This window comes from Pteropus medius, unplaced genomic scaffold (genome assembly GCF_902729225.1).
Source record: "Pteropus medius unplaced genomic scaffold, Ma_sr-lr_union100, whole genome shotgun sequence".
Lineage (NCBI taxonomy): Eukaryota > Metazoa > Chordata > Mammalia > Chiroptera > Pteropodidae > Pteropus > Pteropus medius.
In genome coordinates, this window is record NW_024349802.1 from 26,680,281 (window position 1) to 26,741,228 (window position 60,948).

The following is a 60,948-nucleotide window of genomic DNA, read 5'->3' on the forward strand; positions in this document are numbered from 1 at the left end:
AAAGAAAAAAGCTCTATAGGTAACATAAGTGTGTAACATGACAAACCAAGAGAATCCACTGACAGAAAGTTATAATAAGGTAGCCAGATATAAGATCAATATACAAAAATCCACAGCTCTACTTTAAACTAATAATCACTAATTGGGAAATAAATAAAGAAATCTTATTTACAATAGAAGCAAAAGCTATTATCACTATAAATAAACAATAAGTATATAGTATCTACATAAAGAAATCTATAAAAATTTACTAAACTTACTGCATAAAAGCAATCCTCAATATCTCTCCAAATTAATTTACAAATTCAATGAAATTTTCATTAAAATTCCCAAAATATTTCAAACAGAAGGACATGTTGATTCTAAAATTTATCCAGATAATAAAATGTTAGAGAATAAACAATGTTGAAAAAGAGCATTAAGGGGATTTATTCTAGTGGTCAAATAAAATTTTTAGTACATTTTTAGAATGAGGCATTGGAGCGGTAATAGACAAGTCGACCAATGGTACAAAAAGAAAATCCCTAAACAAACCTACATATGTAACAGGGATTTAGTATATGATTTTTTAAATGTGGTATACTAAATCATAGAGAAAAAACAAAGTATACAATAAATAATTTTTGAGAACAATTGACTATCAATTCAGAAAAAAGGCATTAAATGTCCTGCCAATCACAAAAATAAATTCCAAATGGATTAAATATTTAAAGTTAAACAAACAAAAAATCATGAGACATTTAGAAGATAATCTAGAATGTGTTCATAACCTTGAATTCAAAAAAACCTTTTAAACAAGATTTTTAGATAAATAATAAAATCTGGAAAGTAAAATATTAATAAACTTGACATCAAATTTTTTAATTTCTATACCACAGAACACCACAATTAAGTTTAAAAGGAGATAGATTATAGAAACTGTTCATTATGTTTATAACAAAGGAATAATATCTAGAATATACTGAGGATTTCTACACATAAATAAAATGGACAATCTAAGGTGAAAATTACAAATGAAAAAACAATTCATAGAAGTAGAAAAACGAATGAGAAATAAACATTTGAAAATGCATTAAATTTCACTAGTAGTTGGCAAAATGAAAATTAAATAACAATGAGAAACCATTTGAGGCCCATATCATTAGCAAAATTTGAAAAGTTCTATAATATCAAAAGCCTTATAATATCAAATATTGAGGCAAAACTCTCACCACTTTGGTGAGATTATATAGACTTTTGGTAAGGCCATTTTGCAAAATGTATGGAAATTTTCTATGTGTTTATCTTTTCATCCAGCAATTCTATTACTTAGTATCTACGCCAGAGAAGCACTGACACGTGATCCCTAGAAGACAAAAATAAAAATAATCATCAGAGCACCATTTGTGAAAGAAGAAATACTGGATATTATTCTCTCATTGCTTCATCTAATGGAACCGATAGGGAGAAATAGTTAAATAGTGAAGGATGGAAAAAAGGAAGGAAGGAAGGAAGGAAGGAAGGAAGGAAGGAAGGAAGGAAGGAAGGAAGGAAGGAAGGAAGGAAGGAAGGAAGGAAGGTTATTTTTTAATATGAGGTTGAGCTAAGAGCATAAAATAATTTTAAGAACATATGTAAAACATAATGTCATGTTTGTAAAAGCAAAAACTATATATTTCTATATGTCCGTATACTACGTAAATGAATTTTTTAAAGAGCCATAAGGGGACACACCATACATAATGGAATATTATTCACCCAAAAGAAAGGAGGAAATCCTGACATTTACAACAACCTGGATAGACCTTGAGGGCATTATGCAGTAAGTCAGACTGAGAAAGGAGGCAAACACTGCATGGTATTACTTATGTGTGGAATCTGAAAAAAAAAAAAAAAAGGTTAAACGCATAGAAACAGAGATAGAAAAGTAGTTGCCAAGGGCTGAGGTTGGGGTAAACAGGGAGAGGTTGGTAAAAGGGTACAAAATTTCAACTATAAGATGAATGAAGTCTGAGGATCTAAAGTATAACATGGTAACTATAGTTGATTGTATAATTGTATAATTGAAATTTGCTAGGACAGTAGAACTTAAATGTTCTCACAAAAAAAAAAAAAAGATTTTATGAAAAAGGGAATAACTTTCTCACCCCTGATTCAAAATTATTTCGTGTTGGATCGATGTGCCTCCTAAAATTAGCTCCCACACCACCAATGTAACATGTCCTTAAGAAAGAAATTCTGAGGTAAAAATACATAAATAAATAAAGTAGTCATACCAAACTGGTAATGATCATCACCTCTGGGGAAATGGTCAAGAGTAATTTTATCTTTATCTGCTTGAGTACATTAAATGAGAATATATTTTTCCATACTTGCATAATTCAAAAAAAAACTAATAAATAAAAACAGTTTAAGGACAAAGATAGGATTCTGTGACACTGCCAGGAAACTTCCTATAGATTGGCCCATAAACATTTTCATAGGATGATACCTACTTTGAGTCACATATGTCGCCAGTCCTTTAGTCCTCATACTTTTCTCGGGAAGATTCTGGAATTAAAGTATGCCATTCAGGCAGGAAAAGAACCTTTCATTATGTACCAAGTGCTGTTCCAGGAACTTTTCGAAAATTATTAACTCTAACCTTCGCAACAGTCATTCTTTTTTACATTTTACCCATGAGAAAATGAAAACCAGAAACGTAAATTTGTCTGAGATCACAATTTTTAAGTGGCCCATCAGGGATTATTCGAATCCAGCTTTTTGATTTCCAAAGCCTGTCTACTCCTCTTATAAATAGCTACTTCCTGTTCCACCACTGAGAATGAAGATCCTCAGTTAAGAAGCCCCCCAGCTCAGTGAATTTAATCTAAGTAGAGATATTCAAACATGCCTGCAGGGATACCGTGATGTGCCTTCTAGATATCCCTTCAAGGAAAGACTTGCTGCCTAGCTGGGAGTGCCTCCAGCTGTCAGCCTCTGCAGGAATTACCATAACTGTGGAGGTCCAGAGTTTTAGCGGAGAGGATTAAACCTAAACTGCTGTCAACTGTTTGCCTCCCCAGGAAGTAGAGATGGAGTTTAAAGGGCAGAATGTACATTAGGAAGCACCTTTGGGATCGACAGCTATGGAAGGGATTGGAGAGAGAGAAGTTAAAGCTGAGATGCAGGCCCAATGATAGCTTGGCCAACCCCACAGAGAACTCTGGAGCTAACATGGCCCATCAGAGTTGGACTTAACATGACCAGGCCATATATCTCAGTTCCATCAGTCACTGAATGTGGGCCACCAGAGAAGGGCACAACCTTGAGCTGAGGCAATTCATGAAAGGAATGACAGCTGAAGACTGTCCACTGAAAAAAGTTTTTCCTTGAGGGGGGATTTGGGTGGCCCATCGCCATGTCCATCACAGACTGAAAGACAGGTTCTGGTTGAAAGTCTACATAAGGGACAGTTAGATCTCAGGGTCCTACCTCTCCCTGACCCCTTCAGGGGAAGAATCGTCTACCCTCTGGAAAAGTATACCAGCGAGACTCCAGACTCTGAAAGATCAGGAATAGTGGAAAGTCAGGGTGAGGTTCTGGATGAAAAGTGGAGGATTTAGTGAAGGTCTGCCTCCTGAATGATGAGAGTTCCTCCTAGCTCCTTTTTCCAGACAAACTCCCAGAACTCCCACAGCCAAGGTGGAGAACCCCAAAGTAGGGGATAGAAAGATCTTTCTCAGAAGAAATTGAATTGCCCCAGAGAAAAGACAGAGAGATACTAAAATCTCAGGATCCCCCAAAAAAGCCTCTAGATCACCCCACAACGGAGGCCCCCAATGAAGAGCCCAACCCACGCACACAGTTCTCCCAATCAGCACCTCACTCTTCATTCTAACAGATCCCTGCCTTGGCAGTACCAGATGTTTAAAGAGAGCCTTGAACATAAAATGCAGAGCAAAGCAAACAAAGAGGAAAAGGAACTAGAAGAAACTAAGCTATGACAGACATTAAAAGAAGCATGCATGTGCTCACACACACACACACACTTAAAATAAATACACACAGAGTCATAAGAGACATGGTCATGTCCATGAACCAAAGGCAGGCTGCTATTTTTACAAAGTAACAAAGAACAAGAAAGAGAAGGAGCCCTTGGAAAATAAAAGTAGGTAGTCACAAATGAAAATTTAATAGGAAGCTCTGAAGATTGAACCAAGCAGGTCTCCTAGGTGATAAATAGAAGAAAAGGAAATAAAAATAGCAAAGAAGAAAGAAAAGAGAGAATTAGAGGCTCAATCTATGAGGTTCGGTACCCATATAAGTGCGCTCCGGAAATGAAGACTGAAAAAAAATGGAAGAAAGAAATTTAGAAAGAAGGATGAGAAGAAGGAGAAAGAGGAAGAAGAAAACTTCCAGAACTGGAGCATGTGAATCTTTGGGTAGAAAACTGCCATCTATAACTCAGAAAAATAAATGAAAAAAGACACAACCTGTAATACATCATTGTGGAATTTCAGAACACCAGGAATAAAGATGAGATTATAAAAGCTTCCAAGAAAAATGGAAGAAGATAGTCATAGCAGAGGAAGGAACAAAATCCAGGAAACAGGGGACCCGACAGAGAATAGAGGAAGGAAAACTTCCAGGATGAAAAGAATTCCCAGAAGGATAGCAGGCCCAGGAGCGCAGAGTCCAGACTTGAGCAGAAAGGTGGAGGACTCCAGAATGGAGGTCTGGGGAGGATAAAGAGGGGGATTCGTGAGTTATCTGCTGAAGGGTATGGGTTAGAATAGCGATAAGTACGAAGAAAATCTAAGCAAAATAAATTCATGCAATTAGCAACTCTGGAAAAAATAAAACGAAAGGAACTGTAATCTCAGTGCGGTACTTGGTTTAGCAGTAAACAATGTGTACATATAAATAATACTTACATAGGCATAATCAAGTAAACACTGAATATCACTATAACTCAAAACAATGACTAGACTTTGTTGGGTGAACGAGAAATGCAAAGTAGTTGGATGAAAGGATCAGTTGGTGTAATTAGCTCCCAGCGCTAAATGTTCAACATCGACCATAAGAGAAAATCAGTAAATTAATAAATTAATGTCAAAAACTAATTCATCAAGAGACAAATGAATCAACATAGTATTTAGGAATATGAATATTTAGGAATCCCAGAAGCAACAACTGCATGAACAGAAAGTGGCTCCTACTTCTAGGAGCAAGATCAGCGAGTGCCAGAGAAAAAATACAGATACTAAAATCTCAAGATCTCTTAGTGAAAAAACCAGCCCAACCCATCACTACAATGAAGGCCACCAACCAACAAGCCCAACCAACCTACAGGTAATTGTTATTTAAGTCTTTGTGTCCTATTTGAATTTTTTAATTTTGATGATGAAGTAAATTTAATTTTTTATAATAAATAGAATAAAGAGAGGGTTCTTTATAAGGAAAAAGCTGCCACTGCCCCAATTCAGCCCAACAGGGCCTAGAGGGTAGTATCGATTCAACCCAACTATGAACTGCTCTTTTTCTTAGCTGGCTTGAAAATCAACACCTTCCCTTTAAAACAAAGTCCGGACTCAGATTAATTAATAGCTGCACTGGCACACACTTGCATTCAAGTGGTTCCTTCAGATTCACTCTCAAATTAATTAAGACACCCTCTATTGCACCTGGACTTCACACATCTCATCTCACAATTATTCAGTTTGCCTTCTCTGGATAAAAATTTACTCTTTGGCTCTTAATACACTTGTACAAATTTACTGCCACCTTCCAAACAAGAGGAAAGGAAGCCATCGATCAGCATATGAGAAGCCTCAAGGTGAAGATCTCATCAATCTGAATCGCACTTTGATTAACAGGAAGCTGACAGGCTGAAATGGGGAGCCAGCTGACTATTTTCCTGTGCTCCACTTTTAGAGGAGATTTCACAGCATATCACACACATGTAATATATACAAGAAGAACTGATATTAGAGACAGAATCGTAAAAGTCCGGATTTAAGACAAATCCTGAGGTCGTTAGTACATGTATCAGACACCTCCAGTGACCCAATTCACATCACTCGGCCTCCCCTTTCATTTTAGATCTTTGTGGACTTTCACACTGAGAGTTCCAGGCCTCAAGCAAGCACTGGGACTTCTCCAAGGTTTCACCAAGCCCTCACATGGGGGTGGTTTTCAACTCCCAGGCAAGCCTCAACTAATGGGACACAGGAGCTGATGGGGACAGGAGTCAATCCAGTTCTCAGAGGTAGATAATCTGAAACACTAGTCAAAATGCTCCAGGCAGGACCGAGTCCCAGTCTCTCTCAATGTTGACCTCATCAATGTGCCCTTTTCCTTCTTCCTTTGCTCTCCCTGGCCCCTCACCTCTATTCTTTAGCAGTGCCTCCCCCACAAAAAAAAAAAAAACAACCTGCATCAAGTCTGTCTCAGCTTGAGCTTTAGAACTTACACCAGCTAGGGGCTAGGAAGAGCAAATGTCCCAGTTTGACTGGGACTGAGAGATTTCCCAGGACATGGAACGTTTAGTGCTAAAACTGGGGAAATCCCCAGCAAACCAGGATGAATTTACCCTAGTAAAACAGTGAAAAGAAAGAGGTACCAGAGAAGAAGTTGAAAACAGAAAAAAGGTAAAAAGGAGGGCAGAGTGTCTCTCCATGGTGTACGCTACAAGCCTCACTATGTCAGGAAATGTCGGCTGTGCTGCAGTTGGCTCTTCCTAGCCCCACTATTATTAGATATGATGTGGATGGAGATGGTAACCAATTTCATAAGACAAGAAAAAATACAAAATATATAAATAGTGAAAATAAAGAAGCAATGCCAGGAAAATCTAGTAAAAACACTCTAGAAAGCAACCTAGAAAATCCAAACACAGCAACTAAAAAAATGTGAAAATAATAGAATTCACTAATTTACCAGGTTAAAAGAACAACATATGAAAAGATAAACACTTTCTTACTTACCAGCAACACACAGTTAGAAATTGTAATTTTAAAAAATTCTATTCACTATAGCAAGAAAATTATAAAATGTCTAAGGATATATTTGAAAAGAAATATACAAGATTTATATGAATAAAACTATAAAAATTTACTCTAGAATATATGGCCTGAATTAAGGGAGAGACAGTTCATGCCTCTGGATATAAAGGCTCATAATTGTAAAAATGTCATTTCCTTCTCAAATTAATCCATAAATTCTCAATGCGATCCCACCCAAAGTCCCAATATGATTTCTTAATGAAATCTGACAGATTGATTATAAAATCCTCAAACTGAGAAAATATTCAAGGATAGTTAAGCAATGTTTTAAAAATAAGATATGTCATTGGTATAATAACAGACAAAGAGAGAGATGAAAGAGAATAGGAACTTTTAAGAGACTCATTATGGATCAGAATACATTCAGATAGACTTATTGGGGTGACCACTTCATAAGGTATATAAATGTTTAATTATGCTGTATATCTGAAACTAATGTGATAATGTATGTCAATTAGTTGAAAATTAAAAATATATTTAAAAATACAAAAAAATTTTTAAATTCTATCACTGATACTTTGGCAGATATGAAAAAATTTCTTGGCCACTTATTATACATCTAGAAGCTACTAGAATATTCCATGTTTATTGTTATTCGATCCTCATAAGAACTCAGTAAGATTTGACCCCCATTTTACAGATGTGGAAACTAAAGTTCAAAAGAATAAGCTATTTGATTGAGGTCATGCACTATAATGGGAAGAACACTTAGGTGAATCTAGAAATGTCTATAAGTTAAGTGTTCTTTCTATTTCTCAGTTTGATAACACTGTAATTGGCTAAAGAAAAAAAAAAGAAGAAAATGAAATTAGAAGCCCAACTAATTCTTTGAGAAGCAGACAAATTGTGCCTGGAGTTATCCTGATCTAAATTCTAGGAGACACTGATCATCATCAATGGAATAAAAAATACTATAACATTAAAAAAATAATATATGCAGGTAAAAATAGTATTTAAAATCAATAGGGACAATTGGGAGAATCGCTTTATGAACAATATAGATGTCTAACCAATGTTCTGTATACTTGAAACTAATTTGTATAAATACATTTATTTTTAAAAAGTAAAAAAAAATCAATAGGAAAAAAAAGGATTACTCAAGGAATGTTCTGGGGACAGTTGGGTACTTGGTTAGAAAACGTTTAAGTTGGATCCCTACCTGACACAGATACTTATTAAAGATCTAGTGATAAGCGCAAAAGGAAAGAGACATTTTCTGCCTTCATAGAGCACATGGGTGAGAAAACAGATATTAAATCAAAGAATCACACAGATAAATAAAAATTACTACTGTGGCAAGGGCTAGGAAAAAAGTGCTACTTTCTACTGTGAGATTTCAAAAGACTTAGGAAAGATTTCCCTAAAGAGGTACTGATCAAACTGAGTCTTGAGATCTCAGAAACAAATAAAGACTTGATGGGCTAAGAGTCAGAAGGCAACTTGCCTAGCAAAGGACACGGCTATACAAAAAACGGCTCATGGAGGAAGAACATATGGAGCATTCAAGGAACCAGAGGTGGGCTAGTGGAGGTGGGCTGGAATTCATAAAAGAAGAGGAAGCATGAAGCAAAATGAGCCTGGAAATGCAGGCAGAAGCCAGCTCATGCAGGACCTTGGAGGTCACATTAACTGTTCCTGTCCCTATCCCAAGAGCAACGGTAATCCACTGAGAATGGCAAGAGGAGATTATGATTTTGAAAAGATCAACTCACTGCAAGGTAGAAAAATGGATAAGCTTAAGAGGCTGTAAGCCAGGGGGGAACCAGAGTGTGGGCAGTAGCAGTAAGCCATATGGAAGATATTAACAGCCTGGACTAGAGTGGTAGCGATGAAAATAGAAAGAGGTGGACTGATTAAAGACATTTAAGAGGTAAAATGTACATCAGTTGATAGTGGATTGGATGCTGAGGATGAGAGAAGAGGAGGAGGCGAGATGGGTGGATGGTTACACCATTCACTGAGATAAAGAGCACGTGACCAGTTTGGCGCTGGGGAAATCACAAATTCAAGTTTGGACATGTAGAGTTTGAGGCACCTTGAGATATACAACTGGAGCTATCAAGTAGGCAGGGGAGAACCTTCAGGAAAATATCCACATTTCACTTTTTCAACATGAAATAGAGCAATTATTAACTGCTTTAACAAATCAACCCTACGGCCTTACTGACTTCACACAACAAGTTGAGTCCTCACTCACGGGCGGTCCAAAAGCAGGTTGCGAGCAGCTCTTGTCCACAAGGACTCAGGTTTCACTCTTCCTGTGGCCTGCATTCAGGCAAAAGTAGAAACAGAGGGTGGAGACTGCACACCTGAACCACCTTAGCTAGGAAGTGACACACACCACGCATTACTCATCACGTCTCACCCTGTTCCATTGGTCAGTGAAGAGTCCTGGCTGAGCAGCTGCTTCCCAGTGTAGCACTGCCAGACAAAATATAGGACGCCTAGTTACATTTGGATTTTAGGAAAGAAAAAATAATTTTCTAGTATGAGTATGTCCCAAATATTGTATCTGAACTTCAAATTTACCTGGGAGTCTTGTTTTTCATGGTTGGTTGGTTGTTTTGTTCACTTTCTTGTTCAATCTAGCAACCCTGTCTCTAGCAGGATCACACACTTAGATGGACAGTTAGGCATTTCTGACACTGGATACAAATGACTTAGAGCAGACTTCCCCCATATTTCCTGTGCAGGTTAGAGAGGAGGGAGAGAGACATAGCAACTTGTTCTTCAGTTCAAGAGACAAGGAAAGAGGAAACTTAGGAGCAGAGGATGGATAAGGAGCACTCTTGGCAGACCTTAAAGTCAAAAATACAATTTCATGTAATTTTTCCATGTAGTCAATGAGCTTTTATCTGGCAATACTATGTTCTAAGTACCATGCTAGGGGCTGAAGATACTGACATATTGCAATCTATGTCCTAAGAAGCTCACAGCCCTGGAGGAGTGGGGGAGGCATAGATAAGCAAATAAAGGAACATTTAAGTCAGACAGGTGGAACTCCAAAAGTTTTCCCAGGGAGATGGTGGCTGGACTGAGCCTTAGAAGTGGGGCAAGCAGGAATCCACCAAGGAGAAGCGTGCAGATTGTTATACTTGCCCGTGGAGCAGTAAGTGGTACAGACACACCCTCCCATTGAAAAATGGTCAAAATACATGAAACATTTACAGCAGGCAGAGCAGGACTGTCATCTCTGAGAGAAAGGAAATAAACAAGGTGAGCCCACCATTCAATTGCCCTGGTTTTCTGCCCGGAGGCAATTTCTGGCACAGGGAAAGGAGCCCAGACAGAAAGTAGGAGACTCACTGACTTGAGGAGACAAATATAGGCACTTGGGAAGACTGAGGTTGCTGGAATTTATGGGGCAGAATACCAGAGAGGAAGGAGCTATGCAGAGAAAGTTTTCCAGAAATCTGAAGAGGGGTCCCCTCAAGTCTTCGATTGAATATGAATCCGCACACACTTAGGTAAAGCTCCACAAAGCCAAAACAGGACAACTGTCAGATAGCTATTAGCTAAACAATTCTTAGAATTCATTCAGGGCTGAAAGATGTCTCGAGATCCCCTCAGCCAGAGAGGAGAGGACTCACTGTGTACAAGGCCATTCAGAAGAACCCCAGAAGTGTCAAGCATTAGTAGTAAAGGCTACGCTAGACCAGACCCAACGAAGCTTCAAAACAAGCCTAGAAAGAATCAAGCTGATCTGCAAGTAAATTCATTGCCTATCAAAACAAACTCCAACATTCTATTTAGACAGCAAAATCCAAACATCCAATGAAATGTCATTTATAATGTCAACATCTAATTTTAAAATTAGTAGACAGGCAAAAAAGCAGGAAAATGTGATTCGCATCCAGGAGCAAAATTAGTCAAAAGAAACAGACTCAGAAATAACTGAGATAATGGAATTACCAAGTGAAGGTGTGTGGGAAGTTGGTGGAATTCCAACCCAAGAGAGGAGTTGGAATACACAGGGCTTCTGGGCAACTCACCTGGGGAGTGTCCCGTTCCATCTGGTTACACTGGTGAGAATAGATTATTCAGGACAGACACCCACTGTCATCAGAGAGGCTGAGTGACATAAGGCAAATGTAGTGGTAGGCTCCATCTGGAGAAATCTAGAAGAGTCACATAGGTCTCGTTGACTGACAGACCGTGTGGCTGCCTTCCTTCCCACTAAGGTACGTCCAAGTCCCTGGGATAAGCCAGAATCTGAGTGTCTCTGCCCTAGTCATAGCTTTCTCACTTATTTCTAAGTTGAACTTGGATTAAATACTTGCACTTTCAAAGAAAGGAAAGGGAATTCAGCTTTAATGAGCACCTACTATGTGCCAGACACTACCCTGGGCACTCCGACATACATTATTTCACTTAATCTTTATACTAGCCCTGAGAGACAGGCACTTATCTCCTTAGAAATGGAAACATTTAGGTCCAGAAATTAAGGAGTTTGCTTGTGGTCAGTCACAGAAGGTTCATGCAAAGTGAAATCTGTGAAAATCCAATAAATCAAACTGTGACAAACATGGTGAAGTCTTCTGTAACGCAGTCTTTGCAGTCAAGTACACCTGGGCCCAAATACTAGTTCAGTTGCTTGCAAGCTGTGTCTTCGGAAAGTTCCCCAGCTCTTCAAGACTTAGGTTCTACATCTTTTGAATGGGAAGAGGAAATCATGCTTTACTGTTTACTCGTACAGTCGTTCATCTCTTTACTCATAAAGTCACAGGGAAGATTAAGTAAGAAGACTAAGAATATAAAGAGCCCAGAACAAAACCAGGCACATACTAGGTGTTCATCAAATACCTGCACACTCCGTCCTCACTCTCTATTAATTGAGTATCTGATCCAACCTTGTTTCATGGTGGGTGAATGTTAAACTCATAATTACATCAAATAGAAAATTTTTTCAGCAGATATGTAAGTCATTGGTTCTCAAAGTGAGGTCTCTGGACAAGGCATGTCAGCATCAGATGGAATTTGTTAGAAATACATGTTCTTACCCCACCCCAGACCTCCTGGATCAGAAACTCTGGGAGTGGGGCCCAGCAATCTGTGTTTTAAGGAGCCCTCAGGTGATAACGATGCACGCTAACATTTCAGAAGTACATGTAAAATAAGTTTTCCGTTGCATTATTTGAATTCAAGTATTGCAAAGACTGTGGTTGGATCCTAATAACCAATCTAACAATTGCTTGTCCTTTTGTTTGATGAATTATTTTCAGATTACTTTAATTATCATGCCAATTAAACTTCTCTACAGGAAAGAGTAAACCAGGTGAAATGATATTACATTAAAAACCTCACAAAAAGAGACTCTCTAAGCTATTGATGTGATACAAAAATATAAATGTAGACAAGTTCTTGAAAAAAGCCATTTTAGTGGCCAAATAGAGGAAATAAATAGTAAATTGGGAGCATCTTCCCTAATCCTAATAAAAAGTTAGCACATATGACACTTCAAAAATCCAACCAATTTCACAGTGAATGTTTTTTTCTCTTAATTTAGCTGTTCCTGCCCCAATCTCTTTAACTAAAACTTAGTTCCCAATTCAGCTGTTCTGTTTTCCTAACTTGAAAATTTGGAAAACAATGAAGTAATTTTGATCTAGAAATCAGGCACTTGTCATTAGGCGCAAAAGTCTCTGTGTTGAAGACCTCAAAATATTGAAAGCTACGAAATAAAAACTGGATGTGGGCTGGGCAGCTGAAACCAATGACGCAGGAAATTTGGCATCTAAAGTAAATGGTACATGTGAACACTTAGAATGATTCTCAATTATATTTCAGTAGTTTTCATTTTTTCCGATTGCTACAATACTGCGCCACATCTCTCTCCCAAGGCTGTACTCCTCCATCTTTGCTTGCAGATGAGTTTACTTGTTTTCTATTTTCTTAATCTTCTCTTTTATCTTCGATGTTTTTCATTCCTTCCTCATATCATGATTTTTTTTCTTACAAGGCACTCACACAGCGTCTGATGCTTCTACAAATGCAGGGAATTTTCTTCCTGTCCTTGAAGCGACAGCTTGTCTTTCCTCTCGTGTCTTTGTCGCAATGCCTGATAAACTGTTTATTTTTCCTCACAGCTTTCCTTTTTTGCCTGAAAAACAAACATTAACCAAAAAAGTCCTTGTTTTGTTAAATTGCTACCGTCATTGCGATCCCTAGTACTAGAGCGCCCCCTGCTGCGTAAATGAGAATTAGCAGGTCATATAGCCTTGGGTTTAGCAGAGGATAAAAGAATTGGGTTTGAATGGCCATTTTCTCACCCTAGGTACAGAGTCAATATTCTTGATATAGTCTCACCCCTAACTATCTTGCGGAAGTCACCGTACATTATTCCTAATAGTACAATAAAATTGTATTTTTACGAGCATCTATATGGGGCATTTTAGCAAAATGCCCTATATAGAGTAGATGCTCAATAAATATTTGTAAATAAATGTGTAATATTCTGTGAAAGCATTTATAAAACTATTTTAATTGTTTTTTCTTTTAATAACTGCAAAGCTCTTTGAAGGAAAAAGAAAAAAATGTATTTACTTCACCATTGGACCCAACCACTTAGCTAGGTTCGCACAATAGTTTTTCGAAATGTATCTGAAGAATTAATGCTGATTATATGATTCTAAATATATAATAGTTGCCACTTGGGGCACCTAAAATGTGCTAACAACTGTTCTAAGTATTCAACATTTTCTCTAACCCTTAACTCCTGTCTATTTTACGGATGTGGAAACAAGCTCAGAGAGTTTAAGTATCTTGCCCACGATCATGAACCCAGGAACCATCTACATCTGCCTGAGTCTGAAACCCATGGCCTTTGCACTCTAAGCTACCTTTCACAAATCTGAAGCCAGGACTAGAATGGGAAAATATTCCCTTTAAGGAAACTTCAAGCAACTCTCCAACTCCCATCACACACATACATCTACCTTCCCTCTCAATAAATATAGTGGCACACCCACACTCACATTTGCATACACAAAATTGCAAACAAGTGTGGTGAAGCCTTTCTCTGAACCAGCTAATGATATGGAAGCTGTGACCTCACATGGCAGTCTACTTCCCCCATTACAGAGGACCCAGATGATTCCAAAGGCCTTTCTTATAATAAACCGAGGCCAGTTGTCTATAATTTTCATAACTTTTATCTATAATTCTCGATTCCTCTTCTGAAACACTACAAGGTTTACTTTTCCACATGTGAGCCCTTTAAATCCAGGAAATATGCTACAATATCCTCCTAAACATTCAAAATAATGCTCGCTCCAAAAAATATAAACCAGAAAATCTAATTTTATGTGCAATTTGTTATGAACTGAATGTCTGTATCTCCCCCAGAAGTCATATGTTGAAGTCCTGACCCTTGATGCAATGTTATTTGGAAGTGAGGCCTCTGGGAGGTAAGTAGGTTTAGATGAGGTCATATCATTGGGGTCCTCATGATAAGATCAGCGCCCTTACAAGAAGAGATCAGAGAGCTTCCTCCATCTCTCTCTCTCTCTCTCTCTCTCTCTCTCTCTCCTCCCCTCACCCTCCCACCATGTGAGAATACAGCAAGAACGCAGCATCTATAAGCCAGGAAGAGGGTCCCCACCAGAGCCTGACCGTACTGGTACCCTGGTACAGAGAGGGAAAGAATTTGTGGCCATTTTTCCAATGTACCATGATGGGTTTGTTTCCACATCAGACTTCCCAGCCTTCAGAACTGTGAGGAACAAATTCCTGTTGTTTAAGCCATCTAGTCTGTGCCATTTTGTTATAAAGTGATCCAACACTACATGGCACCTTTACATCTTGCCATAGTCCATAGTATATTCTATACTCTATAGAGTTTATAGAAGTTACATTTTCAAGTGAGTTAACTGGATGTCCTTATTCTATATCTGAGATACTGGAGCCAAAATACGTATATTCTCCAGAAAGGCAAACGCCACAAGTTTCTGCCACAACAGTTTTTAGAAAAAGCTCTTCATCAACTACTGACTTGCCATCTCAACTGAACTCAAAATCCTCATTTTCAGGCCTTCTCTGTTAATCCAACATATTCATAACATCAGGTTTCTCAGAAACTTACATTTTCAACAGTAGCCTGGGACATTTTTCTGCTAGTGGCCCATACACAAGGTGAAAAATGCATGCACCAAAAAAGATTACAAATCCATTATGGTACATTGGAAAAATGGCCACAAATTCTTTCCCCGCTTGTACCTATACCTTAGCAATGTACCATTATAGCTCCTTCCATCAAGGAGTGTCTTTTTCTCCACTTCTGGGTCGGCCCTGAGATTTCCTTTGACAGAAGCATTATTGTGCGAGGTCAGAACCTTTGCCTCAAGAGGTCTTCCAGGCCTATGCTTTTGCTCTTGGAACCCTGAGATGTCGTGTGAACGAGCTCAACCAGCTTGCTGAAGCACAAGCGATCACATGAAGAAAGGTCTGTCACCTGACCCATCCAAGCCGAACCCATAGCCGTTCAACCCATCCAGGCCACAGCTAACCAGAGATACCCAATATCAGACACGCCCAGCCTAGACCAGTCCAAACTGAAGATTAACCTCCAGAATCATGAACTAAATAGCTATGATGCTATGAGACTCTGCAACATCTCCTACAGTGCACTGTAGCCATAAATAATTAACTTGGATCTAAACAAGTCTTTAGATCTAATTTCCAGTTTATAGGAAATATCTGGGATACAGGAACAAGCTAACTTCTGGTTTTGAATGAGGTAGGTATACATAAATAAACACCCATATGCACATTCTACACCCACATCAATTTATACTTTTTAGCGTTTTAAGTTAGAGAATACCATGAGAACTTTTGGCAGACATTCCCAGCACTCCTTACCTGTGCCTAAAACCTACCTTAGTCTAAAAAAAAAAAATCAAGCCCGCGTCCCAGCACTGTTAACAACATTCTGCAAACAGAAGATGTGAAGTTGCTTTTCAGGGATCCCGAAGAATCCAGCTGCTTTAGAATCTGTAATGAAGATTTATTTATATGCAGTCTCTAAATTAATCACTTCTCAGTTAAATCTTTTTTAGGACCATTTTAATAGTCAGTTTATGAAGCCCAGCTATACAATATCTATGACTCACACAGAGTCAGGGAAAAGCACCAGACTGACCATTTTTCATCTCGAAATTTTTATTCTCATGGACATAAGGAAGGATTTATTATCAACTTCTGCAAGATGCAGGCAATAAATCAGCCTTAGGAGTTTGAACCAGAAATAGATAAATATGACAGGAGTTTGAGTTCATCCTGTATCAGGAATGGTTTGGAGTTTTGAAATTCTTTTTAACTAATATTATACATTTTTTAAAACCCAAAACATATTTTCTTAAGAGTTTTCTTTTTCATTTCTAAACTCAAGTGTATGGTCAATGAAAAAGGAACTCGTGTTGTTGAATGTACTGGAACTCTGTTCATTACAATGCATTACACTATACAATACTGACATTCTCTTTGTAGGAGTTATTTCAAGGCTCAAATGATTTTGAGGCTAAAATTTTAGAGAATTTCTTCCCCAAGCCTCTCATAGAATCCCAAAATTTGTTAACCATACTCTTGATGGGAACATCAGGTTCTTAAAAGTTTTTGTCCAAATTTAATATTCACATGTTGGAAAGATTTCCGGATTAGTGACATAAGTCCTTCCCCTCTCTTCTTTGTCCTTGATTCTACCACTTTGAACAAAGAGAATAAAATGGTTTCTTTATGAAGCAGCAGTCGGTACAGTCTTGCAGCCCTCGCCCCAACAGAAGGGAACATGATGACACGGGAGAATCCCATCGTAAGGAGAGGGAAGGCGCAGTGTGAGTGCGAGGTGCTACCGAGCGCTCCGCAAAGCCTTTCTCAAAGCCGTATTTCCCATCATCAGCATCCCCAGAAAGCCAGGTAGGGAATTGTTCACGGTACAGCTGGAAAAATCTGCTAATGCGAGAGCTCAGGCAGGTGACTTCACATTGCTGCACTCCATTGCCTCCTCTTGAGAAGTGACAGGCAACTTTCTCCTAACATTTCCTCAATGCCGCCAGGTTCCCGGATAAGTGTTCCAGTTACTAATATTGCATAACAAATGACCCCAAGTTTAAAAGGGTATAACAACGATCATTATATCTTGCTCACCGATTCTGTGGGTCAGGAATTCAGGCAGAGCTGGACTGAGCAGTTCTCACTGGGGGTCACTCAAAAAGTTGCAGTCAGATGTTGGCTGAGGCTGCAGATATCTGAAGATCCAACTGAACTAGACATCAGGATGGTTCGCTCACCTGGCTGGTGGCTGACACTAGCCATTGGTTGGGAGCTCGGCTGGGGCTGTTGACACGTGGAAGTCTCAGGGTAGGTGGACTTCTTACAAAGCAGATCAAAGCTCCAAATGCAAGTGTCCCAACAGCCAAGGTGTAAATTGCATGACTCTTTATGATCTACCCTTGGAAGTCACATAGATCACTGTTATCATAGTCTATTGGTCAAAGCAGTCACAAGCCTGCCTAGATTCAAGGAGAAAAAAGCCACGAGCTCCTACCTCTTAATGAGTGTGTGTCAAGAATTTGCAGATGAGACTTTAAAACCACCACAGTAACCATGGATACTCACACAGATGTTTGTTATGCAGCTGGCAGTTACCCACTAAGGCAGACACTCTTGCTGCCCTGACCCATGTCTGAGCTCACCTAAGACTGCATGAGACAGTTCCTTTGATTGCTGACAGCTCCCCACCTCAGGAGCCCAGGTCTTACTGTTTCTCAGCCTGAGGGCTTTCCCTGTTATTTGGGAAGTCACTCGGCCCTCAGGAGCAACCTCAACTAATAAGAGATAGAATCAGTAGATAAATATGCTAACTTCCAAGTCTCTTGGCGGGACATATCTGAGGTTTATTCAAATGGTCCCCAACATGACTGAACCCCAGCTGGCCTTAGTGGCTGCCAGCTCATTATCACACTTTGCATTGGCTTTCCTCCCTTCCCTCTGTAGCACTTCCTCCCTCACTTCCGCTTCCTGCCATCACTTCCCAGGACCCAACTCCTCGTCCCCGAGTCTGCTTTTAAGAGGACTCAAACTAAAACACCAATTACATGTGTCTTGGTGAGAGAAAAGTCTAAGGTCCTTCCCCAGTCAAAATCCCTGTTACTGCTGTCATCCAGTTCATACACGTGGGTAACTGAGATGGTCTGGGACTGCCCTAAGTTCTCAAAGAAGTCATAGGGTAAAGCCAAAATCGCCCCAAAGCCAGGGGGAATGACCAACACTTCATTAGTAGGTCCCACTTTCCAAATGAAATAAAGCACTTCTTATACCAAAAATAGAGGATCCTCGCTCCTTTAAAGCAGCCATAAAAATCAGCATTGAATGATGGTCTAAAGTCTGAAAAGAAAAAATTAAGACTGAAAATAAATATACCCCAGTAAAATCTAAACTTTCCTAGCCAGCAAACCAGGCAATTGCAATTTCTGCAGCTAAGGATGCGCTTTATTTCATTGATGGGTTTTTGTTTTATTCTTTAACTTCTCACCTGTGCCTCCTAGGGGTATAATGCAATCCAGGCTCAAGGTATGTTCTGAAATTAGCTTGTCATATGAATCAGCCTTTCCTTGGCCCTCAAGAACTTATATAATTAGCTTTGTAACATAATGCATTCAGTGGCTATGGGCAAAGCTGAAAGGAGTGAGAAAATCCATTTATTGCAGTTGCCAGAAGTTCCAGTGTTTTCTCAAGCATAGCTGGTTAGTTCAATTTCTTGGCATAATCGAGAATGGGTCCCCAGATCTGCCAGGCCTTTCTGGCTCCCCTTAAGTTGGAAATGTCTCAAGAACCAGCCCTCTGTTTCTCTGGAGCCATCTTCTGATGTCCCAGCTGAATGAAAGAAGTGTGGTCACAGAAATGACAGAAGTTTATCACTTGTCAAACCCTGGGTTTGAGAGGGAGTTTGACTATATATATGCCAACCATCCCCAAAGCCTCTTAAGTCCCACAGCATGTTACCAACAAAGGTAATGAAATTTCAGGGGGGACAGCGACATGGTTGTTTTCTTGAAAGAACTCCAGAGACCAAATTATACCATGTCTAACACTGGCCTATTCAGAGCCTGGTAAACACAGAAACCACAAGAGGGGAGGAAAGGAAAAACAGGCGGGAGCAGGATGTCTGCTCTAACTCTGCATTCACTTGGCTCTGCTGTTTTTTAACTATGTCAGCACTATAGAATAAAACCAAATGTGGTTTCTGTGTCTTTAAGGCCCAGGCAGCTGGGCAATGGACAGGTTGCCATGGCAACTTGTAATTCTACTGTCTACTAAATTGAAAAGCAATAATAGGAAATTCCTAGCAAATAAAGTGTGATACCTCTCAGTGACAATTTTCTGTTTCTTACAGTTTGGTTTTAAATGCTTAAAACACAAACACCTAGAATCCCCTGCTATGTTTGAATGAAGCAGGACTATTTTTTTTTTTTCTTTTCTTTTCAAAAACTCTCAGACAGGAAAGAGGAAAACAAACAAACAAACAAGTTTCTGGGAGAGTTTAGATGTCCAAGCCTCCTGTATGGCCCCAGAATGCTCCCAATACACACACACACACACACACACACACACACACTTTTACACACCGCACACACACACACTGCACAAAAGAAGCCAGGAGGATTAAGCAATTCAAAAATCGTAGCAACATGCGATAGTAAGACCTCAGCCAATAAGTGTCCCATATCAGACCATCTTGAAAAGAGGCCTGGGACCACCGTAAGCTTTGAGATATGTGCTTCGCATGCACACACAAAAAAGCTTTTTTTAAAGATAACACGAATAAAACATCGAAAAGCTCCTTCATTGATAGTCAATCAATTTATTGAAAGGCTATTGGACACTTTATAATACACTAGAGCTATAAAATCAAGGAGGACCCAGTCTCTGACCTCTGTAAGCTCACAATTGGCAGATGGGGGGAAAGACAGACACATAAATTATATAACCAGGGTTCTCAAGTCTTATGGGCTGAATTGTGACCCCTCCTCCAAAATAAAATCCATATGTTGAAGTCCTAGCCCTCAGAACCTCAGAATATAACTGTTTTTGGAGACAGGGTCTTTAAAAGTATGATTAAATTACAAGATCATTTAGGGTGAGCTCTAATCCAGTCTGACTGCTGTCCTTATCAAAAGAAGAAATTTGGACACAGACATGTACAGAGGAAAGACAATGTTAAGACATAGGGAGAAGACGGCCATCAACAAGCCAAGGAGAGAGGCCTGGAACAGACCCTTCCCTCAAGGCTGTCAACCCCAAGAAAGAATATGCCTGCCAAGAAGGCCTCCTTGTGGTTAATCGAGCCCAAATTCATAACCAGAGTCTAACAGCCATTGTTTACAGAGGCCTCGCATGCCCCCTGCATCCCAGGGAAGAGCTGCAGGTGGAGCTGCCGAGCCTCCTGCACCACAATCCTGCCATCTGAGCTGCCCCTCATAAAGAAGCTCCCGGAATTGTATTTCAACCAATGGGACTGAGACCTTCACCATCTGATCGGAGCTGCACAGCCATATCCTCATCTGTGTCTTTACTGACCCATCAGAAGAGCTCCATATCGACCAATCAGAACAGTGCCGTTTGGATGAATCAAACTGTGCAGATTTGGAATCCCTATTTGCATGAAATTAGACCAATTGAGAATCTGGGGTGGGAACTTTTCTCAACATAAGCCAACTGCCCCTTTGTCTCCGTGGAGTACACTCTATTTTCACCCAAAACTGACTTTCCCAGATTTGCAAACTTTCACTTGAGCTGCTTGACTTAAGGCTGTTTCACTTGGTTTCTCCCTTCACCACATCCCAAACTGGGGACTCCTGTTGGCATTGGACTCATGGCAGCGACCTTTTGTTGTCAGGGCCCTCAGAAGGAACCAACCCTGCCAACCTTTTGATCTCAGACTTCTAGCCTCTAAAACTGTGAGAAATAAATTTCTGTTTACCGGTCTGTGGTACTTTGTGACAGCAGACCTAGCAAAGTAACACACCAAGCTATACTTCTAGAGTAGTTCTCAGTCTTTTAGCTGCATCAGAGTCACTGAGAGAACTCAATAAAACACAGACTGTTGCCCCTCTCCCCCTGCCAGCCTCTGATCCAGGAGATTTGGGGTCAAACTCTAGAATGAACATTTCTAACGAGTTTTCAGTTGACATTGATGCTGCTGGTCTGAGCAGTACTCCTTGAGAATCACTGTTCTAAGACGTCCAGATTAAAGATAGAAGCTACATCTAATCCTTGCAGACTCAAGTCAGGGAGCCTCCTTCCTGAATCTAAATTGGAAAGCATCCCAACCTGAGCTTCACACCCAGATAGTCAGAGGAGGTGAGCTGCCCACGTGTGCTTGCACAGAACACAATCTCAAAAACTGCATCTTGCAGAGATACCAAACTTGCAGACAAAGTAACCGTGTCTCCTACTAAAACATGGCTAATTAATGAGTCCTGGGTTCTGATAACTTATAACAGTAATCCTCCCCTCACTGAGAAGTTAGTTAGGCAGGTAGATGAGGAATCGAAGTGTTCTCCTCCATCCAGTCAGAGGCAGAGGACTGGTGAAAGGGGTCAGAAGTAGTTCCCTCTCCTGCTCTCCCAAAACTCAGGCTACTGGGCCCCTGCCATGGAGTCACACTTCAGAAGTCCCAAGTCTGGCCCTCCACTGGCTGTGCTCCTCAGTCCAAGCCTTCCCAGAATGCATATCCCCTTCAACTCCCTACACAATTGGCCCCGGGTCTGTTTCCAGCACCTACATAAGCCTCTTTCTTCAGCCCTTCTGCAGCCAGACCACATTGCCAGTATGCACAGCACTAGGTCCAAGGGATGGTAAAGAGATGAATGTTTGGGAGAGGGGATGAACAAAGCTTGGACCTAGGACCTGGGGTGTCCACAGCATGCATGACAGACTCAGGAGTATACTGGTACTTGGGGTGAAATGAGCTGTAATCTGTAGCATTTACTAACTTCCACGGTATCAATCCTCCCACCGTGGCCAATTTTAAGATACCAATGTGAATGCAACTGGCTCACAAAATTCCTGGAAAAATAGCCCCTCGTGCTATGGAACAAAGCCTGGAGTAGGAAAAAACAAAGGCCGGCTAGTGGCCTTCATTTGTAGTTTTGTCTGGCCCTGCATATGTTAGCAGTAAGCCAACAGCATCACTCCTTTTTCAAGCAGGATGTTGCTTCTGGTCACGATCGATGGTAGCCATGAACACTGAGCTCACAAAAGTGGACCCTTCCTCCCTAATAGTATTCCATGCAGAAGACAGTATTGTTGGTTGCCTACCCAACAGCCATTCTCCAACCCCTTGTTCTTTCTGGAAGAGCCTGCTCTTCTCTACAGAGGCTGAAATATGCTATATACTTACTTTTCAGGCTCCCTTGCAGCACAAGATCCACTCTGGCCAATGGGAGCTGAGACATGAAGTCTACTGGGGACTCCTAAGAAAAGTTTCCCCCTAATAAACAAGAGGAAGGACTCTTCTCTTCTCTGGACATAGTGCTTCTGCCAATGCCAGATAGTGGGAAAAGACATTAACAACCATGCACAAGATGTCGAAGAAGGATCAGAAACTCCTGGGGCTTCTTTTTCATTTCTTTTTCTTTTAATTAACTGTGGTAAAATACACATAACATAAAATTTATCACCTTAACCATTTTTAAGTGCACAGTTCAGCAGTATTAAGTACAATCACATTGCTGTACAACCAATCTCCAGAGCTTTTATCATATTGCAAAACTGAAACTCTGAAACATCTCCCTATTTCCCTCTCCATTTCTCAGGCAACCACCATTCTGCTCTGTCTCTATGAACATGACTACTCTAGGCGCTTCACATAAGTGGAATCATACAGTATTTGTGGTTTATTTCACTTAGCATAAAGTTCAACCATGTTGTGACACATATCAGAATTCCCTGCTTTTTTAAATCTGATAAATATTCCATTGTATACCACAAGTTATGTATCCATTCATCCATCAGTGAACATTTGTGATGCTTCTGCTATTTGGCTATTATGAATAATGCTTCTATAACGTAGATTTATAAGTATCTCTTCAAGACCCTGCTTTCAATTCTTTTGAGAATGTGTCCAGATGTGGAATTGCTGGATTATATGGTAATTCTATTTTTAACTTTTTAAGGAACCACCATACTGTTTTTCATAGTAACTGTACCATTTTACTTTTCGAACCAATAGTGCACAACGGTTCCAATTTTTCCACATCCTCACCAACACTTGTTATTTTCCTTTCTTTTTTTGTTTTGTTTTGTTTGAGAATAGCCCATCTAATGAGTGTGAGATGAGTTCCTGGGTTCGTGATGGATTTGGAGCCACTGAATCAGCCTGTAATTGCCTTACCTCCAGAGGTCTTATGCAGGAAATAAGTAATAAATATCCTTAATGTTGAACTCCCTGTTAGATAGGTCTTAACCATCTTCTGATTCACTGCTCTTTCTGTAAAACCCCGACAGAAAGGATTAATTCTCTTCATGATTTAATTCTCTGTGTCTCATGCTTCTCATTACACAGTGTTTCCTGCACTCAGACTTATCACAAATTCTACCCCAGGGTCAAATCGCATACAATGCAACTGCAAATAAAACAGAGTGTTCATAACAGTTTTGTCCATAATAACCAAAAAATGGAAACAGCCCAGATATCCATCAATATAATAAACCATGATACATCTGTACAGAATACTAATTAGCAATAAAAAGGAACAAAACTACTGATACATGAATGACATGGATGAATCTCAAAAATATTATGCTGAGTAAAGAAGCCTTATACAAGAGTATATACTGCAATGATTCCATTTATATAAAGTTTTAGAATAAGTTAATCTAATTATAGTGGAAAAAATCAGATCAATAGTTATTGTCTCCATAGGGGTAGAGATTGCCCGGAAAGAGGTATGAGAGAGATCTTTCTGGGGTGATGATTTTTATCTCATTTGGGTTTTAGTTTACACTGGGAGAATGCATTTGTCAAAATCAAGTGGCAAATGTACCCTAAAGATTTATATATTTCATTGTCTATAAATTTTACATCAAAAGAACAAGTGATAAATTAACATTCACCTCTAGTAAGTTATATGCAAATTGAAAAATTTACAGGCAGTTTACTGACGACTGCAACTTTCTTTGAAAATTTTTTTAAAAACGAAGATGGATTGATGGACGGAAGGATGGATAGGTATGTAATGAACAAGTACAATAAAATGTTAATCGTAAAATATAAGTGGGTAGATGTCTGGATGTTCATTACAAAATTCTTTTGACTTTGCCAGCTAAGAGTATTGAAAGTTTTGGTTTTATTCGGTAAAATTTTCCCTGACTTCCTTGAAGGTTGGAGTAAAATTTAAAAATTCAAGGGAAGAGATAAGAGGATCGACTAGAAAAAACGTTACACTCTTTTACATTTTTACTACAAAAAAATCTACATTTTTATTAGAATCAAAAACTGGAAAGTGGAGCTGTGCTGCAAAGGTCTCAGCTTGAGCGTAAACTATTCACCTAAAAATTCAGGACCTACTGAAGAACCTAGTACCTGCGTGCTTTACACCCTTCTCCAGTTTCGTTTGCCCCTTTCGCTGGGCATTGGAACCTAGAAAAATATGAAAGCCCTCAACATAACCCCTCCTCCCCCAGCACACTTCCTGTCCTTGAGCCTTGAGAGGTAACTCTGAGCTAAAAGTACTGTGAGCCCTGAATAGGTGGCCAGCGGGGTGCGATGTCATACCAGGTTAAGGCAAAGGTGATCTACCAAACTTTAGCTGCAGAAACCATGTTTCTGCTCCCTCTAAAAAAAACACATTCTCTACTTTTTTTCAATTGCGTTGCTTACATATCAGATCGCCACCGTTAGTCCTAGAAGGGATGCTGGAGGGCATATAGTTCAATCCTCTCACTTTACAGGAGAACTGAACCCAGAAAGGTGAAAGGACCTTCTCAGGGCCATTGAAGAACAGAATTGCAACTAGAAAGGTATCCTCAATAGTCAGTTCATGTTAATATTCAAAACTCAAAAACATGAAATTCTTCCTTCTCCTTCCAGGCACTGATGTTATTTTTACTATCGAGAAGCATAAGCTGATTATTTCTGCCCTTTGTGATAATTGTACACCTCGGATGACGATAGCTCGACTAGAATACGAAGGACTCTCCCTCTATAGTCTTGTCTGAGGAACCGGTAATGTGACATGGACTTGGTCACCTGTTTAGATTCTCCTGAGGAAGTTTCTGAAAATCAGTAGTATATGAAGGTTGAGGACATCAGAGAGTCAGCATTGTCAGTGAAGTTCCCAGTTGAGAAAAGCCTAAATCAGGAACCATGATTTAGGCTTGAGACAAAGACGGATCTCTTCACTCAGCCCTGAGGCGCTTGTGAGAGACCAAACCACACAGACTGATGCTGGGAGACACAATCTCCTCCAGGGCCGGCCTCGTGCTCAGTCTCCCACCTCAATCCTCCCAAAGGGACTCCTCCTTTCTCCTCTTCTACTTAGGGCATTTCCTAAGGAAAAACAATTACCTAATGTCTGTATAGGACTTCATGGTTTACAAAAAGATTTTTTAAATACATCTCATTTAGTCTCGTAACCACTTTGAGAAGCTTATTCTTTTTATAGATGAAAGAAAATTTTATTTAGGGGCTAAGGGATAATATTCAATTCCTATTATGCATCCAATCCTTAACTAAGAGCTCACCCTTTATCTATTCCCAAACAATCCCATGAGTATTAGCTCTACATATGTACAGATCAAGGCAGACTTACTAAAAGCCACTCTGCCAAGGAGACTCCAAGCCCAGTGCTCCTCTATTATACACAAATGTTGAACAGATTCTGGGGTCCAAATGTCTAGGTTTTGTAGTGCAACCCTCCACTCAGTAGCTGTTATATGACCTTGACTAAGTTACTTAAACTCTGAGCCTTGGATTCCTTTATCTAGACAATAGAATTATCTCTTAGAGTTAAGTAAGTGGTGTGGTGTGCTTGCAAACATTTAACAACAAGCTCTCTGGGGAGGGAAAAGGTATGTATGTATGTGTGTATGTATTTATTATTTTAGCACAACTTATGAAATATACTCTTTACTGTAAAGTCCATATAACCAATTCTCACAGAATGCATTCCTTTATTTTTGTCAAAGTTGAGCTGACATGTTTAGTTCTGACATGAATGTTGACCGACATTTTAAGTACGTTAAAAAACAAAAATGAAACAAAAAAACTATGTAGGAACTTGACTTGTTTATCAATGATGTGAGCGACTTTTTTACCAAATCAGGTAATAGTTTTCAAACACTGGACAGTTGATCTTCAATTTTCTGTGCTATTTGCAATGTTTAACGGCTAGAGACATGAAACACATTTAATCTGTATTAACATTTTCTCCATCACTTTAAGTCTAGACAATCAACAAAAACAATGAATTAAGCCGATTCACAGCATTCGTAGCTTTCCTTGCTATAAATAATCCCACCAATGTGCCATCTCTTATCAAAGAGTTGGAAACAGAGATGTAGGAACACGCCATTATAAAGTATTTCCACCCTAAACATAAAAATTAGACCTCGTGAGCCCTTACAAGGCAGCTCCAGCACACCATGATTAGGAGAGCAGCTGCTGGCAATTACTAGTCAAGATGTTGTAGTTGGTGGCCATTTGCTCTATATGCAACTTCATCGACTGTCTGGATCAGTGCCTTGGATTTTCCTGGAACCTCATTTTGCATTTTGGGTTTTTGAAAAAAATCCCAAGACATAGATGTTTAATAAATGTGTGTAAGTAATGAATAACTACACCATCAGTCTATTCCTCAAAAATCTCGTGAGATAAAACAGCTTAGAGCAGCCACTGTAAGGTGTGAAAAGATGATCAAGAGAGAATGAAAGTATAGGTGTTTTCCACTTAGGAAACTACCCTACGTGCATTTAACTGAACAGGAAATGGAACGGCTATTGTAGGGGGAAAATAGATGAAAACTTACAAGCAAAGCAACAAATAGGAAAATAAAGCAATAGGAAAGATAAAAATAGAAGAGAGAAAAGGGTAACTTAGAGACTTTGGAAGATCATATGCAATTCTACAGACACCGGTAAGAAAATGAAGGGGAAAAAATTTAGGGGAAAAAACACCATATTCGCCTCAGGTATTTTTGTGAGTTTTTAAAGAACAGAAAACACTGAGCTTATCCTCTTTAGTAATTTATATTAAAATGTAAGAGAAATACTAATTTTAGGAACATGGGCAAAAAAGGAAAAAAAGTATACACTGGAAAAAAGATCCTCTCAAAATAAAAAATAAAAAAAAAATCAAACCATTACTATAAAAGACTACACCAAGAACTGTATTTTCCCCATCCCGTTTGCTAGAAGTCAACAAGAGCGTCTAGCATTGTTCACGCAAACATCAGACCAGAGCATCCTAATGCAACCCTCACCCCTTCCAATCGTAGCAGAACAGTTAACTCTTAAGAGCTCAAATTCGAAAAAGAAATGGCAATTGAAAGAGGTGATGGTGGCAAAAATCTTGTGAATGGGTTTTTGAGTTCTCTCCTTCTCGGGGAGAATGCTCACTAGGATTTGTAATTAGAGGCTGACCATAGGATCCCCTCACAGAGTTATGTGGGGAATGTGCCCCATAGAAAGCATTCTGGAGAGATTCTAGGCTTCCTCAAAGACTACCCTTATGGCTCCCAAACCCATTCGATCCAAAGTGTTGTTTTAAGTGGATCCGATACTCTGGTGTCTGAAAGTCACCCCAGAGCAATCAACTTCGATCGTGAAGGGCAACTCTGACGTGGCTACTAGGACACAGGCCATAGTTCCACAACTCTTAGACAATTAAGAGCAATGTAATAAATTTTAACAGGCCCAACTTATTAAAAAATAAAAAATAAAAATAAAAACCAGATCCATGAATTGGCTGTTTACTCACATGCAACAGCTCAAAAATTCAGAAGGAACTGAATCTATTTTGTTTTCCATCACCCACACGTTTAGAGCTCAATGTTTCCTTATTAATAGTGTAAAAACAGGGCAAAGTACAATGTAAATTTTACAATCATCCACAGAATATGATCAACATCCTGATCAACATCCGAAGTTGATTACTTTTTCCTAGCAAGTACCCCATCCAAGGAGCCCCAGGAAGTGCTCAGCACAGAAAAATGGTGGGGTTACCTGGTGGAGGAAGTTTGGGAAAAACTGCACCCCACTAAACCCTTCCGTAAAAGATTCACGACTCAGATTCGCTCATTTGAGAACAAGATTGACATAGACTTCTCGGTGACTTTGTTTTTCCCAGCATTTCCAAATTTGCTTAAGCAAGAAGTCCATTTCTCCCACCTAACATCAATATTCACAGAGAAGTGGTGGATTTCACTGGCCTGGGAAACCACCACAGCAAATGCTGATGCAAGTAGCTCCCTTAACTTTGCCAGCATGGCGTGACTCCTCAGAAAGGGAAAAGGAGGGGGAATGTCCTGCTGAGGCGCTTTATCCCATTCGTGGCCAAGACTGATTTTTTACTAGATCAAGTACCTCCCCTTCCTCTCTATCTCCTTCCTAGAAAGATTACCTTATCAGATACCACAAAGCCCCCGCAGCTGGCATTGTAGAAAAAGGCAATAATCCTGCTGGAATCACTAAACAAACTTCAAAACCTTCTTTCAATAAAAGCTCTGCCTATAGACATTTCCCTATGCTAAACTGGAGATTTACATAAGAGATCTTGCTATGCTCAAGGGAAAGTAGTATGTTAAATTATAAATGGTCTTACAAAAATGTCGAGATAAAAAGATACCAAAAACCATACTTGGTTAGAAATATTTATTATCCCCGCCCCCCATGTACAGATTACTTTTCAGAAACATGAAGGTATTATCCATATCCTCATCAATAGCAATTGGTAGAAAATAAACTTAATTCATATCGTGTCAACAATATATTTGTCATTTTTTTTAAACAATAGCCGTTTTATTTTTCCATGTTAGTTCAAGAATAAGCTTCGAGTTTTATTTTGGACCAAATCAAGACAATCTTTGTTTTTAGGTCATTTCCTGACAGAGCCCCTCCCCCCAAACCCCTAAAAAAAATTTCATATCCTAAGCGATAAACTCCTCTTGTACATTCAGCAAACTTTATATTGGAAAAGAAAAAGAATAATCAATAGGTACTTACTCTCGTGCACAGTAATAAACCTAGCTGAGTTTCTACACCTTGCTTTGCAATGTTTACATGAAATAAATCATATCTTATCAAGTTACAATGGTAATTTCTTGAAATGCAGATATGAAAGTTATATTTAATCCACTGAAATTTCCTTCTAATTTTTTAATCTGTAATTAAACCATCACCATTAAGAAAAGCTTCATCCCAAGATGTTTCCCCCTTTCCCTCAGCTATTTCTCTCTAAAAGCTTGAATCCTCTCAGATCGTGTAGAGATACATTAAAAGCACAGGAAAAAAAAGTTTTAGCTTGTTGACATAATGCCCTTAAGTTTGCTGACATAATGCCCGTATTTTAACTTTAAAATGTAAAATCAGAGTTAAAGCATCACTTAATACAGTACATTATTAATCAATCAACAGTGTCCCACCCACTTGGAAGTTTTCTAAACTGGTTGTCTTCTCTGCATTTAGTAAGTTTATGACTCAATCAAAGAATGTGCTTGTAATAGGCTGCTGGTTTAATTTGAGAATTAGAAGTTTCAATATTGGGCTATTTTCAAATGTAGAAATGCTATGAGTGGCAGATGAACTATTAATTGTTTCCCATTACCTAAAGGAAGAATTCATTCAAATAAAATTTTACAAGACAAAATGCAAATCTATATACCTATACATAGATGTATACGTGTATATATCGAACCTAACTAAGGTTTTATAAGCAATGCTAACATAGTTCTGGTTACACATTCCTAAAGACTTAGTAATTATTTTAAAGATACATGTTATAAAGAGGCTTATGCAAAAGGCAAAAATTAAGAATCGACATGATCTTTGAGGTTTTCAGTATTACTTCAAAAAGCTGTTTCTATCCCCCACAGAAGAAAACTATGCATTTATCTTAGGAAAAAAAAAAATTATAAAAAGATAATGCTATCATGTAAAGAATTCACAAAAACTATACTGTATATCCCATAAAAGTCATACCTATTTAAGGTAAATCACAATTATGGTTTATATTGTATTACAGACATCACCATCACCTTCCCTCTTTAATAATGAGAGGGTTTAACTTTTTTTTAAACTTACTTAACTAGTGCCCCAGAAATTCAAGTCCCTGTAGCAACAAGTTAAACAAGATTACAAAATAAGGCATTCTGCTCACATGTCATTAAAGGAACAGGCTGAGTATAGTAAAGTGGGCTCTTTTCATTTTCACAATTTTATATAATCCAAAAAAATTATATAGAAGGCAATCTTTACCAAAAAATCCCAATTAATTGCTATTTTCTAGGTAAACAGAAAAACATACATAAAATCCTCAACTTTGGCTATTTCTCCTACTGCCATAAACAGAGGTTAATCTTATCTATTCAATAAAGCCCAAGTTAGAAATGTGAATGAAATGTCTTAGACTATCCCATTTCTAAACCTGTAGGTCATGCACTAAATGAGTTTCCAAATTATAGACTAAATCTAATTTGACAAAATCCCTGTAGTGTTATTTAGGGAAAAAAAATGGACTCAGAACACATTTTCATTCTCTTTCGCTCTCTCACACTCACACACACGCATGCACACACACACCAACATAGTAAACAGTTTTCTTAAACATTGACTGGTTCTCCAAAAGAATAAAAATATTTATCATCAAGCTGCAGCATGTGTATAAGGGGCAGCAATGCAACCTTTTTTAGGTAAGAATCTGAATAAATTTTTCAACAACTAGTACCTTGAACCAAAGATTTTACTAAAGATGAACGCTAAAATATATATTTTTTGAAATTTGGACTCGATTGCCTGTTGCACTTTTATATTAAGTGTTGCTTAAACAAAAATAGAACATAAATTCAATATTCTACTGTCTAAACATTTAATGCAATGGTTATGTCATCAACAGGTAAAATGCACCTAATTGGGTCTTTTGACACCTCTTAAGTTTATTGTATGATAAAGTTCTTCACAGTTTAAAATATTGTGAAGAAATATATTTATGTATAGCTATATTCACATACATATTATGTACACATACTATGTATTTGATGTACCCATAAACTTTGAATATGTGTGTGCCAGGACAACACCGCACACATATGCAGGAACCCTGAATAATAGATTGGTGTGGACTGGGAAATGATTTCTCAGAAAGGCTTACAAATAAGATTATTATAATGAATAATTATAACAACAAAAATTTTACCTTATTTACATAGTGCCTATCTCCCAAGAGGTAAATATGCTTTATAGACATTTTTTATTATCTCTGTGAGGTGGGGCATTGGGAACACTATCAATTCTCATTTTCCACAACAAACTAACCCGCCCAGGATCACTCTTTAATGGCGGTAGAGTAAAACAGAGACATGGAAACCTCCTAAAAGTCTCCAATTACTAGATCAAATAGTCTTGCAGTAAGATCAAATTTCCATCACACAATAGAACTTCCACCACAAAAGAATAATTTTTATGTCCTCATATACTTGTGATTGTGCGTTATAGTTATACCACAGGGAGATCGAAATGGTTTTTGGTTTTGGCAGATGAAATAAAGTCTAACATTCAGTGTAACTATAATTCAGTGTAACTTCTCCAGTTTAAGTGCGACACAGCTGATTGGTCTATCATGGAAATGCGGTCAATGTCTAATCACGGCTGAAGAAATCTCCACCCAAACAGCTACTGCATGATCACAGAGATGGCCTACAACCTCGCATTGTCTTAAAGGTCTTTTCTATGTCCACGTATGATATACACATATAAATAAGCATTTTAGCACGAAATGTACAGTTAGCATGAATCAGTTTGTGTTTAAATAAACAAAGGCCTTAGGGGTGAACTTTAAAGGCCAAGAGCTCTTCAGAGTGCATGTTGTTTAAAGATCGAAGATCTGGCAACTTTAGAAGAAGTTTTGTAAAAATAGAGGCCTCGTTTGGATGGTTTTTCATTATTAAGGTCCTTAGTGCACGGATGAGGGTTTCCTGCAAAGCCTCCACAGAGTTGACGTTTTCGATTCCAGATCGATCTAATGGAGAGTAAGGAATAGAGAGATATGAAGGAGAGGATATATTATTAATATTAAATATAAATATAACTTATTCATAAATTTCAATAAATTCAAAACAAGGTTTTATACATTGGAACAAAGGCAAAAGATAACTGGCAAAGTTTTAAAAATCCCAGTGGCAAATTTTTGTAGCTATTTATTATTCCAGAAAGATATTTTTATAAATATATCACAGTACACTTGATATATGAAAATTCTTTAGTGTTTAGGTATTTCTGTTCACAAAAAATCTAGAGGTTCTGATTTTTTAAATTAGATGTCATCTACTACTTCCAACTGCTTCTAATTGGCAAAATAAAATGAATAATGCAGTTTAGAAATATATTTTTATCTCATATGTAATATATCCACATTTGTATGTTATCATGTGTGGCAGACAGCCTCTCAAATAGCCTCCAATGATCCCCACATCCTTGTCCTTGTCTATCTTTCTCCTCTTGAGTGGGCCAGACTTACTGACTCACTACTAATAAATAAAATGTTAGATTACAAAAAAAACTGTAGCTCCCATCTGAGGCATTCATTCACTCACAGAGCCAGATGCCATGTTGTGAGCTGCCCTATGGAGCTGTCCAAATGCTAAGGAACTGAGGCTGGTCTCCAGCTAACAGCCAGCAAGGAACTGAAGCACACAGTCCAGCAACTTGCAAGAAACTGAATCCTGCCAACATCTGCCATGTATAAGCCTAGAAGCAGATCCTTCCCTAGTAGAGCCTTCTTATGAGACCACAGTCCAGCCCACAGCTTGACTACAACCTCCTAAGAAACCTACAGCCAGAGGCTCGCATCTAAGCCACACCCACATTCCTAACCCTCAGAAATTGAGAAATGTATGCATTTTTAAGTTATTAAGATATAGTGTAATTTGTTATGCAGTAATATAGCTAATATACTATACAACTTTAATACTTAGTTAGAAGTAACCTGCATTCACTTTCATTTAGCATACTGTATTCATTAAGCTCATCGAACAAATGTTAATAAATTAGTAATTTAGTATAAACCAGCAATAAAAGAAACTATCTTAAAATTAGCCAAACCGATGTTTGCCCACTGACTTTTTTCATCAACAAGTTATTTCTTCCCTTCACAACGGGAGGCGGAAGTATGCAAGAAATATTCAACAGCTCCCAGTATAGGGAGCTATAGTTAAGAAAAAGACTTCTCCAAGGAAGCAAAATTCTCTGGCCATTTACCCCTTTTCTCATTTTTACGAGACTGAAAAAGTTTTCCATTTTAACCGATAGCTAAAAAAGGCCATCTGCAGTGCAAATACTTAGAATAAGGACTAAAATTTAATAGTAAAGTGGAAAAAGTTTGATTAACACTAAATGCAGAAAAAAATGAAGAAAATAGGTTTATCTTACATTTAGTAAATTTGGATTATTATCACAACTATGTAATAGGGAGAAGAAGGGGTAATAATTTTTCAGACAAAATTGTTAAGATAGGCAAAAGACCTCTTCTCTTGACGTTTGACCTCGGCCATACAGCCAGAAGGGTCATCTTTGCAAAATTAAAGCCTTCAGTAATGCTTCTAATCTCCCCTGCCTTTAATATTCAAGTAATTGTTTTAACATCCTTGCAATTTTCTAATTCATTTACCGAACACTAATTGAATGTAGGTGGTTACTGTGATATGTGCTAAGGAATTAACAGTGAGCATAACAAACTAAAATTCTTTCCTTTAGAGAGCTTGTATTTTGGCAGAAGAAAATTGATTTCCATCTTATCATCAGTAATGCACAATACCAACAACTGAGAAAGAATGACAGTGATTCCCACAAACAAAATAATCTAGGTGGGCAAAGAAACAAAAAAGTGGGGAAGGATATTTAAGTTAGAAACAGTATTACAACAGGTGGTTGGTCTTCTGGTGAATATCTTGTGTTTGAATAAGGTACGCTTCTCTATACAACTCAGAACTTCAAGGATATGGACTCCTACATCTGAAAATGTAAACGTTATTAAATTTTTCTAAAACTTCAATATCTAAATCCAGGATTTCATGATTTCAAGACCAAACAACTTAACTACAAATCTAGCTAGATCGTAAAACAACAATCCTCTTGAAATTGCAACAATACAATACACGTACTGAAATGGAACTTCATCTTCTAAATGATGCACTAAATGCTACACTATACAGTTTAAGTCATGCTCCATCTATTTTCTACCTTCTTAGCTGGCGCTTCATCCCTCCTCTCCCAAGCCCATACTCCTCACCAAATCTCTTTATGTCATACTCATTTCCTACAGAAAGGAAGTTAAACTCCTTCGACAAAAACCTCTACAAGGGCAACTAAATCCCCACCTAGATGAACCATGGTCTCACACCTATATGCCAGTCCCTAATCTCCCATTGGAAATGACTGTTAACATTTCACACAATCTGAAAAATTTACTTCCCAAGTATAATTCCCCTACCCTCCATAGTATAAGATTTTTCCAGTCTCATGGGAAAATATCATGTTTGAGATTTCTCCCTCCCTTAGCAGATAGAGCTATTCTGTTAACAATCAGTATAATGGAAAGCCTTTGGAGCTAGACTAAAGGAATTCAAATGCCTGCTCAGCCAATTATTAAAACTTCGACCCTGGGCAAATTATTTAATCCTTCTGTTCCTCAAATTCCTTGCCTGTGTAACTGAAGACACCCTGTCCTAGCTCACATCGGAGGTCTATTGTGGGGATAAAACTACATAATAAGATCTAGGAATTAGCTAGCATTTCTTCTAACAACAACCAAAACAAAAACCAGAAGGCAGCTGTAGATTCCAAGAAAAACAAAAAGCTATTCTAAATATGATGCAAACTATAATTGTGAGCAATTAACAGAAAATATAAATGAATAATCCATTTGTTATCTGATACTTGGAACGTTCCTCCTGAAGGTAGCACAAATTTAGGGCAGAGATTTATATTTCCTTGTCTACCATTTCAGCCTCACTGTGGGCACTATTTACATAATCATAACACTGTAAACACTAATTTTTTATTTTTCAATTTTTAGAATCAACTGATAAATAAAATATGGAAAATAATCACAGCTATAGAAAGGAATGTAAATATTTTAATTATTGACAATATAAAAGAAATGGTATAGCAAAAGAAGCCAGGATATGAAGAAAAGAAGGTACTGTCTCCCTGTATAATGAGAAAATTCTATCTAAACTGAGATAATGTAAACGTGAAGGATCAAAGAATGTGAGCATATTAAAATTATAAATAAAACCAATAAAGTAACTGAAAAAATAAAATGAAAATTGAGAAGAGAAAGTGAGAGGGTACTTTTATTTATGGGTTCTACCTACTAAATAAAAAGAGGTGTAAGCATAGTATTTATAGCTGGATGGGCAACCATCAGAACAATCAAAGAGAAAGATGGTTAGAAACCTAGTTCTCTGAAGAACAGGTTGGGAGTAGGAAAAGAAAAAAGCAATTTTTCATTTAATATTCTTCTGTAGTTTTTGAATTTTGTTTTCCTGACTAGATTCTGCTTTAAAAATAACAGTTCTTTTTAAGTGGTAAAGATTTAAATTTGACATGAACACTATCATACATTTAAGTGAAAATATATTATTTTAAAATGCATGGAATTGTGCCTGTATATGCTGCTTGTATATCTTCATATATAAACATAATAAAAATAAGAATGCATATATTCTTTTATAATCTGTTTTCCACTTAGTATGTCAGACATTTCTTATATACCATATCTCAATAAGCAGGCAAGTGGATAAATGAATGGATAGGTGAATGGATAGAGAGAAATCCCCAATGTTAACAGTGATGGTTTTTGGTAGTGATATTATCATCTTTATTTTCATCTTAAAATGTTTTAATTTTTCAAAGAACCCATATTACTCTTATGGTCACAAAACAAGTCTTTTTCAAAAGGAGGTTAAAACAAAATAAAAAGTAACATTCCTAGTGGAAAATACAAAAGAAGTAAGTAGCACAGTTCCTAGCACAGAGCTCCCCTTCAACCCTCTGCCTTCATTTCTTCCTCTGAACTACCTCTGGAACAGTGTCCCTCCTCCCCCAGCTCCTCTGCTACAACCTATTTCAGAAGAGTTCATTCCACTACCTCATTCCTGAAGTTATTTCAGCAGTCTCTCAACTCGACTCTCCAGCTCTCATGACTTATCTGTCAAATCTACCCAGGATAAAAATGCGGACCTGATATTAAAGCATCGCTGTGTTAATGCCTGATCATTCCTCCACTGAAGAAGTTACACTGACTTTCCACTGCCCCACATTTCAATTAAAACTCTGCTTAGTTCTCATAGCTGTCATTCCATAACCTGGTACTCCCCTAACTTGCAAACCTTCTGCACCCCCTCCTCTTCGATGTACACATCAGGCTGTGGCCTCTTCCCCTGCCCTATCTCATGTTCTCGCACATCACTACATCATTTTTTGCTGGGAAAACCTAATAATCCATCCTTCAAATTCCAGCTCCACTTCTATATTCCCCACAAAGCCTTCTCAGATGATTTCATCTTCCTTCCTTTCCTTCCTTCCTCTTTACCTCAGTCAGAATCACAGTTTAGTACATAAAGCTTTTTGTTAGTTGTCTCTAAAATTGAATATAAATGCTTTGAGAGCAAGCTTATGTCGTAACACTTGCTCTCTCCCCACTCCCCCCAAGCACCGAGCACATAAAGCCTATTCATCATATAAAGCAATTAACAAGTATGGATTACCTTTAGTTGCACAATAATAGATTTAATCTGATGTTAACTCAAACTATTACTAATTACTTATCAAGAGACTCTGTGAAATGGTAGAGGTATTACAAGGTTCCTGAGAGAACAGGAAGTTGCTGTCCCCTTACTGACACAGTCCTTCCACATGACTGCCATATAAGCGCACCTTTAGCTATCCAGGTAGAGCTGAGCAGAAAAGGTAGCCAAATTATGCTTCCAAATGGCATAAGTCTTTATTTATACCACTGACACATAAGCCCTTTATGACAAAGAACTTACTCTCCTTAAGAGTTACTGATTTATAGTTTAGCCACATAAGCAGGGGTCAGAACTCATACTTTCATAGTGCCTAACACTTTTATACAGTAGGAAGCAAATGGAAAGCTTAAAGCACATCATACCAAAATACTGTAAAATCCTCAACAAATGTTTAAACTAAAATTAGAGATGCTTAAAAAGTGTCTGACACTTATTTACATGCCTCCAGGAAAGTCACTGTGTCTCAATTTTAAATTTGTTATTGGGAGTAAATTTTGCCTTAATAGCCTGAATTGAAATACTCTGGTCAGAAATAACTGCAATATAATGCAAGGTGGTAAGGAAATTGAGAGAAACATCATCAATTACCCTCAATATTAGGACTCAAAAAATGTTGGTGACTCATTCAAGGTACAATCCCTGTCTTTCAAAGGATGGGAAAAGTAAGACCCAAAGGGATAAAATTACTTACATCCAAGTCACACATAAAACTCAGTGGCGAAGCTGGGGGAACCCCTACAACTCGTAATTCACCAATTGTAACAAATCATACTAATATATTTTGATTTCAACATTTTCAAGTAACCCACATAATATTTTAATTAAAACTTAGAATTCATATTGGAACTACCTACCTGGAGATATACCGTGTTGTAAAAATTAAATCCAAGTAATAACGATTTAGACGCATAAAAAATTATTAGAAAGAACTAAAGACTAAGAGTGGTAAATAAGAGGCCCAAATTTAAATATCATTTATTTTTATAAAGCGCTTTTGACTTTTACTGTCATGATAACAAAAATTAATTGTTCAAAAACAGATTAACATAGTTTACCATCTTCCTTAATGCCTTCTTCCCTCCACAGAGCTTGCTGGAATCTAGTTACCTGCCAACTTCTTCACAGTTGGTCACTATATTATAGGTGTGGCACAATTTTGAACCAGCTGGCTTACCTGCAGATACCAGGACAACTGCTGTAAACAAACTCATCTCTTCGTCACTAAGTTGGAGGGCATTCAGCTTCTCACTAAACTCAAACATCGAGTTTAGCAGATCACCAGCTCCCATTGAGTGTAAATCATCCACACTATACTTCTTTCCACTTAAAAAGGTGACAGTACGCTCTTTTGCATCAAATAATGACGCAAACCGTACCATTAAAACCTGGAAAAAGAAAAAGATTTAAATGTATTTGGAATTCAATAGTAATGCTAAGGAATAACTTAGCATTCGAGTCAGTAAAAAGCACTCTACATATAAAAGAAAGCTATAAAGGAAAAACTGAGTTTATTTTCACCCAGAATCATTTCCTTAAGGCAAATTCTCTACCAAAGCAATAAATATTCCAAGAACATCAAAAAAATTCTAGCCACCAGTGGCAGAATGCTTAAGTCCTATGATACTCTGAAACTCTATTAATAAAGATTCTGAAATGCAAATACAAAATTAAAGCAGGCAATAATGCCAAGAAATTTGAAACTGGGCCTTAGCAAAAACACTAAAGAAACTAAGCTACTAAGTCACATAGTCTCCAAGCCCCAAGTAAAAAGAGCAATATTTCAATGCAGTAACACTTGGAAACATCAAAACACCAAATGGAGCCAAGGCAAACGCAGGGGATGAACTCTAATTAGACTACTTCAAGAAACCATAACGCCAAGAGATAATACACAAACTATCACAGTAAAAGTGTTTTAGACACCAAGTTATAATCAAAATCCAAACCAAACCGGTCAACACTGCTTACCTACAGCCTCCCTCCACTATATCAAATGGTGACATCTGTCACATATCTCTCATAACCAGCAGACACTGACCAAACACCTTCCCTGTGCAATGCTCCCAAGAATAGACTTGTTTTACCCAAGACAATCCAAAAGAGGGTGAACCTTCTATGCAGATGGTGCTAAGTCCAGAACACAGCAATCCCAAGACAAAGCACAAGGCAGAAGAACTCAAGTTTCTGGAGTCTGGGATTTGTGTTCTGATCCTATGTTATGAATTTACTGGTAATCCAAGAAAAGTCTCTTCACATCTCCGGGTCATGGTTACCTAACCTCAAAATGGGTGAATTGAACTTACTTACTGACGTGGCTTTAAATCTTAAACTGTTTTTCCTTAAACTGAAGATCTCAACCTATAGGTGTTACTTTTGAATTACACCGCCACAGCTATTTCATTTATTAGTAAATATGGCTTCTCTGTTCTAATCCAGGTACCCCAGCAAAAGTTTGTGTGAGATGTGCAATGGCACAAGCAAAAACAGGAATGAGGAAAAAGAAATGAGGCAGGGAAGGAAAGAAAACCAATATTAGCAGTATTTTCTGAGCTTATCATCAAGAACACCTGAAGTTTTTGTACTGCAAAGGAAACCATCAACAAATCAAAAAGACAACAAACTGACTGGGAGAAGATATTCGCTAATGATACCTCTAATAAGAGATTAATATCCAAAATATATAAAGAACTCACACAATTCAACAACAAAAAAAACAAACAATCCAATTAAAAAATAGGCAGATGACCTGAACAGATATTTCTCCATGTGAAAAGATGCTCAAAGTCACTAATCACCAGAGAAATACAAATTAAAACCACAATGAGAAATCACTTGACACCTGTCGGAATGGCTATCATCAATAAATCAAAGAACAAGTACTGGCGAGGATGTGGAGAAAAGGGAACCCTCACACATTGTTGGTGGGATTGCAAATTGGTACAGCCACTATGGAAAACAGTATGGAGGTTTCTCAAAAAATTTAAAATGGATATACCTTTTGACCCAGCAATTGCATTTCTGGGTATTTATCCAAAGAAAACCAAAGCAATAATTTGTAAAGATCTATGTACTCCAATATTCATGGCAGCACAATAGTCAAGATACAAAGCAAACTACTCATCAAAAGACGACTTAATAAAGAAGTTATGGTTCATATATACGATAGAATGTTACTCAGCCATTAAAAACTGAAATCCTACCATTTGCAATGAATGACATGGATGGACCTAGAGGTTAGTATGCTGAGTGAAATAAGTCAGAGAAAGATAAATACCATATGATTTCACTTATATGTGGCATCTAAGGAACAAAAAAAAACAAACTAATCAAAACCAGACTCAAATATAGAGGAAAATCTGGTGATGGACAGAGGGGAGGGAGGGTTGGGGGACTGAGAGAATGGGGTGAAGGGTTAAATAAATACAAATTAGTGGCTGACAGATGGTCATGGGGATGGGGAGTATGGCATACAGAATGCAATTAGTATTAATTATCGGCTAGATGGAGAGAAAGAACAATTAGGGGGATCATTTTATAAACTACATAAATATCTAAACAATGTACTATATACTTAAAACTAAAAATATTTTTTAAAATTAAAAAAAAAAAAAAAAAAAACCCTGAGAACTAGATCTTGTGGGACCGTACAGAGAGAAGTTAAAAGATATCCCCTGGCTCCCTTTCTCCACTGATCAAACATCAACTTCCCACCTACCACCCTGTATTTCAGAATAATGCTTAAGTGAGCTCCTATCAAGTCCTGGGGCTTCTCACACCTCAGTAGCAGGGAAGCCCTGGAGCAGACAGGTGAGAGACACTTAACTAAGCACAAGGAGAGGAACTGTCTGGACCAGTTGACGACAATGGCTGCCCCAAGCCCAGGCAGAATACATCACAGCAAGAGAAGCTGAAGTAGAAAAAGTAGCCATGGATTCTAGAATGAGGTGAGGCTGAGAAAATCTGAGGTAGCAAAGAGATATTTGATACCCTCCAAATGTTCTACATTCTCCTAAAAGACAAAAACCATATTCTATTTACCCTTTGTATTCTATGCCAAACAGAGTAAACTCCAAACTAGGCTTTCAGTAGGTGTCTGCTCTTCTGGAGAACCCACCAGGTCTACATCTAAAAGCAGTACTAGAACGGGGAGTTCACATGTTGGGAATGCAGAACATTGATATATTTTTTTAAATTTATTGGGGTGACATTAAAAAAATTATATAGGCTCCAAGTGACACTTAACTAAGTTTTTGTCTTGTTCATTTGTTGTTTTCAGTTTTATATCCTGCATATGAGTGAAATCATATGGTTTTCAACTTTTTCTGTCTGACTTATTTCACTTAGCATGAAAATCTCAAGATCCATCCACGTCGCAAATGGCAGTATTTCATCTTCCCTTATGGCTAAGTAATATTCCAGTGCATATACGTACCACATCTTCTTTACCCAGTCATCTATTGAAGGACCCTTTGCTTGTTTCCACGTCTTGGCCACCGTGAATAATGCTATGGACAACAGCATGCACATATCTTTACGGATAAATATTTTCAAATTTTGGGGGGTGGATACCCAGAAGAGGGACTGCTGGGTCATATGGTAGTTCTATTCTTAATTTTTTGAGGAAGCTCCATACTGTTTTTCATAGTGGCTGCACCAATTTACATTCCCACCAGCAGTGTATGAGGGTTCCTTTTTCCCACAACCTCTCCAACACTTATTGTCTTGTTGATAATAGCCACTGTAACAGGTGTAAGGTAGTATCGCTTTGTGGTTTGGATTTGTATTACCCTAATAGCATCTTTTCATATGATTTCACTCTGTTGGCCATTTGTATGTCTTCTTCGGAGAAATGCAAGGAAAATAAAAGCAAAAATAAATGAATGGAACTATCAAACTAAAAATCTTCTGCACAGCAAAAGAAACCATCAGTAAAACAAAGAAGCAGCCTTCTGAACGGGAGAAGACATTTGCAAAAAACACCTGAGATAAAGGGCTAATATCCAAAATATAAAAGAACTCATACAATTCAACAACAAAAAAAACAAACAATCCAATTAAAAAAAATGGGCGGAGGACGTGAACAGACACTTCTCTCAAGAAGACATATAAGCATTTATATTTCAAGTGCTAAGTAACTTTGGACTCAACTAGTCTTCTCCCAAAATCCTGAGATGGTCATTCTTTTGTTTGTAGTTTCAGCCTCTGGACTATAAACACTTATTTAGAAAAGAATGAAGATAAAACACTATATGTCCTATATCCATATTCAAAGTAAACAAAATCTACCTCAAAAGTTCCAGCCTTTAAAAGGTTGACCTGGTCATGCTGAGAGAGATCTCTGAATCCAGGAATACGCTTTGCAAATTCCACCACTTCTTTCACTGCTGGGGTGAAGCTCATTGAAAATTCTTCCCAGATTTCATGCCCCGATTTATGAGGATCCACATATGGAGACATACTCATTGGACAAACCTAGCGTGCACAAAACAGAAAGCTCTTAAAATGGGAGAGGTGGTAAAGAAATTTCAAAAGTGACATCTCAATTACTAGAAAAGCCAACATGAAAATAACCCTCAGATGCTACTGATTATAGCACTTTCTCTTTTGCTAATGGCCTTTTGATAGAAAGTCTCATAGAAACCTAATTTAAATAGCAATTAACTTGTTATCATGAAAGAGGTAGCCTAAACAAAAATGAGGTCCATAAGGAGGTATTTCAAATACCTGTTGCACAGGTTTATTTTGTAACACTGCTGCCACTCTATGCTGGCTTTATGGTTTCCAAACAAACTCATACATATTTACTTGACTGCCAACCCTGTTAGTTACTTACAACGAATATTAAAATTACCATTTCTTAGGTGCGGAAATTTAACTCTAAAAGGTTTAATGACTTATCCAAATATAGCTAGAAGTCACAGGCCTAGAACCCAAGCCCACATATAGTTAATATTTCGAAACTCACTTTTCTTTAAATGGGCACAATTACAGTACTATAACTTCAAAGAGGAATTTTTAAAAAAGTGATGCCTCACTTTTTTAAAAAGGTCCTAACCATTTAATTTCATAAACACTGACTTCCACTTGTTTAATTAGAGAACAATGACTGGAGGTGATACAAGGTGAACCTTCTAAATGGGGATGGGGGAGGTAAAAAATAGGATGCCAAGAAGGTATAAAAATGCTAAAAAGATTATGAAATATGCACTATACACTCTATTAATAAAATACGCCTTTAAATTTTCACTAGATCCATAGGAGATCCAGGAATTTTGGAATGATTCTATAACCATGAGGAGTATCACAAAATTAGAACCTAAATTCTTAGATTCTTCCCTCCTTAAGGCAACCACAAAGTTTCATAAAATATAAGATCACCTTTCAGATCCATGGGATCAAATACTTGCAAGTGACCAAAAAATCTAATATAAGGACTGGGTTAGAGTCAACTATTTTGGGGGGAAAAAAAAAAGAAGAAGAAGGCTTTAATTACCTGGCTGTAGAAAATACCATGCACTATCAAAGGACCTCATGATTTAAACTGGATATGGTGTGGTACTGATGTTTTTGATGAAATTTTGGCTGAATATAAACACTGTACTTTCATGTAGATGGTTGTATTTGATGATTAAAAAAACTTGAATGATATAACATTAACTTATCTCATAGGATGAAGTCTGAGAAAATCCTTAGAAGTTAGCCTATTAAATTAAAATAGTCCTAAATTCTCACGCAATAAAACATCCATGTTCTATATCCAAAGACCTTTTGGCATTATAATGGTTAAAGAAAACTCTTTCCGTATAAATCATTGAATTACTGGCTGTGACAGGCTAAAAGATCAGCCCTAAGAGAAAATCTCAAAGCTAGTAGTGATTAATCGGAATGCTTAAATTTTGAAAGAGATTTCTAAAAATTAAAGGACCAATTCTGCATGATCCATATTTCACATAAAATCCTAATCCCAATCATAGTATCAATCTTATCACATGCTTGTATCTAATTCTTATAGGTCATTCGACAAATAATGTTTATTAAGTATTTGACCTAAAATATTGCATAAAACTGATTCTGTAAATCTCTTAGGTTTTCTGACACTCTCCTCCCACCCTCAAAGCTTGTATATCCCCGCATAAAAGAAAACCTTCAAAGCTTTCCTTGATACAAGGTGAGCAAAAAAAAAAAAATGATTTCACTATACCAGATGCATTCTCCCTCCATTGTTGCACAGGTAACTATTCTTGTTCTCATTCTGAGAAAATCCATCTATCGAAACTCTATCACATACTCTTTGAGTATAAGCATTGGAGAAGTTCATACAATGTCCATTTGCAATACAAATGGCATGCCCATTTGGGTAATGCATTATATTCCTCCCTTTATACTGTCCATTGAGATTCTGCGGGCTCTCACTACAAGGAAAATGGCTGCTAAGCCCACTGCCACAATGATCATGATTTAAATTATATTGCTCCGTGTTCTTGGCAATCCGTTCTCTCTGGGGCTGCAAGGTCTCCGCTGAGTTTTCTTGCTGCTCTTGATTATACATAAAGGTATCCTTGTGGGCTCTCGTCACCATGCCAATCACTTCCTCCTTTGCAAAATCAGAAGAAGGAGGAGAAGAGCTCTTGACGTTTTCTTGCTCCAGCTGAGGCTTGGGTCGCAGCTGTTCCTGGGCTGGTAATGCTGTCTGTTCATGATGTTCTACTAATGTGTCATTCTGTAAATGACCACTGAACTGGCTGTTCATCATGGTCTTCATCGCACTTTGCATTTCAATTAGCATCCTCTGTTTTTCACGCTTAGGAATACGACCAAACCGAACAGCTATTGAAGAAAAAGATATTTAACATCTATATTCTAAATAAGACCTGTTATACAAAAGGATAACACGAAATTATCTCTAATAGCTATGGTCTCTATTCATACAAGTTAAAGAGTATCCATATGTCTCTGGCCCAAATTATTCTAAATTTACAGGCTGTTTTTGATGTACTAAAGGAAGTGAATATCTGATATCTGTCAATTTACTTTCATAATCTTATTCTCAAGACCCAAAAATACTCGACATTAAATGATCTGCTCCTTACTGGCTTCTTCAAAAAAAATCTTAGAAAAAAAATACCAAGGTCAATAGAAATGCAGCTATCAAAAAATAAACGTGCTAGATTTTAATTAAAATCAATGAAATAAATAAAAATGAAATTGTTCATCCTCCATTATTTGAGGCTAGTCTTAGAATTTGTCTGTCTCCAACATTCCCTGAGGAAATAAAAAAACAAAAATCTTTCTAGTCTTTTATAAAGAGATAATAAAAATTCAATATACCCACCCAGCAAGAAAGCCTTACTAATCTAATTGTATCTCTGACATTATCAGACAAATAATTTCATCATGTTTCATACTCTACCTCTGCTTCCTCTCCTTCACAAATGATTGCCATTTTTATTCTTTTGGGGCAATCACAGTATCCATCAACTTTGGATTACTATTTCTAGTTCTATAAAAAATTTTTTGGCAATTACAAGTCCAAAACATTAATTGCTGAAATCTTTATTTAAAAAGCTCCTTATTGCAATACTGTATTTCTATGTAAGATACTAAAGTTAGAGTAACCTAAGGGGCTGTTTAAATGACCCTTCCCTAGATAAATGAGGTTCATTCTTAGCAATTCTTAATTAGCCCTATTTAACTAATCCCTCTGAAAACCTCCTACTCCTGTTATGTTACTTAAAACAGAATGAGACTATCCAAAGATGATTTCCCTAAGCACAATACAATCCAGTGATGTCATCCATAGATAATACTAACAGTACCATAAATTACAACTTTTATTTTCCATGGGAATGGATCACACCAGAATGGAGCAACCTTCTCCATTCCAGACTTTAATATTTCTTTCAATTTCACATGTCCTTTCAGTGTACTCAGAATCTGTGCCCTAAAAACACATTATCATCTCAGGGCTGAGAAAGCAATAGAGATAATCCACAAAGGGAGAAAAAGGTTCATCAGGAATGCTAAGAAATTAGGGAGAAAGAGTCATGGATTCCTATATCAAGAAAAACTAAATCTTTTTTATGGGGGAAAAAAAAAAAAGAGTATTCAAATTGTACAGGGGGAAAAAAAAAAGAGTATTCAAATTGTACAGGGGAAAAAATGGGTCTTTTTACAAGAAGCAACAAAAAAGAAGTGAGCCAAAAGCTGTTTCTGGGGTGATGTCACTAAAACTTGACTTTAATGAATTTGGCATCCTACAAGACATCAAAATGTGTTTTCCAAAATCTGCTTCACCCTAAGCACGAGAGGGCCATTGATAACTGGTTTATAGCTCTGGTTTATGCTGAGGAATAAGAGCCAAGCTCCATATGCTTTAAGAAAGAATGCTCTTTAAACTGGGAACATACCATCTCTCGACATTCCAACAGACAGACACTTTTTGAAGCGACACTGCTGACATCTGTTCCTATTCATTCTCATTATAGAACAGTTTTCGTTCTTCAAGCATTTCTTGTACTGGATGTTTTGCTGAATGCTTCTCCGAAAGAAACCCTAAGAACAAAGGAAGATGTACCCATTCACTTAAAAGCATGCTTCCCACATCTTACTATCCAATATATTACTAGCTACACCTAGGAAATAATTTTAGACTAGAACAAAGAGAAATATAATTTTGACACACAAATTTAACTGGATTCTTACCAGAATTAGTAAGCACCTACACCTACTAGCCAAACAAAACTTTTTCTTCTCTTTGAAGAATCTTGGTGCTTGCCAAAGCACCCCTTATCCTACACTTTACCCTGTCACCAGCCCCTGCCTGCAGCCACATTTTCCAGCTCATACTTTAATTACATACAAATTCCAAAACTCATGAAATATGACTGATGCTTAAAGAGTAGACAGGAAAAAAATGTGTTCCAGAGCTATAATTCCCTCACTGGAACTAGGGATTATGCTAGAAGAGCTTGGTCTTTCCTGGATCATTACCTGCTGACACCAGCAAGGCCTACTTACAAGTGCCTGGCTGCTTGTCAACAACAGGTAAGTGTCACACCACACGCCCACAGATCAACTAATGATCCAAAGACAGTTCCCAGCTAGGTGGCTCTAACTAACTAACTGTCTTTACTGCACAAATAATTTAAGTACATGCTCTGTGATAGGTATTCAAAGATCTCCAAGGAGAATAGGAAAGTCAAGAACACAATTACCAAAATTATTTTAAACTCCAGTTTCCTTGAATATCATAAGGAACCACGCATTTCATGAATCTATATTAGTAATTGTGGGATGCAACAGTTAAATATTACTGCACTACTGTAATTGGACACTACACTCTCTGAGCTAGATACACTATTAAGAGAGTATAGAACAATTATGAGTATTTATCAAGAATACACAATTAGGCACATTTGCTCATGCTTTTGTTTCTCTAGCTATAAAGTGAGAATGATGCCTGCTTTACAATTACTTCACATTTTTGAGAGGGGGGAAAAAAGTGTTTATAAAATTTTTTAAATGGTGGGGGAAATCCTACATCTATATAAAATACTAGTGTTGTTAAGTGACCCAGCCATTAAGAGCTACCAAAATCACAATTCATTCAAAACCACCCTAGAAAACATTTCTTTCATTATGTACATTCATTATCTTGCTCACCCACCATATCTAGCCAAATGGGATTCCTGCTTCTGGCCTTCAGTCAGAGACAGCAAGAGCACGTGTCTCGGCCATGTTAAATTTGATACTCAGGAGAAAGGATTGTGCCAGATTTAAAGAGAGATATTCTCTGGAATAAGTAGGAGGTACAGACCATCTCACTTGGAATTATCTGACAGACGCTCTAAGAAATAGTCAACTAAACTTACAATGAGCTTTCCCAAGCCCTAAATTTACATTCAAGTTTCTTTTACTCAGTTGGTATTACTTCCAAAGATACCACATTTTTATAAGTATCTAGGAATTATTCCCAACTCCTAGCACCTGACATGTCAGAATATCATGTCAGAAACCTATTCGAAGTCTGTTTTGCTCCCTGCTGTTTCCCACCACCTAGAACAGAGCCTGAAACATAATAAATTAGCATCTGTGCACTTGATTTCATACCATAATTAAGTTTGAGTCAGAGAGAAAATTTATTTTCATCAAAATCTTTTAAAAAATACTTTCATTGAATTAAAAATACATTTTTCAAAACCGGTTATGTTTATATACTACGTAAAATGCTTTAGACTTTAAGAGGAGGAACTGACTTCTCTCCTCCTCCCAGATTATCAGCTGCGGAAACTGGCAAACCTAACTCCAATTTCTTTAATCCCAGAATCAGTAGCTTAAAGGAAACAAAAGCATGCTTTACCTTACAGCCTTCACAAGCATGAACTCCATAGTGGAATCCTGATGCCACATCCCCACAGACTTTACACAGCAGAACCATGCCACTAAATTCTAAGGCATGAACAGACACAAAAGTGAAAAGAGAGAAGAAAAATGTCAGCTGTTTGTTTTCTTACCAATAGAATATTTTATTTTGTTCTACTTGTTAAGTATTTTAGAAGATACAAATCTATTTTCGTCATGTAAAAGAAAAATCTTTACACCAAATTAACAAATCAAAAGACATCATAGTTTCCTTTTAAAACAGTTCATGGGACTGTTGAAAATATCGCTGAAAAGCTGGTTTTGTCCTTTCCTGATGATTTTAAACATACCTGAAATTTTGTAAATCTAGAGTTACCTTACACCAGATATGCAACCAGAACTAAGAAAACAATTCTCTCAGATAAGCAGTAGCCAGGCAGAGAAGTCAGTCATCTGTCTTCACGAGCTGTACAGATACTCAGCTCAATTAACCTCAGATAGGTCCTAGGCACCAGATAGGTCCTATTCCTTCCCGATCCTCCTCTATACCAGCCAGTCTTACCTCCACACTCACTCAGGGGTCCAAATTCCACTACTCATTTGGTTATCCCAATCCCAAATGTTCCTAGCTCCAACTTCATGAAGGCAAACCCCTTCCTTCTGTTCTAGAAACCAGGTTCAGTACTAGGAGTCCAGAAGAAAGATAATTGTGAAAATGTGGCAAGAAGGGGTACCCTAGAGCAGCAGTCCCCTATCTTTTTGGCACCAGGGACCAGTGCTTCTATGAGACTGTGATACCTGATGATCTGAAGTGGAGCTAAGGGGGTGATGTTAGTGCTGGGGAGCAACCACAAATACAGATGAAGCTTTGCTAGCTTGCCCACCCGCCACTCATCTCCTGCTGTGCAGCCCAGTTCCTAACAGGCCATGGACCAGTACCGGTCTGCAGCCCGGGGCCTGGGGACTCCTGCCCTAGAGGAAACATAGTAAGGTGCAGTGCATATCCACATATCTTGTTCTGTGGCAAGAATCAGTTATGACAGCCCCTAGAAACCCGTAACTTTTAAAATCATCACTGATTTTCTTACCCAACTACTAAACTATTATTACCTAGAAAGAAGTGAAAATTATACCCAAAAATATAATGGTTCCCCAAATGAAAAATTAATAAAGTAAGCCCCTCCTGCAATTAATGGCATCAACCTTTAGAAAACTAAAGTAACTTACTTGTCACTCCACTATGACTCTTTGTCATCCCAGGTGCACTGGATTTGCTTGTTTTCATAGAACAATCTATTCGATCATTCTTCAGGATGCCTTCAATATTGGCGAGATCACCACTTTTGGGATTACTATTGTTATCAGAATTAGAGCTGTTTGGAGAAGATGGAACAGAAGAAAAGGAGGACTGGAAACTATTCTCAGAACCCTCACTGTGACAAGAGGCAGGGCTAGAGGCTGAGCTGGAAGAACTTATGTAGGCAATCACACCTCCTAGAAAAGAGAGGAGAAAATCAGATAATTAGATACAATATACATTTTCTATTTTTGCCAATCTGAACAGTAAAGTCGCTAACTTTAGAAATTGGTTACTGGTTAAATGTCTGCTTATCCCAAAAGGAAAAATAACTTATTTTCCTTATTTCCTACTATTCTTCTTGCCTCCACAAAGTTCAAAGCCCTGATTTAAAAAGTGAGAAGGCTCTCACTGCCTTGGTTATTCTGAGCACATACAGATCCAAACCTAAAGCTTTTCATTTTCCAATCTTTTCATAAAAGGAATGAAAAACTTTCCTGAGTGACTATATACCTTAGAGTAAACAAACTGTTGTGGCCACTAAGAAATCTGGTTCTGGTCCTCTCTTTACCTCCTTCATATGACACAATCCGAAAAACAATGAGTTCATCATCTGCCTCCTCCATCACTTGGCTAAAACACAGGTTAATTAAGAACAGATGTAACGTTTGGAACTCCAGACAAAGTAATTTATGTAATTCAAAATGGGGAACCTTCCACAGCTGTTGCTCCCAGAAACTTTGTTTTGATGCTCCCCGAAGACTTCTACGACTGACTACCCACTAAACCGCAGTCCCACGCCCTGCCTTCTCCACCTACTTCTGCCACTGGACTTACAGACACACTTATCCCTAAGCAGCTCTTAAGGAATCCAGACTCACTACTTGTTCTTCTGACTCACTATTTACAGTACATTTTAAAGAGGCTGGAAGAATGCAGACTATCTGAGAATAACTTTTAAGGTTGAAGTTAATGCCCGCTTCACAGAGCTTCTCTCAAAACACTATTCACAACTTTATCAATATAACCACAACCCCTCTCTGAAAACTGATCTTGACCTCTTAGAGACTATAAACATTCCAGGTTAAGAAACAACATTTAAAATTATTCTTAAGGTATAATTACCAACTTCTTCCCTCAAAGAGATAAAATGTTGCAAGAGTAACCTCATGGCCAAATATATTATTGCAGTTTCTTTTTCTCTTCCCTCCATCATTAACAAACATTTATTGTCTTTTTCAATATATATCAGATCAAAAGTTAATTATCGCTCTTCCAACACGATCCTGAGCTCTTATTTAAACCTCCTGTTTTCCTGTTTCCACCTATTTCTCAACTACACCTTAAGCACCTAGGTGCTTAGAAAGTGTCTCTTCATTCTCTATACATGCTTTACAGGTAATAAGCCTACCATAAATATTTTTAAGACTTACTTCTCATCCTTTGTGAAGCCTGTATCTAATAGCATGGACAGATCCCAAACAGTATACAACATCACTAAGAAGCCGCAAGTAAAACGGCATTTCTGACAATTTGGACGACTACGCTGAGTAGTAAGTGGAGCATTTTGTACGTTCTCAAAGTAATAACTGCAATTTAAGCATTGGCTCTGAAATAAAACTTTCTCTGCTAAAGGGAAAGGCCTTCCCACTTTTTTTGGATAAGAGCCATACTTCATAAGTCATTTAAAATATACACGCACTCAGCAAAATCTGAGGCCAAAACAATCCCAAAGAACGAAAAGACATTTCCATGTAGAGAAGAAAAAAAAAAGCAGAGGAATTTTAGTCTTTTAGTCACTTTTAGCCTGTCACATTGAAATTAGGTAACAGATATGTATTTAAGTACCGATTACATATATCCAGTCTGAGAAGCCCCTGAGAAGTAAGGCACAATCACAACTCTCAGGAAGTTTAATTACCGTCCAGAAGAGAAGTTAAAACAGGTGCCTACTACGCCAAGAAAAACACAACAGTGTTCATCATACACAGAATTAATATGCATAAGTGCAATGACATGCACTTGAGTTTTAAACAATGTGGACAAGTCCATGCACTTTTTCATTCATTAAACATATGCCTAGCATTAGTCTTGCAAGTGTGAATCTGCTCTTTCTATAGTCTGACATTTTCCAAATGCTCCTTAGCATGTGCTTATCACCTGCCCAGAATAATGCCAGGTCTTTATGATTACTATCTGTCCTGCAATGTGGTCCTTACTTATAAACCAGTCACTCTCAAAGTGTGGTCTCTGGACCAAGGACTTCAGCATCACTTGGAAATCTGTTAGAAACACAAGTTCTCAGGCCCCACTCTAGGTCTACTGAATCAGAAACTTTAATCACTCTCTTGGTAATTCTGATGCACAGTAAAATTTGAGAACCACTGCCATGAAACCAGCTACTTCACCTATGCTCAATGGAAGAAAAAGTGGCCAAGAGTAATTTTAATAACATTTCATCTATCACTGATTTAAAAATCTAAAACCTTTTAAGCCTCCAAACACAAGGAGAAAAAGCTTCCTCACTTTGAGTTTATTCTCATCATCCATGAAGATTACATAAAATGCATACCATCAAAAAAACTTACTGGTTTTCCAAAATACACATTTCTAAAGCCCTGCCCATACGAGAGAAGGCATCCTCGGGAATGGAGATTTTTAAAAGTTTCCAGGATGATTCGTTGTACCATGAAGTTTAAGAATGGCTACAATCAGTGAATTTAAACAAAAATTTGGACCATAGTTTTAAAAGTTGATGTTTTCATTGACATAACTGCCAGAATACCCTTAACATTCTGTGATTCCAAAAAGAAACAATTTTAACCTGGAAGCCCATCAAATATCATGTTACCAGGTAAAAACCATGGTGCCATCTGTTGTAATAAAACTTTAGAAATCTGAAGTTCACATTAGAAATTCTAGGTATTAACAATCTGCTACTTTTTTCACATGTCTCCACTCAGAATAGGATACAAGAAAAATATTATCCTTAATGCTGAATAAACTCCCAAAGGAAGGTCTCACAGGTACTTTTCTAAAATATTAGGTTAGGTAGTAAATTTACTTCCTAAAATCTCAAGAGGATAAAAGATGAGATGGTGATGGTTTTCCTTAGCAGACTTTCCAAGGGCCAGCATCTGAGTCGGCCATTTACATTGACAAGGCCTTTGGACTACCCCAGCTTAGAAAAACCCTTTTAAAATCAGAGCTATCTCAATGGCTAAAGAACTAGTTTAAAGCACTGACTGGGCAATGGAAGGTATTATTATTACCCAAAACACACCTTCCTTCACAAAGGCTCCAAAATCAAACCTACGAAAAATTGTTGGGCTATTATCAATCTAGTTAAGACCCTGTTCCTATCTTTAGGGCGTTCAACAATCGTTCACAACAAGAATTTATGCCAGGCACCATGGAATCAAAGATGACCCATTCAGAAGCAGCTATGGTCTCCTAGCAAGACCTTCTATACTGATTTGGTTGTCTTAGCATCTACTCTTGCTACCAGACACCAATCTAATGACCTGATGACTAACAAACCAAATGGGTTGAATTTTAATTTCCTAGAAGGAACAGAGTACACCTACTAGTTCCTCAACCCAATGAAAAAAGAAAAGTGAAAACTACAAGCCACCAAGTTCTTAATGAATGTCAAAAATAAAATGACACATTCACATCACATTTCATCCTCATTAAGAACCCTGTGAATTAATTTCCAGTATCCCATTTTACTGATGAGCGACTCGGAGCTCAGAGAGGTTAGGTAATACAGCTCGCTAAGTGGCAGTAATACAGTTCACCAGAGGGCAGACTATTATTTCTTACTGAGAAAACCTGGGCAAGCAAGTCACTTTCAATTTCTCTAAACCTGAGTCATCTTCTACAAAATGGTATTCATAAATGGGGATTATTAAAGTGCTTTTTACGCATATAAATTTTATAATAAATCGAGAAAGGTAAAATCTCTGAACCAGCAAGTCCCAGCACTTCCAGAAACAGGCAGAATGTACTTCTCAGATGCCTCAAGCTAAAATTAGGTGAGGCAGAGTCTTCTCTATTTTTAGCTGAAAAGGACCCTGGAGTTGGGCCAGGTTCCTAGGCTAGGGCTTACCCAGTGGTCAATTTCAGACAAGCTAGAAGTCAATATCCAATTTTGTCCAACTGAAAAGCACTTATTTCCCTGTATATATTGGGGTTTTCTTACCCCAATTCTAGGCTTCCCCATCATCGAAATCCTCCCACTCCCACTGGAAAGCATGCTGGAGGTTCAAGTCATGACTGTACTCTTTTGCTTTGTGACTTACAAAGCAAAACATTTTTACCTCCAAGAAGTTTTAGTTTTCTCATATTAAAAGGTTATTAATAATTTCCAATCACAGGATGGGAAAGTAGATCTAATTGAAACACTAAACTTCCAACTGTGTCCTGAGTGCCAGGGCTCCAGAGAACAGTACTGCCTGCCCCTTCCCCAAAAGCCTTATAGACCAACTGGAGAAACAGCTATATTAACCATTAATTCCAGTGCAATGTGAGCAACCTTCATACATGATTGTGAACTGCCGAGGATCACACAAGAGCACTACACAGGGCAGAGATCAAGAGAGGCAAATACAGCCAAGGTGAAAGTAAGTGGGGTCTTGAAGAATATGATTGTAAATTATTAAATGATGTACCATGTAAGAGGTTATTTAAGAAAACAATAGTATGACAAAAAACAAATAGGTCTTATTTTCTAAAATAGTGTTTTGTCTCCACGTAAATTGCTGAGGAGTAGGGGCAAGTGTAATCTAGTGTCTGGCGGAAAAAAAAAAAACAAATTGACTAGCAACAAGATTTAAACAGTAGAATGATGAAATTGGGAGGCCCTGCTGACGCCTGCCCTTTTCCGCCAGCTATGGCCCTATATCACTGCAAACGGAATAGGTCTACACAGGATCTCTTTCACCCCCAAGAAAACAGGACCACCAAGTTGTGTACATACCTTTGAACGCCATGCAGGCTTAAACCTATTACAGCGGTTAGCTTGTGCTCCTCAAGTGGACTTTGTGGATTCAAAATCTGGCTCTACCACTTGCCTGCATAAGTTATTTAACTTCAATTTACTTGGCCCCTCATCTTCAAATAGTGACAACAGTACATTCCTTCACAAAATTGTGAGGTATCAAAGTAGCAACACATGTAAAGGCCCTCCCACACAGTAAATGTTCTACAAGTATTGGTGACTATTACTTTACCATCATAATACTGGCAGAGTTCAATCAAAATAGTTGAAACAAAACTAACCTTCCCTGTTTCTTCTTTCCTTCAATTTCGAAAGTATCATATTGACCCCGTCATTTCTGTATTCTTATTTCCACACTAATTTCTGAATCCCTTAACTCCAGCAGCTTTCTACTTTCACTTCTGACTCCTCCCATTATTGTGCTGTTTCTCTCTCCAAGCAAGTATTTCTTTACCCTTACCTCCTTCTGATGTTTTCTTTCCAATTTTGGAGAAACATAGTAGAATACAGCTTTGTAAAGATATGAATGAACTACGTGGGAATGTTTTCCTAATTTTTAAAATATGAGTTACAGCCTTGGTTAATGCAATGAGTTATTTAAAGAATATGGTATAGTCAATAAAAACCTGTGATAAAATTGTATGAGTCAATTTCTACCACTTCTATTTCATATCTGAATTCGTCATGGAGGGCAGAGACACAGTATGTCATGAATTATAGGGCAATTAGATGAAATGGTCACTAGCTGAATGTGAACCGACTAATACAATGATATCGACCCCAAATTAAAGGTCAGAGGTGTGCCACACAGCACTGAATTTGGCCCCACCCTACTCAATATTTACAACAATTTGAAGAAAGTTAAAGGGAATGTTTATCAAAGCTCTGACAGATAAATGGCAGAAATTGTTAATATACTAACAGCTTGTGACAGCTTGAACTTGGAGCCAAAAGGAACAAGAAAATATTTTAAGAAAGCCAATTGCAAATTCCTCCACTTCAGGTCAATTATCCGCACAAGGGATGAAATCTAGCTTCCAAACAGTTCACATGAAAAGGTCCTAATTGACTACAAGGTTACTGTGAGTCAGCAAAGCAATATGCCACAAAAGAGCCTGCCAGAGAATTCATTTGCACCAAAATCCAAAACTTCGAACTTGCTAACTGTCCAACCATTTCCGCAGAAGCCTGTTCACTTCTCGGTGCTAAGCCCCAAGGGCAACAAGGATGATGATCAAAACAAACAAACACCAACAATGAGTAAGAACCAAGGGATGAGAACTGGAAGTGGAAGAACTGGAGGGATGGGGGTAACGGTCCTCCAAAGGAAGTTTTATAATTTGTAGCACCAAAAGTCAAGAACAATATTAGTGATATTGTTCCACAAAAGTTCAAACCAGAGAAAAACTTTCTAATCACTTGAGCCTGTCCATATTTGAGGTTTCGAAGTAGGAAAAATTTATTAATGCTAAAAGCTAAGTTAGAAAAGATTAAACCTGATAATCTCCATATCCTATCAAGTAAAAATTTGAATTCTATGATAAAGTTATCCATTTTTAAAAAATATCCTCAAAGGCCAAGGAGGCCCATAGATAATTAAGTTAGAGAATGACTTTCACTGTTGGTAGAAAATTCATAACACATTTGTTATCAAGGCATGGTTTCAGCATATAACAAAAAAATTAAAACTAGCTTATTCTGTAGCCTCACTGGCTTCAGGTATAAAGGACATCATTTGTTTGTGGGCAGACACAATGGGAGAAAGAAGGTATTGTTCTGGGGCAACATAACAGGAAATGTAACAAGAAAAAAATTGTAAAGCCAAATTCTGTCGATTAGGTCCAGGAAAGGTCATCCACAGATAAGTTTTTTAAAAAATTAACTGGTCTACAGCTATGCCAGCCTGAACAAGCCCAATCTCATCTGATCTTGGAAGCTAAGCAGGATCGGGCCTGGTTAGTACTTGGATGGGAAACCACCTAGGAAGACCAGGCGCTCTAGGCATCAAAAAAAAAAAAAGAAAAAAATTAACTGACAGAACAATGCCCACTATTACGTAAGAGCTCGGAGTCACTTAGGATCATCAGAGTCATCCGGACCGCACGTGAGCTGAATGATTAGCTATGGGTGTGACCCGTTTACAGTGAGGCTCACGGCCCAAAGGGACTTTCAGCCAGTTTTTATGACTGAAGTAATGTAAGATAGGTCGTGTCCTAGAAGAAACCTTTTTTTTTTTTTTTTTGAAACCGTGAAGCAGCATAACAAGAGTAGGTTTAGTCCCAACTGTCTGGCGCTGCTTGGGATCTAAGCACCTCATAGTCCTTGGAGGGTCTTGTGGGAAGCACCACGCCTGCCCCCACCACTTCCTTCCGTCCGTAGCATGACCTGGCCACGCAATTCTTCCCCACTATCCGCAAGATCTAAGACCAGTCCTTCCGCATGGCCCCAGCTCCGCGCATCGGGGTCATTCCCGGCCGTGCGGGCCTCGGCGGGTGCACTGCGGCATCCGCGCGCGCCCCAGGGCCGCCGGGCCGCGGGTTTCACCGCCAGCGCACGCGCGGCCTCCTCCGCAGTGTGCAACCCCGCGGGGGAGGAGGGAATCGCGGCCACGTCACGGCCCGGAGTGTTCCAAGGGGGCGGGGCCTCCCGAGGCTGCGGCGCTCCCAGCCGGGGCGCGCGCGCGCGCACCCGCCCCCACGTGTCCCTGCGGCCCCGGGGAATGTGGGTCACGGAGCCGAGCGGCCTCACGTGTCCCCGCCCGCCGCCACCGCCTCAGCGCCCATTATGTAATGCCGCGTCACGCGCCCGTCCAGCCAACCCGCGCCCGCGCGCCGCCGAACGTAAACACAGCGCGCACGTGGCTCGCGCGGCCGGGCCATGTGAGGGGGGGGCCGGGCCGGCGCCGCCGAGCCGCGCTGCGGCGATGCAGGGAACCGGGAGGGCGACCGCGGGGCGGCCAGGGGAAGGACGGGGACTGAGCCCGTGGCAGATACGAAGCGCGCAGAAACCCACCCCGCCGGCTCTGGTAACACTCCCGGCTGCCGTCCTCCCCACCCGTGTCCGGGCGGCTCAGAGCGCCCCCTCCGCCGTCCCCGGCCCGCCGCAGTCTGGCTCTTACCTGCATTCACCTCCATGGTGCCCTCGGGGAGGGGGCCGAGGCCGTCAGCTTCCCACAGAGGGGGCAGCGCCGCCACCGCCTCAGCGCCGCGCCGCCCCGGGCTGGAGGCAGCGGTGGTCGCGGGGCCCCCTCATGGGCAGGGCGGGCGGGGCGCCCGGGACCCACGGCCGGACAGAGGGCTGCAGTGAGAGACAGCGGTGGCCGGCGAGCGGCGCTCCTCGCGGGGTCCCTGACAACAAAAGCGGCGGCGCGGCGGCTTCCTGCAGCCAGCGCACCGCGGCAGCGAGGGCGGCTGATGGGGAGGGCAGCCGCGACCATGTGACCCGCGCGCACACACCCCCCTCCCTCCGCCCCTCGGCCGGCCGCTGCAGCGACTCCGCCCCCTCTCCGCGCCTGGTCTCCCCTTCCCTGCTCCCCTCCTTTTCCTCCGCTTCTCCTTTCCTTCATTCCCCTCCCTCTCCTATCCCCCATTTTCCTTCTTTCCACGTCTCCTTTCCCCTCTCTCCCTTTTCCCTGGCTGACCTTCTCATCTCGGGCTGGGAGCCTTCTCCATGCCCCCCTGCACCTAGTGACACCTCAGATCATCTGGGATGGTTACCAAGGACCGCCTCGTGGCACTGAACAGAGCAGCTTTTCAGGACCCCGGGCTGGGCTAGCTCGGGCTACTCCAACCCCTGACCTCTAAACGGTGGACTCTTGGACAGCCCATTTCTCTTCTCTCTGCATCCCTGGGTGATTTCATACAATCCCAAAGCTTAAATAGGCCTGTGTTTTGAAGATGGCCAAATTTACATTTCAAACCGAGACCTCTTCTGAGCTCCAGATTCTTACATCTAGCAACCTTTTTGATTATGCCCCCTTGATGTCCCTTAGGCATCTCAAGTTTAAGATGTAGACAGATGTATGCATGTATCAAAACTCAGTGAATGCACACTTAAGATTTGTGCATTTCACCTTGCATGTAAATTTTACTTGGAAAAAAAACCTGGAAGCAAATGATGTGTGCTGAGTTATGCCGAGGGAAGTGCACTGATGTCTGCAATTTAAATGCATTACAAAAGCAAGATGGGCTGATGGATGAAGGCATGGGTAAATGGATAAAAGGATACTAAGATGTTAGCTGTAGATGTTGTAGAATTTTACAATGAATATAGATATTCATTGTAAAATTCCAATTTGATCTTCGAAAATGTTCAGTATAAAATGGGGGAAATGTAATATGTAAGGTATTTTTACATGTACAACTCTCCTTCCCCATGTCAATCTTTACTATTTCGGTAAATCTTCCAGTTCCTGAAGCCAAATTAGGTGTTCTCTCTCTCTCTTCCTCCTCCTCCCCTCCCGTTTATTCTATTCGATCCATTAACAAATCTCAACTACTCTACCTTCATAATAGGTCTTTAACCTCTATGCTTCGCACCACCATCATTTCTTGTCTGGGCTAGTAGTTGTTCCGGGGAAACTGCTCTTTGTATCCACTTACAGTCACTACTCCCTGAAGTCATTTTTTTTCTTAATGCAAATGAGATCTTATTATTCTGCTCAAATCTTCCAATAGCTTCTCATTGCACTGTGAAATAATCAAATGCTTTACTCTACCCTGCAAAGCCCTGCTCAAACCGTAGGCCCTACTTCTCTTTCCCAGGCTCTCTTGCCACCCTCTACACACGGTACTCTAACAGCAGTGGACCTCTTCTCTTCCCCACCTCAGGGCTTTATCACTCTGTGTGATGCTGATGCAAGAATTCCCCAGGCTACACTTTGTTGCTTGCTTTTTCCACTTTATGTATCAACCACCATCTGCTTCTGCATGAGTAAAATGAGGTCAATATGAACAGTCTAGAAAACAGGAAAAAAAATCATAAAAAGGATACCACTCTAAAACTGTATGGTTCTGACTGTATGACATTCTGGAAAAGGCAAAACTATGGAGACAATAAAAAATATTGCCAGGGGCTAGGGAAAGGGAGAGATGTAAAGACAACAGAGGCATTTTAGGGCAGTGAAACTGTTCTATACACTACTGAGGTGGAAATGTGTCAAATGTACAACACCAAAAGTGAACCCTAATAGAAACTATGGACTTTTCATCATTACGATATGTCAACATAGGTTAATCTGTCGTAACAAATGTACCACTGTGGTGAGGAATATTGATAGTGGGGGAAGCTGTGTGTGTTTATGGGGACCGAAGGTATATGAGAACTCTCTATACTTTCTGTTCAATTTTGCTGTAAAACTGCTCTAAAAAATAAAGTATTTTAAAAAGTGGCAGAGAAAGAGGATACTACCATTTACATTTGAAAAGAAGAGTGGAAGTGAAAATAAGCCACTGAAAAGGAATTAAGATCCACTTTTTCATCATAATGCCTATGAAATAAAATCTGTGTCTATAAATATGACGTACTTTGAAGGCCACTTCCGACCGGTGAGGCTTGTGGGGAACTATCAGAGGCTGTAAAGCTATAACCGAGGTCAGTCCCCAGCCACACCAATTGCTCCTGTAAGCGCGTTGAGCACGTCAGTGCCAGAGGAGGATGCTGAGCAGCCCCTGGTTAGACAGTGCCCGAGTGCAGTACCTGCAGTGGAAATTGCCTTTTGCTCTTGTCATTCCAAAGAGCCTCATTTATTAACCCTGTGGAGTCTATGGCTGCGTCTGTAAAAATTCTCAGACTACTCATAGAGAATTTCTACCTACTCCACCTTCCTCTTTCCTCTGTACAAAATAACCTTTGAATGAAGTGACTGTGTCTTCAAAAGTCATCTGTTAAAAAATGCAAATTATTTCCTGGGAAAACTACCTTAATAACCTTTATATTCCACTAACACCAGGGCCCTGAGAAACTGAACACAAGATAGGTCAATCTGAATGTGGACAAAGGAGAAAAGAACCTAAATGTTAAGAGTCCTCTAATCTCAAGATCAGGCACAATAGGCCAAGGCGCTCCAGAGTGAGGACCTGGATGAAGAAGAGGTATTGGAGAAAAAGAGAAAGGAAAAAACAGGGAGTTTCTTTAAGGTCAATTAAAAGCATGTAAGGTCACTCATCTAAAAATGTTCTAATGAATATTGCTAGTTCCCAATACCACAATGACATTCCACTTAAACTTTACAACAAAGTACTT

The 60,948-nt window shown here is 38.8% G+C and overlaps 1 protein-coding gene and 1 pseudogene across 1 annotated transcript; one reads left to right on the top strand and one right to left on the bottom strand.

Annotated features, from left to right (window-relative positions):
* Nucleotides 1–28,877: 28,877 nt before the first annotated feature.
* NR1D2 (nuclear receptor subfamily 1 group D member 2) lies at nt 28,878–58,127 on the bottom strand. The gene is made up of 8 exons (XM_039836752.1): nt 57,824–58,127; nt 49,634–49,900; nt 48,405–48,493; nt 46,453–46,597; nt 44,247–44,872; nt 42,332–42,517; nt 38,220–38,430; nt 28,878–32,253 (listed from the first exon to the last, which is right to left on the bottom strand). Exons 1-8 carry the CDS (start codon nt 57,837–57,839, stop codon nt 32,057–32,059), a joined length of 1,737 nt encoding a protein of 578 aa, XP_039692686.1. The 5' UTR covers nt 57,840–58,127; the 3' UTR covers nt 28,878–32,056.
* Nucleotides 56,591–56,709, top strand: LOC120581728 (uncharacterized; annotated as a pseudogene).
* Nucleotides 58,128–60,948: the final 2,821 nt, after the last annotated feature.

What these genes read in the sequence shown, in the direction of transcription:
- NR1D2 (XM_039836752.1), bottom strand. An exon ending in ATGCTTGTGAAGGCTGTAAG is followed by an intron (nt 46,598 to 48,404) that starts GTAAAGCATGCT and finishes CTTTGTTCTTAG; the next exon opens with GGTTTCTTTCGGAGAAGCAT. An exon ending in TAAAGGCTGGAACTTTTGAG is followed by an intron (nt 38,431 to 42,331) that starts GTAGATTTTGTT and finishes TTCTTTTTCCAG; the next exon opens with GTTTTAATGGTACGGTTTGC.